The sequence below is a fragment of the Vicia villosa genome, linkage group LG4 (assembly GCF_029867415.1).
Source record: "Vicia villosa cultivar HV-30 ecotype Madison, WI linkage group LG4, Vvil1.0, whole genome shotgun sequence".
NCBI lineage: Eukaryota > Viridiplantae > Streptophyta > Magnoliopsida > Fabales > Fabaceae > Vicia > Vicia villosa.
This window is the reverse complement of record NC_081183.1, coordinates 118,804,287-118,865,234: the sequence shown is the minus strand read 5'-3', so window position 1 is coordinate 118,865,234 and position 60,948 is coordinate 118,804,287. Positions and strand designations below refer to the sequence as shown.

The following is a 60,948-nucleotide window of genomic DNA, read 5'->3' as shown; positions in this document are numbered from 1 at the left end:
AAAAATTCTCATTTACAATGGTGGTTAACACTGTTAGTTTCTTCCCTTATTTTATTCTATTCCCACAATAAAAGTAATTATTCAATCAATAAAACAGTATTGAGAAGAAAATTTGCCAAGTCAACTAAAGTTTGATTGTTCTTCCATATCCAAATCTTATTGCTAGCTACAAGTAGAAAGATGAATAATTGATTCCAGACAATAAGAACGGTTTTGGATAGAACAAAGCTATTGGAGATTTGTTCTTTTGTCAATTCGAGTACATCTCTTTCTACATAATTCAAATTTAATCGAGTCAATGATTAACACCATTCGTACATTTAGGACATTGTGCTCTTTTTTTTTAATAATCTAATAGTAGGAATTTCATTCCTTAAATCTTAATAGTGAGAAGTTGCCGATGATTCAAATGATTTAAATATGTATCTTATAATATCTTTGCAGAATTATCAACTAAACTAATTTGGTGATAAATTATTAAAGTTCCTTTGATAAAAATTTATATAATTTTTAAAATTATAATTTTTTTTTTTTATAATTTAAAATTGAAATTTGAATCTAAGCCTGCCTTTTATTTTATTTTATGGAATTAAAATTAAATTAAAATTTTTTCACAAAATAAATTCCGAAAAAAATTACTCAAAAGATGAGTATCAACTTACAACTATTGTTAGTTAGATTAAACTCACAACAAGAAAAACTGCTATTAGCTATGACAAATTCCGTAGCTAATTTGAAGTTAATCTCTATGAAATAAAATTAGTTGGAGATTAGATGGGGATTAGCTACAATATTGGCCGTAGCATGGATTGGGTGGCTAATTATCTAGTCCCAAAATCTCTAGCAAATTTCAAACTAATATTTTAAAACTCCTAGCTAAACCATAACTAAACTGTAGCAAACTATCAGTTTTTAGTTTAAGTTTCCAAACTAAACAGCCACAATATAGCTACGACGTTGTCGCAAGCCACAATATAGCTACGACGTTGTCGCAACGAATCTCAAGCTAAATTCAATTAGTTCATATTTTTTATAACCACTGATATAAAGAAACAAAATTAATTTTAAAAAATAAATAATTTTTTTCATTTAAAATTATACTTAATTACTATAACGAGAACACAATGAAAAAGAAATTTCATATTTTATGTATCTTATATAATTAAATTAACTAAAAAACAATTTATAATATCATTAACAATTAACAATATAGAAAAAAAAAACAATTTTATAAATTGCAATTACTATAATTACATCTAAGTTACACATATAAACAAAAAAATTTGTTTTTATTTACAATTACTAATAATTGAAGACCTTGTCATTTTTTGGATCTCTTCTTAGGAAGAAGTGTGCGGCTAGTTGAGCAGCTTTCATGAGTTCTTTTAAGGCTTTATTAACTGATAAAACCTTCTTCTCTCGGGACAGTGTTCGTCCATAATCATAGCAGAATGAAGAAGAATGCACGCAAAATGTCCTGTCTTTCAACAAAATCATAGAAGAATGAAGAAGAATACACACAAAATGTAGATGAGTCTAATTCATATTGTTCTCCATAATCTTTTTAGGTCCAAACTATTGGGTCGAGTTACCATTCGAGTCGGTTAGCCCATTAAACTAATTCAATGCATCTCCACGCAAAAAGTTTATCAAGTACCATCACAAAAAGATACCAAATACCCATAATCCATAATCGACAAAGCTAATTATATCTAACATATCCAACACAACACAATAGTCAAGCATCTTGGAAGTTTGAAAGAGAAGTGTAATTAACGAACACGAGATTAAATAGAATTAATATGTAAGTAACATCATTAATATGTACCATAGAGAAAATTAATTGGCGCAGTTGGAGAAATTTGAGTCTATTGTCTGGTTATTATAGACTTCAAATTGAATCCCACCGAGACTATAGCAGTCGAGGAGATATTAGCAATCTGCATTAACAATTAGCCGGAAAAAACGTGTAAGGAGAAGAGATACAGTTGATAAGCATAACATATCACATCCAAGAATTAACTAACCATGAATCCGAATCTACGATTTTAGAGATTTTTCACTAGTTGGAACAAGTGAACAGTGACTATTGTTGAGATAATTCATAACTTCCATAGATGAATTTACAATTAAAGATGAGAAGTACAAATACACCTTTAGCTTGTTATAGTCATTAGTTGCTTGAATTATCCTAGTTTCGCTATTAATTTGGAGTAGCTTGAGTCCTGATGTTGACATAAACCTTTCTTCTGTCTGTGATCATGCTCGCAATACACAAAAACCGAATTTTCGAACATCAAATCCTCATGAATTACTAAATATATCTAATACTAATCTACTATTACCATGTTACATGAAAGATAACACTCACCAATATGTACATGAACACTCAAATTCGCCATTCTTGTAAAGCTGTTACCAGCTATGTCAGTACAGAAACTCCTATCCATTACCAGGATTGGTCGACTGTATCGAATAGGAGATAAACTAACAAGAAGAGAATACATGAGGTTTGGCTTCAGAATTCTAAAGGAAGATGGTACAACCTGACCAGCACCATAGATAAGAAGCTGCAGAGAAATATAACAGCTAGAAGTTAAAAATCGATATAATATTATGGTAACACAATACTCGCTCCATCTTGTTTTGAGAAATCTAAGCAATTGTAGATGGACATATACTTACATTGCAGGCATTCACAGACTTGCATCCAAAACCTTCGCTTATACAAGGTTTGGTGAAAGATATATTTACGGAAACATTCGAAGAACTTGTGAAAGTTATTGAGGTTGTAACATTTGTTGTTGGTGGAATTGTGTTTGAAAAAAGTAAAAATGACTTTTATCATTCCAAAGACACGCGACACGATTTAAAAGGCCAAATTCCATTGGTAATAATAAAATGATAAATAAAAGCATAAGGAATAAAGTATGGTTTCTTAACTAACAATCTAGTTGTAGCTAGCACTGCCCACAAAGCTCCGATTTCCATTGGTGCTAACTTCAAAACTATGATTTCCATCTTGCAAGCTTGAGTATGTAACTCTCCGATTTGTGCAGACTGACGCGGCCCCATCAGCAAGCTGCACACATAATAACGAACTTGTGAGAGTATTTAATTGAGTTTATAGAAACAACTTATTAGCCTAAATACCGATGAAGCCATCAAAAAGTTACCAACTAGACATAAACATAAGAAGCATACATAATTAATGGCATACAAACCTTACAACTGAGGCTGCAATTTGAGAAAGTACAGGTACTAACGTATTTTGTTGTTGCTTACAAATAGTAAATAAAACTATTTATCATCATTATCTTATATTACACATACAAATGTAAATACATGATATGGTATATAATTATCACTATAGTACAAAAATACCATCTTCATCGAAAAAATACCTACTGAGAATGAAAAATTTAGTTAATTGTATATGGATAGCAGCACCTTCGTTTCTTCTCAGACTCAACCTTTTGACAAAGACGCCGTAATGCTGTTAACCATTCGCCACAGATGCCGCAGCCACTTGCTGTAGACGCCATAACATCGCTAGCCAGTCACTGCTCACTCTTCAATTCTGTAGTGATGCAAGATGACAACCATGTTCCCCATTTTCAATTTAGTACTTTGAAATATCTTGTAATTTTTTATGTTGTAGTGAAAAATATTTAAGACTCACGCATTTTCAAATATTACAAGAATTTTCAACCGCAAATCTTCACATAGTTTGCAACTGTGTTGCAGTATGAAAAACACCTCACAGATCTGACATCCAAGATAAATAAATACATCACACAGTTACTTTGTGGAATCTGAATCCACTGTCTCTCAATAATATTATCTTACGAAGTTCAAAACATAGAAAGTATGGACATTTTGTCAGCATATCCTTACGGTTTGTACATGAATGATAATTCAACTTATTGATGTTAGAGACTACTAGAGATTCAAATCAATAATAAGGTGTCATCCAGAGCCTTGAGCTTGTAAGCTTAATGGATTTGACATATTATTAGATGTTCTATTTCAGATTTGAAGTTATTATGTAAATTGGAATAATGGTTCTGTATATTAGACACACCACAAACATCAACACATTGAAATAGTTGAATTAAGATATTGCGATATGTATCTTTGATAAAGTTAACATCAACTGTACCTTAGAATTAGTAAAAATGAATGTTGATACTTTCTATCGGAGAAAATATGCACCTGACATCAGCTGCTGTCAAAGTATCACAATACTATTAATTTCAGTCTTTTAAATTCAACTCTCACATCATATTATGCAAATTAATTCTCAGATGATAATTTTTTAGAAACAACCTTGCAGGGTTTGAAGATAAGTAGCTTTTTGTAAACCTCTTTAGAACTCTTTGAAAGTGCCATATAAAAAGTTTGCCTGACATTGAAACAACAATGAACTCTTTCAGCACAGTGAAACAGAAACAGAAAAATGCTAGCACAATATTTAATACTAATTTCAAATATCAAAGTACCTTTCCTTCTCAAATTTGGTCCTCAATCCCTCGATAGAGATTCTTCAGAGATCTGTTATGATACAACCTGTTATGATCGAACTATTATGATACAAATCATGTGAATTGGAGAAAGAGATTCTTCAGAGAAATTTTACCTCAAGTATTAGGTTTTCATAAATTCATGAGCAATTTCGACCAGTAAAGTAACTTATTCGAAAGTTGAAGAAGCAATTTTGAATGAAGGATAAGTGGTGATTTTGATTGATGAAGGAGAGAAGCAATTTTGAGAAAAATCTATGGATGAAGGACAAAAGCGATTTTGAGAAAAATTGATCGATGAAGGAGAGAAGTAATTTTGAGAAAAATCTATGGATGAAGGAGATAAGCGATTATGAGAAAAATCGATCGATGAAGGAGAGAAGCAATTTTGAAAAAAAAATCTACCGATAAAGGAGAAAAGCGATTTTGAGAAAAATCAATGGATGAAGGAGAGAAGCGATTTTGAGAAAAATCTATGATGAAGGGGAAAAGTGATTTTGAGAAAAATCGATCAATGAAGGAGAATGGGTTTAACGTGTTTCAATAGATGAAGGACAAAAAAGGGTTTTCTGTTTGGTGTTTAGATTTAAGAGTTTTTGTTTTTATTAAAAAAAAATTCTAAAAGAAAATAATATTTTATAAATTTATAATATAGTTTAACTAGGAAAATAACTAGGAAGCTATTTGAAGTTAGATAGTTATATTTTAAATTGAGATTAACTAGGAAAATAATTTGTAGTAAAATTTTGGCGGCTAATCTCTTATTTTCTTGTAGTGACTTAAGCTCAAGACATCACAATTAAAATATGAACAAAAATATCTCTTCTGCAAAGTGCAAAGTGTTTCGTAATGACTGCAATAAATACAATTGTAACAACCGCAATCACAACTGTATCATTGATTACATTCACAATTTAAAATCATATCGATAACGGCCGATATTATTTGGCGAAATTCTTTGTTTTGGAGTTCAAAACCTAAGACTTACAGTTTTATTGATTTTTGATGGTTACTATCAGTTAGTTTAAGAGAAAAACTAACAATTGTACTTAAAAAAAGTCATTGAAACATGTCCATAAATTTTATATTCTAGATCCACTCTTATCATAAAATTGAATCAAAACGAGCACTTAAATAATCCTAAGTTTGACTAAAAAAAAAGTTAAATGAAGAGAATAACACAAATAGGGTAAAAGAGACTTGTCAATTTCAACTTTGATATGTTGCATGAACCCTCAACATGTTAAATGGAGTGAATATTTTTCTCTATAGAGAATCAAGAATCATTTGGTGAAATAATGTAGGTTGGAATTTAAGCGTTTTGACATTTTCAACTTATAAATACATTGACAAACATGAATCCCAAGAGCATAGAAAATCAAATATGAAATGTGATTGTTATATGCTCAACAGTCTTGCATGAAGAGGTAGAGAGAGTATATTTGAGCCAGGATGACTTGCCGGCATCTACTGCAAAAATCTTATAAGGGTGTTGCTGGTGAGGTATCTAGGCTCATATTTGCTCTCTTTCCACTCATATGAGACTCATGAAAGAGCTTCAAATAAAGGTGAGAGAAAGAAGAACTTCAACTGAACTTGCATGTCTCTTTTCTTGGTTTCTTCCATGATGATCCATTTTTCTTTTCTTTGATGTATACTCTGACGTGTTGCAGCTGTTGCTGGTGAGGTTTCTTGTCCAATTCAATAATATTCTCTCAACAAATTTTTTCTTTTCTCTTTTTTTTTTTTTTGCTTTATAGCACCGGTTTAGTCCGGTTCGGGGGCGAGTTCTGGCATCAAGTGGTTCCATCCCCCTCCCGATCGCAGTTGCGGGGGATCGAACCGTGGTTCTCCCTACCAAGTTCAGCGCCAATCACCACTGGACCAACTAACGATTGGTTTCTTTTCTCTTTTTAGAATATTCTAGATTATCAAATCTAATAGAATATGTATTTGTTTTGCATTTATTTGTATTTGTGATTATAATTTACATGTAATTATGTCAAATCAGATCAATTCCCATGTACTATTTATTTATTCTTTATCAATAATGAGAAAATATATAAAAAAAACTAAGGAGACAACTTCTCTACCCATCACAAAAAGTTGGGTAGTGTACCTTCCACCAATCACATTGCATTATTTAATTTTATTTTATTTAATTAATTATTAAATAGTATATTTTTTGGTTGTTTCCAAAACATTTTACATTGAAGATAACTTTACCCAACTTTTTGAGTTGGGTAGATAAGAATTCACCAAAAACTAATTATCTTACATGATAGTAGATAGAATGTATGATAGTTTGTTTTCTTGTGTGTTTTTTCATTACAGATAAAAAGTATATATAGTACATTAGAATTAGAGTTGACATGATTTGACATAGTTACAGGTAAATCGTAATTACAATTAAGGATAAATTAAATACAGATCCTATCAGACTCCCGCAGTCGAACTAGGATGTCGATAGACGTTTAGACTGGTCCGAAAATCATCAAAGAGAAATTTAGGGATGTCTTTGGCAAAGATAACAACAATCTATTGTCAAGAAGAAACATGAAGAACGTGAGCCTGACCACAAACGACCTTCTCCCAAACAAAGTGAATTTCAATCTCAATATGTTTAGTACGCTGACGCTAGAAAAGGTTATAGGATAGATAGATAGATAGAACTAACATTTTCATAGGACATCAGAGTACCAGGGAAAGTGGAAAATGAAGCTTCAAGAGAAGGTTGAGGAGTCAGCATGATTAAGAAACCACATTAGCAACACCCCATTATTCACCCTCTACACTGAAACGAGAAAGCGTGGGTTGTCTCTTGGAAGACCATGAAATTAGGTTGTCACCAAGAAAAATACAATAATCGGAAGTAGATTAACGGGTGTCGTGACATCCACCCAATAAGCTTCTATGTAGGAAACAAGCATCTCGATACGAGAAGAATAGAGATGCAAGCCATACTGTAGATGCACTGAACATAACATGTGATGCATTTCAATGCAAGAATGTGGTCGGTGCAGGGAGCATGGATTTGAAGACACACCTGGTGGATATCGTAAGAGATGTCCGGACTATAATTTTCTAGTCGGCAACCATTTTTCGTAGGCTAGCGCTTGTTTACCAAAATTCACATTAAACAAATTGGCCCGCCTAGTAGGACCCTTTTCATGTCAAATTCTCAGAGGATTTTTCACAGAAAAGTGTGCCTTTTTTATAAAATCTTTTTCCTCCGCGAGTGAAATGTTGTTAGTTATGCATGTATGCACCCGAGGAGCAGTAAAAAATTGTTAGACATGACACATCCACCACCTAGAAACAATCTCCCTCCCTAAAATGACCTTCCAAATACAAAAGGACATACGAACGTAGTATCGCCAGATGCAGTAGGAACTCCGACTATGATAGGAAATTTTTTTGCCACCATTAGTCAAGTAACTAACCAGATAGTACCACCAGGGATTGTAGTCACGCAGCCACAAGTGTCTAGTATACCTATTACCCCTAGGGCACCCCAAAGTGTGGTGGTACAACAAAGGCCCATTTTCCTGTTAAATTTATCAATGCCTCTAAATAGTATGGAACATCCTTATACCATTCCAACATCAGTTATGGCATGCCTTCAACCTAGTGCATCTACGTTCGCAGATAACACAATGAATATCACATCTCCTTGTAACCCTTACTTACTACGAGGGCAGGTAGTGAATTTTCATGGTTTAGTAATGCCACAATTGGAGGACCCATCTTTCCTCCTACGGGACAACAAACTATGACCAATAATACCCTCAAATTTGTAAGACAACATATGGATGAGAGTATCTATGAAATGGTCAATTTGCTTACGTAACAAATAGGCACAATGTTCAATCCTTTGATTCAGAATACTAAAAGTTACCAATAGTTAGCACAATAAATGGGTCAAATCACTGATTTCTTCGACGCCCCTCAAGTGTCATCCCAACAATTTCCAGGCGTTCAGCATCAACGACAAGCAATGTTGGTTGAAACACCCGTGCCTAAGGTAGTTGAAAACCGAACTACCCTGGGGTTGGAAAATTCTAAAGTTTACCTAATTTGTAAAAGACGCAACTGATTCGAATGTTGAGCACATTGCTCAATATCAGTCAGAGGTTGGATGTAACATCCCAAATCTACCCCGCAATCAACAGGAATATCAGAGTACAAAATTTCAAGAAAATAGAACATAACGATTTGGAGCGTCACATTCTAAACAACAAAATCACATACGTATATCATGCTCAATTACTTAGATACATAACACACATGTAGGAGAACAATATCAAAATCATTAATCATTGTCAGCCAATCAAGTACTTGCATCGCAGCGGAAAATCATATGTCAACAACAATACATGTCATAACCACAAATGCAACACATATTATGGGTCTTACAACATCATAACATCATCAAACATCAATTAAACACATTTCGAATCATCAAATCAAGCATTTGTTCATAAACCCTAACATCTCTACACACAACTTCCATGGATGCAACATACAATTAAATCCTACCCAAAACATCATCATACATCCCTTTAGCATGAAAGAATCCCACCCTTACCTTAGGTTTGGATTGAAGACATTTCTAGCTTCAATATTGAGATTCCCCTCTTTCTCTTCACTCTACTATTCTCTTCTTTCACAACTTTGTCAAAATGAGTTTCTAAGTCTAAAACCCCTAAAACCCTTGTTTTGTTTAACTTAGTATCTTTCTCATTACTAATGGGCCTTAAATCACACCCTACACTTACTAATGCTACCTTAAGCCCAATAACTCTCCTAATTTATTAACTTATATTATTTACCATAAAACCCCACAAATAATGCCAATATCGCACAAGCACTCAATTAACACATAATTTAGTAAAACAAAACACATATCATAGCACGACATAATAAAATAAAACACGCAAACTAAAAACGGGCGTTACATTGGAGATCTAGCCAACAATGAAAATTAAAAAATGAGATTCTTCCCCAATGGCGTGATAAAGAATACTTTCACATGGTTCACTACGCTTCCCCCATATTTAACTTATGACTGAGGGCAATTAGAGAGAGTGTTCCATGAGCAATTCTATATGGGTCAGTCGGAAATAAGCATTAAGGATTAAGCCAGTGTTAGGCAGGAGGAGGCAGTATCCATAAGCGACTATCTCAATAGGTTCAAGGTTATGAAATCAAGATGCTTAACCCAAGTACTTGAACACGAGTTAGTCGAACTAGTTACTGGGGGTCTAGACTATTCAATTAGGAAAAAGTTAGATACCCAGTATTTAAGAGACATGGCTAAATTAGCAGATAGAATTCGATAGGTCGAACGCTTAAAATCCGAAAAAGCCAAGTCGAACAATTTTCATAAGAAAAAGAAAGTATCATACATCGAGGTAAATGAAAGAGACCAAGAGTAAGAGATAGGGTATGAGGTAATCAAATAAAATGAATTAAAAGTGCACTACAAGAAAATTAGGGTTTTACAACACAAAAATTGCGATAGTTACTTGATAACCGTCGTAACTCTAATATAGAGACGCATATCACGATGGTATACATCTACCGCCCCAAAAATACATTCACAACTGTCTTAAAAACCGCCCTAAATTTTACATCACGACTGTACAACAACAGTCGACCTCTATTACTAAAAAATTATCAAAGGTCACAACGGTGAACCTACCGTCGTCCTCTATTTCTGAAATATTATCAAAGGTTACGATGGTGACCTACTGTCGCCCTGTTCAATTTCATATAAATCAAATAAGTAGTATGTAAGTGCCACCTTTTTCCAACCTTTGTCTCCCACTAGTTAGAAATATTAAAAAAAATGGCGAGCATTAAAAGGATGAAAATAAATAAATAAATAATGTTTCTTTTAAGTAGAAGAAGTATAGTGTTTTGAGTAAGTTGTGTTGAAGGAAAGAAGCCATGGGGCATTTAAAAGCCATCCACATAGCGGCTTGTAGAAGCAGAGGAGCAAAAACGTATTTTTCAAACCATAGACTATATTTTTTGAAACAGCCAAAAGAAATGTATTACTTTAATGCACAAGAAGTCCTAAATAAGTCTGTTACAAACCAAGCTGCAATATACTTGCACTTGCAGAAAAACCAGAAAAAGAATTGGACATAAAAACATACTCATAACATGATTGTATGATCAACTCCAATACTAGCTCCACAACTAAAATAGGCTAAAACATCCGGCTGATAACAAGACAACAAAACAGTCCGCGATAACAAAGACTCTAACTCAGAGCAAGCCAAATAGAAACTTCACGACATTGGTCGGCAATAGCTATGCTCAAAGAAGATGAAAGTCTCCATCCGCTGTGTCGACCTAAACCGGGATGGAACTCTAACCACCTAACCCCAAGCACTGTCTTGGGCTGCATAACCAACCCGAGAGAGTAATTGAATCCCGTCGCCTTACTCTTCAACCACTTCCACGACAAAATTTTTGCTTCTTCAACTAGGTGCTCAACTGATATATCTTAGTCCTGCAACCAAAAGAACATTCCGTTTGAGAGCCGTTCAACACCTCTCTCTTGTGAAGGTTATCCTTAGATTGAATTCTATTTTGGAATAATCACCACACCAGAATTGCTACTTTTAAAGGAACAAACTTATTTTAATTTTTTGCTAGTTTCAGCCTTTCAACATCAATAAAACTAGTAACAAACCCGTGCATACGCTCGAGTTCTAGTCTAATACGCGCATTTACACGTTAAACCTCTTTAACACTATAGATTATAAAATCGAATATAGATTATAAAATCAACTAGAAGTACAAAGTCACCATCTTTCACCAACAAGTCTTACAACATGTCATGTAATGTCAGTCATCATGGCCTACTTTGCCTATCCTCCCAACTTTTTCATTATAGAGAGTGACATTAATTAAGCTCTCTCCCAAATCACAATTCACAAAGACATCTTTCGATTTTTAACCTTCCAATAGTATTATATAGAGTATTTAACTTTTGTATGAACCTCACCTGTATTATAGCGATGCACTCTTTTCATAATCAAAGATATTAAAACACTCTGATTAACTACAAAAATTCTCATTTACAATGGTGGTTAACACTATTACTCTCTTTCCTTATTTTATTCTATTCCCACAATAACAGTAATTATTCAATCAATTAAACAGTATTGAGAAGAAAATGTGGCAAGTCAACTCAAGTTTGATTGTTTGTTCCTACATATCCAAATTTTATTGCAAGCTAGCTACAAGTAGAAAGATGAATAATTGATTCCAGACAAGGAGAACGTTGTTCGAGATTTGTTCTTTTATCAATTCAAGTACATGACTTTCTACACAATTCAAATTTCATCTAGTCAGAGATTAATAACATTCATACATATCGGATATTAGGCTCTTTTTTTTTTTTTTCCTTTAATAATTTAATTGTCGAAGTTCATTCTTTAAAGCTCAATAAAATGACATGTCACCGATTTAAATTTGTGTTAGTATAATTTAATGTCTCTGCATAATTAACTGATTAACTTAACTAAGTTAATGAAATAATGTTAGAATTTTTGATTAAATTTAGAGAAAATAGGTGATACATTGTAAAATATTTCAAACTGTCAACTAATTACAATTATATATTCAATTAAATTACTATTTTATTTTTAAAAAAATTTAATGAAATAAAAGATTGATGATTTTTTATCAAATGACAGTGTAAAACTATTTTATAGTGTTAGTGCATATTTATTAAACCCAAAAATTTAATTTTTTGAAAATTATAAATTATAATTTATTTTTTAATTTAAAATTGAAATTTGAATAAAACTCGTTTTTATTTAATTTATGGAATGATGATTTATATTTAAAATTTATCACAAAATAAATTTCTAAAAGATGCTTGATATTGTTAGATTAAACTCTATCTTGCGTTTAAATTCTAGACTTCATAATTATATGCTTCAATTTTTATAATGGTTACGAATTCATTGAAATATGTAAATAAAATCTCTTTTTATTTTAAAATTGAAAAAAAAATTCGTTGATAGTTGGGTAGAGAGATTATTATAGAAGTGTAAGTTTAAACTCATAAATATCCATTTATTAAATTTTAAAGAATTAATTTTAACTGCTAAACTACTTTAAAAAATCAAAACATACACTAAAATAATCATAAGTTTGACTTAAAAAAGTAAATTGAAGAGAATAAAATAAATAGGATAAAAACGAGTTGTCAAAATCTCAAATTTGGTGTGTTGCATGAGCCCTCAACATGTTGAAGGGATGAATATTTTTCCCTCTAGAGAATCAAGAATCAGTTGGTGAAATAATGCAAGTTGGAATTTCAGCCTTTGACATTTTTCAACTTATAAATACATTGACAAACATGAATCCCAAGTGCATAGAAAATCAAATATGAAATGTGATTGTTATTTGTTAGAATTAATGTTCAAAAGTCTTGTATGAAGAGGCAGAGAGAGTATATTTGAGCCAGGATGACTTGCCGGCATCTACTGCAAAAATCTTATAAGAGTGTTGCTGGTGAGGAATCTAGGCTTATATTTGCTCTCTTTCCACTCATATGAGACTCATAACAGAGCTTCAAATAAAGAGAGAAAGAAGAACTTCAACTAAACTTGTATGTCTCATTTCTTAGTTTCGTGTCTCATTTTTACTCTCTTTCCAATCATATAAAATTCGTTAGAAAGTTTCAAATTAGAGCATGGTGAATTTTTATTTATCCAATTCAAAAATTTGGGTAAGGTTACCTTTAATGTAAAATATCTTGAAAATATATCAAATAAATTTAAATTTAAATTTTTATTAAACAACAAATAAATTTTATATTTTCCTATTATTATTTTTATAAATTATTACAATAACTTTTACAATCACACTACACCATTTTTATAATTTTATTTTTAAAAACTTTCATACCTATTATTTTTTTATAATTTTATTTTTTAAAAAACTATCATACCTACTATTAAAATATAAGTTGAAGAATTGAATATATATATATATATATATATATATATATATATATATATATATATATATATATATATATATATATATATATATATATATATATATATATATATATATATATATATATATATAATTCAAAATTTGTATACCATTTATTTATTAAAAATTAAGATTAAAATTAAAAATAAAAATTAACTAAAATATATTATAAAAATAATTAATAACATAGAAAAAATTAGGATTAAAAAGTAAAATTAAACTAAATAAAAAAACCCCATAAATATAATTAATAAAATAGAAAAATAATGATTACTTTATTTATAAATTTAAATATTGAAATATGTTAAATCCGCAGGAAACTCCCTGCGAAATTACCTGCGAATTTTGTATTACAGTTTGGATTTAATAAAAGTTGATATTCGCAGGAATATCCGCCGAAAAATTTTCTACGAAATTACCTGTGGATTTTATATTTTTGTTAGATATTTTGTTTAAAATATATATTCCGTAGTAAAATCCGCAGGTATTCCTGCAGAATTTGCTGCCAAAGATGGATCCGCAGAAAATGTATTTATTTTAATAAAGTCCTAGAAAAATTCGCACCTGTAGAACAATTTCTACAGGAAATTCCGCAGGTAATCCGAGTATTTCTTGTAATGTGAGGAATGCATGCGAGTGGGATGAGATCATGCACAACTCAAGGATTTGGATCTTAAATAGTACATTTAGGCATGTATATGTTGCTTGCAAACTTTGATGAGGTATGAGTAATTAGGTAAGTTGTGGTGGTTGTACTAGGGTAAGCTATTTTCTATAAAAATTGAATCGGTTTCTATCAATTCAATAATATTTTCTAAAATTAAATTCTCTCTCTTTTGTTTTTCTAGAATATTCTAGGTAATGAAATTCAATAATATCTTTAGTCTATAATCCATATCACTACAAGATGAGTCTACAACAAAGAACATTTTTAAAACCTTATTTGCATCAAGTTTGATGATTCGAATTTTATTTCTTGAATCAACCAACACTATTAGAAAATACACATTTTCTAATGAGATATCACGTTGATTAAAGATGTAACCGATAGGAAAACAAAATGTTGTGAAATTTTCGAAATTTTTATCAAAATTTCTATGATTTCTCTTTGCTTGAATGTTTAAATGTCGGAAGATGTTGGAAATCCATCAAAATTTATGAAAAATTGTTTACCAGTGATTTCTGACAAACAACCGCTAGTCCTCCAAAGTGTTTAAACAATCTGGTTACTCGCAGGATCGACTAGATTGATCCTAGGACATTGTCGAATAGTGTTTTAGTGATGTGATTCATATTCAATAATCTCTACAGTTTGCAAAAATATATAACTTGCTAATGTAAATTGCAACAAGTAAACGACTTTAAAATGAAATAAAGTAAATGTATAAACAAAGAACTTTTAAGTATATCAGTACCTACGTCGAAAGATACTTGTCACATTACTAACATTACTCTTGGTCAAATAACACCTCTTCTAAAGAGAAAATCTTTAAATATCTCCATGAAAACTATTTCTTCGTTATGATCCAACAATCCAAGGTATTACAATCCTTTAATCGAAATCTTCAGCTAACAAATTGCCCCCAATAAATGGCTATTTCGAATTCATGTAGAGATAGACATTTCTTGTAACTCTAGATTTCGATTGCTTTCTGATTCTACAATAATAATTGTCAATCAATCGTGGTTTGCTTTCTCAAAACATCTCATCGAGACGTGCGTGCAGTTATAGCTCATTATAACTTCCCACTCCCGAGGAAACTTAAACAGTAAACCCTATAACTTAAACAGTTATAGGGTTTCCACTACATGACAAAACAGAAACCCTAATTTTCAAAAAAAATTAGGGTTTGCATTAAGGGTTAATGAACTTTTTCGTCCCTTTAAATATTTCAAAGTTTGTTTTTAGTCCCTCCAAAAGTTTCCTTCAAGAAATCGTCCCTTCAAAATTTTTCTTCTGAACTATTGGTCCCTAACGTCAAATTTCGTAGCTAATCGGTGGCTAAAGTCGTAGCTAATCTCTAGCAAATTTGACGTTAGGGACCAATAGTTTAGACGAAAATTTTTGAAGGGACGATTTCTTAAAGGAAAATTTTGGAGTGACTAAAAACGAAATCTGCAATATTTAGAGGGACTAAAAAGTTCATTAACCCTTGCACTAATGCGCCAAATGAAATGGCGCATAGGTTGTTTTCCTCTCCTGGAAGGCGCCAAATGGTTCGGCGCATATGTGTTGTATTTGTATGAAGTCGCCATTCCATTTGGCGCATATGTGTTGTACATGTGGTCCCCACCTGGTCCCCACCCGTTAACTTCTTAATAATTTCTGTGTGATGCATGCGTCTGGAACGATTCCTGCAAGTTTGCATGCGTCTAATACGATTCCTGAAAAGATTCCTGAAACGATTCCTCCTAATATTGCATGCATGCAACCCTATCTGTCACCTATTTCTTCTCTGCATGCATGTCACCATATCCTGTCACCGAAAGCTATGTTGCATGCATGCCAACCACTTCTGCACAAGCAACACCTAGCAACATTGAATGTGTTGACATGTCCAACATGCAGCTTGTTACTGTTTCAGCCTTATCACTATATATACTACCTTGGCCTCTGCAGATTTCTCATCACCATCACTCACTTACTCTCACAATAATCATTTTGCTTTCAAATTCCAGATTTCCAGTGTTCAACCACGTCTCTCTTAACAATGGGTGATACGCACCGAGGAACCGTGGAGAACATCACATCCTATGTAAGTATTTTACTATTACGTTAATAACTGCATGTATCTATAATGTTATAACTGCATACTAATGCATACATAATTATTTTCAGGATGCTTCTCGATTCCGAACTCGTAGTCACTCGATCATCGCTCCGGACGAACGCATAAAACCATACTTAGAAGTTGCTGGTTTCAGACCCATTAGCAGCATCGCTAAGGCTTCCATAAATCACAAATTTGTTCTGGCCTTGTTAGAACGCTGGTGGCCGGAGACCCACACTTTCCATCTTCCAACAGAGGAGTGCACCATAACCCTGGAGGATGTCCACATGTTGCTAGGCATTCCAGTAGACGCTAAGGCAATTAATGGTTGTGTAATGTAAGAAAATTACCTTTGCCATCAGGCATTGGGTATAGACTTGATAGAGGAACAAGTTGGTGCTAGGGGACAGGGTGTTAACCTTAAGAGGTTAAAGGACTATTATTCAACATTTCAGTTGGATGATGATTCTTCCCAAGAAACTATACTTCAGAAAACTAGGTGTTACCTGATCTTGCTATTTGGAAACGTTTTGTTTCCAGATAGTACCGGTAACACCGTTAATTTTATGTATCTACGTTTGTTAATGGATTTTACTAAAGCGAATCTATACAGTTGGGGGTCTGCAGTCCTGACTACGTTGTACCAATCCCTGTGCAATAACGCAAAATACGATTCTTGCACATTCTATGGATGCACTCTGTTGGTGCAAGTGTGGGGGTGGTGGAGGATGCCTATAATGGCCCCGATTAACAGAACCAGCTGGACATTTCCGTATGCATTGAGGTAACTTTTTAATTCAACTTTTTCATGCAGAATAAGTGGATTATGGTTTACTCCAACTAACACATTTAATTTGCGTTTTAGATTTTGCGTGAAAAAAATAGACTTCACGAAAAATCTGCGGTCAAATATCACGATGTACCACCAGCTGATTGATCACTTACGACCCGAGGATGTATCATCTCTAATCTTTTTCTCTTTTATAAGTTTATTTTTTATAAATATTTGACCGAAATAATGTATAACTCTTATGCATGCAGTTTAAATGGAGATCGTATCTCGATTGCGACCATGAGCCTAGAGGTGCAGATGTAGCTATTTAGACTGCAAGAACTTGCCTGATCCGGTACAACATCATCGAAATGCATCATAGTGACCGGGTCAAACTACAGTTCGGAATGCATCAAGGTATACCCGATCCTTCAGTTGACTTGGGAGTGTGGCACCTCATACGAGTCAACCATCAGTGGAATCATCAAAACTGGAAGGATTACGCACCCGAATGGCGCCAGATTTGGAAGGACCGTCGCCAATATGTCCTCGACTTCCCCGTGAGTGATCGTGAGATGAAACCATCTGCACAATACATGAGTTGGTACCATATGGTTACCACCCCTAATTTATTTATTGCAGATCCGTTCTACTTGATAGACCCCTGTCCTCACAACTACATCCTACCACAACAACAACCTGAAGAGGAGCAACAACAACAACAACAACAACTGCAACAAAGACAACAACAACGACAACAACGACAACAACTACAGCTGCAACAACAACAACAACGAGAACAAGAACAATATCAGTACACCAACCAATAAAAAAATCTATTCCATACTCCTTCCCGTTCTAACCGCAACTACCGGCAACAAAATCTATTCCAATCACAGCCTCAACCTTTCCAAAAAGCTGAAGACCAACACCATTCCTCTAGCCAATACCAGACCCATTCACAACCACTTGGCTTTGCAGGTTACACAGGGTCCACAAGGTTGTTCATACAAAACATTGAGACCGGTTCGTCAAGCCTCCATCTAAGTCCCGACGATGGTCCACATGCTGAATCATCTCACCGTGACACCCCTTTTGGCTATGCAACACCGTCGAACCAATTTGGATTTTATCAAGGTAGTTCTAGTGCTTCTGGGTGCTACAGACCGGAAGTCGTGTCCCAACCCACTCCCCCACCACCATTTAACACTTTTGAGGGCTTGGGTTACCAACTTTACGACAGTCAGTTTCTGGAAAATTATGACGGCGTTGACAAATTCATAGACAGCGACCAGCGGAACAACCCACTTCCAGGCCCAGCTACACAGACCCAGCAAGAAGCACGAATGGGTAGGGGTGGTGCTAGGCTTCGCGGCGGCATCAATGAACGCGCTAGACATCCGATAACAAGTCCTTCGTGCGGAACAGATGGTTATCTTGGCGATGGACGCCCTTAGGCATTTTGTTATGTATTTTGTTATGTTTTCTTTAATCAATTGTTATCGATGTATCGTTTCCCTAAAATTAATGAAATTTGTTATTTTCGGTTTTTATATATAACCCCATTGTTTCGATTTCGAATATAGGATGTCAAAATAGGTGTTTCTAAATTTAATTATAAAAAATAAAAATAAAAATAAAAAAAAGGTATTGGCCTTAGGCGCCAAATGGTTTGGCTAAAAGGGAAAAATACCCTAATGCGCCATTCCATTTGGCGTAATCACATGAAAATTTAGGGTTAGCCATTTGAATTGGCGCATGCACCCCTATAAAACACTTGTGCGCCATTTCAGTTGACGCATCCACCTATCTAGGGTTCCAAACCTAGACATTTTGGTAATTATTCTAAAAATATGGTTTTTTATTAAACTTTATTTAAATTTTTTTCTATTTTTATCTGTCTCACTGGAGAACCACATCTTTAGTGTGTCACCTTAGATGTTACCCTTTTTTTTTATTATGTTTTCTATGTTGTATACGTCCTTCTTCAAATATCTAGTGAAACTAACTTTTGTTTTATTTATATATATTTTTATTCGTTTAATTTGTTATGGAATACCCATTTAAAATATCAACATCTTACATATTACTTTGAGCAAGATTTTAGTTGTTTATACTATGGTAATACCAGTCATCAACCTGTCACCTATTTATGCCTACAGATACATTTTATTAAATTATTAATAATAAATATATATATTTAAAAATGAGAAATAAGAGGAATAAATATCTATCATTAAATTAATTAAAATTGTTTATTGAAACATTAATGTGATTATTAATTTGTCTCTCTTGATTAATCTAATGGTAGATATTTGTTCCTCTCATCTCTTATTTTAAAAATACCCCTACATAAAAATATAATAAAAATTGTTAAAGGGTAAAAATAATAGATATTTGTTGAAGAATTAAAATATAATAAAAATTTCAAAGTGTAAAAATATGATAATAATTCCTACAATAATAGTAATATATATTCTACAAATTTACTTTGATAGGAACAAGATAAATTGTGTATTCTTTGTTCTGCAGAATTAGAAGATTAGTTTGTTCAGGCGTTGGGTTGGAGGACAAAAGAGAAGAAAACTCTGTTTAATTTAGCTGGCAACTGTTTGGTTGATATGGAATACAAGAAACAATTTCATTTTCAGCAGCGTGTTTTGTGTTTTGGAAGATTTCATCTTGAGCGTTAAAATGGTGTATTGAATTTGGCACGCGATTGGTTTGAAAAGTCGCAGATTTATTTCTTTTTACTCTTGGCTTCAATCATCTATGGATGTTCTGAAGATTGTATAACTTACTGTATGTTCTTGGTTTGTAATGGGTTGTGTGTATCCCTAGTACTCACTTCATTTATATAATTAATTAATCTTGCTTATCGAAAAAATAATAATAATAAATAATTAAATTCAAAATTAAAAATAAATAAAAAGTAGACAATTCATGAGAAAGAAAAAAAGGGAAAATAATAGTAAATAAATGAAAAGATGGCAAGAAATAGAAACATGTCATAGAAGAATAAAAATTTGAGTTATATAATAAATTAATATAATTGCATAATTAAATAATATCATTTGATAATATCATTTAAAATAAGTTAACTCTATCAAAATTAATTATATTTTTTGAAATAAATAACATAATTAGTGGAAAAAATATCATTTATAAATATTTTACTAATATATATATATATATATATATATATATATATATATATATATATATATATATATATATATATATATATATATATATATATATATATAAGATTTTTAATTGAATCATAAGAGATGTGTATAGCAACAATAAAATTAAAAGTAATAACAGATATTTTTAAATGATAAATGATAAAGTTGTAGGGTTTAAAGAAGTTATACCTAGAATTAGATTTCATGAACGTAATTAAATTTACATAGGTGAAGGTCAAACAAAAACTTGATTGAAATATTACTAAAAATTGATTAAATACATCGATTTATGTTTATATTTGAAACAAAGGGACAAATATTTATTAATTCTTCAACAAAATATTTTAACATTTATCTTCAAAATCCCCATCTTCTTCAACAATTTTTTTATAATAAGATATATTTTGTAATATTTCAAAATGTTTACCTACAAAAAAAAATCAAAAATTGACAAAAATCAATAAAATTAGAATAACTTAAACTTATATCTAAAAAAAATCAAGAATTAACAAAATTAATAAACTTCAAATATATTATAACATTGACTAATAAAAATGAATTAAATAACTAATGTTATAAATGTTATTTTCTAATATAGCTCTATTTTCTACAATCTAAGTTCTTCAACAATTTTTTTCTTGAATAAGAAGCAAACTAACCATAAAAAAAGTTTAATGTTGTGGAAAAGTTTAATATCTCGCTTCTTAGCATGTTGATACCTATTGATTCAAAATAAGATAGAAAATTGAATAATTAAAAATAAATAAAATAAATTCTTAAACAATTTATAAGTGTTCAAGGTTCAACCTCTTGATGATTTTCACCAAAACCACTACTTCTTATAGGTGTTCACTTACTTGTGATTTTAAAAGTTGTGAGGTTTAAGTTGAGTCATTAATTCAACATGCATGGAGTAGATCTCACATGAGCTACATAAAAATATCAACTCCATATCATTAAAATGAACGCCATATCATTTGAATACAGGGCTATTAATTAATCATAAGCATCGAAATATATAAAATGAAGGTAAACAACAATATTTTTACAAAAACATAATAATAATAATAATAATAATAATAATAATAATAATAATAATAATAATAATAATAATAATAATAATAATAATAATAATAATAGGTGAAGTCTAAGGTGAACCACCTATCAAGTGTTTCACATTGAACCATCATTAAACACTCTTAGATGAACTAATTCCAATTAATCTTATGATGTAGTATCGTAGATAATTTTTTTTTTCTTATCTCCTTCAATTGTTTTCCAACGTAGAATTATGGCACTGAAACTAACTATCAATTTACTCTTTGTCGTACTTGTTAATCATTATCTTCTTTCATACCGATGTTATTTTCTGCAATCGCCGATATATGTCTTGATGATTTGTTTTCTTTAGTCTTTACATGAGATAAACACAACACTGTTGTCTTCACATGAGATAAACGCGACACTGTTTTATTAGATTTCCAATTCATTGTTTGAGAGAGAGAGAGGAGAGAGAGAGAGAGAGAGAGAGAGAGAGAGAGAGAGAGAGAGAGAGAGAGAGAGGAGAGAGAGAGAGAGAGAGAGAGAGAGAGAGAGAGAGGAGAGAGAGAGAGAGAGAGAGAGAGAGAGAGAGAGAGAGAGAGAGAGAGAGAGAGAGAGAGAGAGAGAGAGAGAGAGAGATGAGAGAGAGAGATAGAGAGAGAGAGAGAGAGAGAGAGACTGTAATTGTTAAGTTTTATTGCTTTAGTCAGCACATCTGCACAGGCACGGATCTAAATGGTAGTAATTTGGGGTCAAGTGACCCCACTTGACTTTTATTTTTAACACTAATAATAATTATTTTTTATATATTGACCCCACAAAAATATTTTAATGTCCCCGACACTACTCATTTATATTAAATTCTAGTCTCTAGAAAACATAAACTGACAGTAGTAAATTTTAATTCTTTCGTTTTTTCCATTTTTTCTTGGTAAGGCTTATAGGTGACTTGTTGTCTATCATCAGCTTCATAGGCTTGCTCACCTTGATCTTCAAAATCCTGCAACAAATTTATCAGCCAAAGAGCTTGACACGTAGACAAAACACCTGCAATGTATTCATTTTCACAAGTTGACAAGGGAACCACAGGTTTTCCTTCTTGAAGCACCAAGAAATGAGGCTTCCCATATATTTTAAAAAATATCCATCAAGTACTTCTTCTGTCAAATCTATCACCACACAGTCTGAGTCTAAGTAGCACATCAGTTCTGACTCGCATTTAGCACCAAAAGGGAACAAAACTCTGAACTTTAGAGTCCCCTTTGTAACACCCTTCTAAACCCCGCGGAAATTAACATTAAAATCAGAGTAAAACATGAAGAAGAGTATTACAACGCCAACAAAATAAACAATATTCATGTCATGCCATAAAGGAACGATAAACCAAAAATTATTCAGGTAGCATGTTAACACAGCGGAATATTCTTAACAACTGAATAATCAAACATCTGGAGTCGAAGACTCATAATTCAACCATAAACCATAAACAAAACAGAAGTTTATCAGTCAATTCTAAAATAACGTTCCCGGTGTTACACGACCAGAGCATGACACAGACCCAACTGACTCTATCGAACTACTTGACGAGCTAATCCTCACCAAGTACACAAGCTACTCCTCAATCTGAAAAATAACAACAGTAAGGGTGAGTTTCATTCGCATTAACAAATGTTATAGGTATATAAACAATACAACTTCATCCATACATTATTCACCCAAAATCAATTATATTCAGATAATATAGCAACATTCATACCAAAATACACACAAATTATAACATTGGACAACTTCCATTCATGTTACAATTATACACAACAACCTAATGCAATGCAACTAAATGCATGTGGTACCAAACATGGGATAACCCATCTCACCGATCCACCACCATAAAGATTCGGCTACTTCTCTCACCAATTCCACACAATGAAAATTAGCTACCGCTGTCCCACCACCATAAGGGATACAGCCCACAACATGATTATGAAATGCATGCATCACATACCGCATGCTAATCATCAACACCAAACAACTGAACAATCATAATCATCAACCAATGCAATAACAATATAAACCACCACAACCAATTAAATCAAGTGTTTAAATTAAATTCGAGTCACAACTCAAACACTATTTTATTGCATATATCACTGAATTAGCCTCACTATGTTCGAAACGGCACATCAAACAGACTAACAGTTAAAAAGTTATACATCGTTAAACTTCAACAAAAATCCCAAACAGCACAACACGCGGCGCCAACATCCACACGCGGCGCGAAGCGAGGAAAAAGTTACGCCTTCGCGGCGCCAACACCTACACGCGGCGCGAAGCGAGGAAAAAGTTAAGCCTTCGCGGCGCCAACACAGGTACGCGGCGCGACCTGTGCATATCAAAACATCCTGACATTCAGCCCACCTGTTCGCGGCGCCACTCTGTGCACGCGGCGCGAACCGGTGATTTCAGAAACCCCAACCTGCAGAAAACAGCATTCTATACCTCCCAAATACTCTCAAATCATACCAGTACGAATTTCAGAAAAATAAATCACACATACGACATAAATTGCACGTTTACACATACTTCTAATCATGTTTAACATCATTATTCATCACCAATCATCATTCACAACCTAAATTGAATCAAAGTTCTATAAACCCCAAAACCCCAAACCCGACATATAATCCAATTCGAAATCCTAACATACAAATTCCATCGAATCATTCATACAACCCATAATAGAGGTTAATGAGAAGAATCCCCCCTTACCTTAGCCAAATTCTTGAATTGGTTCCTCTTCCTCTTTGGCTCTCCTTCACGCTCTTCAGTTCCTCTTCTCACAGCTTCTGGTTTCCACGTTCTAATTTTTCCTTCTCTTCTTGTTTTCCTTTATTTTATGAAAAACATAAAATTAGAAATGGGCTCTTACACAATTACACCCCCACTTTACTAATTCCACCGCATGGCCCAATGACTTAACATTTCATTATTTTTCCCCATAATTCAACAAAATGTTAATTTCTCATAATTAATTTAAAACTTGATTAAATTAATTAAATAAGAATTTTCGGGATGTTACAACTCTCCCCCACTAAAGAGTTTTCGTCCTCGAAAACATACCTCAAGCAAATAGTTCCGGATAGGAATCTTTCATCTGGCTTTCTAACTCCCAGGTGACGTTTCCATCAGCTGGTCCTCCCCAAGCTACTCTGACTAAAGCTATTTCCTTGCCCCGCAATTGCTTCAGTCTTCTATCTTCGATCCTCACAGGTAACGTTTCAACCGTTAAGTTGTCTTTAACCTGCACATCATCCACTTGGATCACGTGGGACGGATCCGAAATGTATTTCCTCAATTGAGACACATGAAATACATCATGCAAGTTGGCAAGCATTGGCGGTAACGCAATACGATATGCCACTTCTCCCACTCTTTCCGAAATTTGGAATGGTCCAATAAAACGCGGAGTCAACTTCTTTGACTTCAAAGCTCGACCAATACCCGTCATAGGAGTAACCTTCATAAACACATGATCTCCCTCTTGAAACTCAAGTGTCTTCCTCCTTTTATCATAATAGCTCTTTTGACCACTCTGAGAAGCTTTCATCTTCTCTTGAATCATCTTAATCTTCTCCGTAGTCTGTTGTACAATTTCTGGTCCAATCACAGCACTCTCACCAGCTTCGTACCAACACAATGGAGTTCTACATCTCCTACCATACAATGCCTCAAACGGAGCCATACCTATACTCGAATGAAAACTGTTGTTGTAGGTAAATTCAATCAAAGGCAGATAACTATCCCAAGCACCTCCTTTTTCTAACACACAAGCACGTAACAAGTCTTCTAACGACTGAATTTTCCTTTCAGTCTGTCCATCCGTCTGCGGATGATAAGCAGAACTTAGTCTCAGCTTAGTACCCAAAGCCTTCTGCAAACCCTCCCAGAACTTCGACGTAAATCTTGGATCTCTATCTGACACGATACTCGAAGGAATACCATGTAGACTAACTATCTTCTCAATATACAATTGAGCCAACTTTTCCATCGGATAATCCATTCTTATTGGTATAAAATGTGCAGACTTCGTCAATCTGTCTACCACGACCCAGATAGCTTCACAATTTTTAACAGTTCTCGGCAAACCCGAAACAAAATCCATTGATATGCTATCCCATTTCCACTCAGGAATAAACATCGGTTGCATAAATCCAGATGGCTTCTGATGTTCAACCTTTGACTTCTGACAAGTCAAACAAGAATACACAAACTCGGCAATTTCTTTCTTCATTCCAGGCCACCAAAACAGCTTTTTCAAGTCATGATACATCTTGGTAGCACCAGGATGAATACTTAATCCACTACGGTGTCCTTCTTCGAGAATACTCTTCCTCAATTCGGAAACATTAGGAACACAAACACGGTTACCAAACCTGATAATACCATTCTCGTCGATTCTGAATTCACCTCCCTTGCCTTGGTTAATCAGAGTCAACTTGTCCACCAATTCTACATCAGCTTTCTGACCTTCTCGAATTTCTTCCAGAATACCACTAGTCAGCTTCAGCATTCCCAACTTAACACTGACAGGAGTGTCTTCGCATACTAAACTCAAATCTCGGAATTGTTCAATTAAATCCAATTCTCTTACCATCAGCATAGACATATGCAAGGACTTCCTACTCAAAGCATCGGCAACCACGTTTGCTTTACCCGGATGGTAATTCAGCCTAAAATCATAATCCTTAAGGAACTCTAACCACCTCCTTTGCCTCATATTCAGCTCTTTTTGATCAAAGAGATACTTCAGACTCTTGTGATCACTAAACACTTCAAACCTCGAACCATACAGATAATGTCTCCACAACTTCAACACAAATACCACTGCTGCCAATTCTAAGTCATGAGTCGGATAGTTTCTCTCATGCACTTTGAGTTGTCTCGACGCATAAGCGACTACCTGTTGATTCTGCATTAGTACACCTCCTAGTCCCAACAACGAAGCATCACAATATACCACAAAAGATTCCGCCGGATTCGGAAAAATCAAGATCGGCGCACTAGTCAACCTCTTCTTCAACTCTTGGAATCCTTCTTCACATTTCGAATCCCAGATGAATGCTTGACCCTTCCTAGTCAACTTAGTTAACGGCAACGCTAACTTTGAAAAACCTTCAATGAACTTTCTATAGTAACCCGCAAGACCAAGGAAACTACGGATTTCGGAAACTGACTTCGGAGCTTCCCATTGAGACACTGCTTCTACTTTCGTTGGGTCAACGACAATACCATCTTTAGAAATTACATGCCCAAGAAAGCTTACTTCACTTAGCCAGAACTCACACTTTGACAGTTTCGCATAAAGTTTCTTTTCCTTCAGTAGTTCTAATACCACTCTTAGATGCTCTGCATGTTCTTCTTCACTCTTAGAATATATTAGAATATCATCGATAAATACCACCACAAACTGATCCAGGTAAGGATGAAAGATCCTATTCATATATTCCATGAAAACTCCTGGTGCATTAGTTACTCCAAATGGCATCACTGTATATTCGTAATGGCCATACCTTGTTCTAAATGCTGTTTTCTGAATATCGTCTGTCTTCACCCGAATCTGATGATATCCCGACCTCAAGTCAATTTTGCTGAACACACTCGCACCAACCAATTGATCCATCAAATCATCAATCCTCGGTAATGGATACCGATTCTTGATAGTAACTTTATTCAGCTGTCTATAATCCACACACAATCTCATAGAACCTTCTTTCTTCTTTACCAACAACACCGGCGCACCCCACGGCGACACACTAGGACGAATGAATTCTTTTTCCAGTAACTCTTCTAGCTGACTCTTCAACTCTGCTAGCTCAGATGCCGACATACGATACGGCGCCATCGACACCGGACTAGTTCCAGGAACTAACTCAATAGCAAATTCTACTTCCCTCTCTGGCGGTAACTCTCTTACATCTTCTGGAAAAACTTCTGGAAATTCACATACTACCGGTAAGTCTCTACTCACCACTTTCTTCTTCACTTCCATGGATGCAATCACCATAAACACGGCAGCCCCGTCCTTCATTGCTTCATCCACTTGTCTAGCAGTCACTGCTACACCCTCAACACCGACATCTTCCGGAAAAATAACCGTCTTCGTGAAACAGTTGATATGAATTCGATTAAATTGCAACCAATTCATACCCAGGATGACATCAAGTTGTTCCAACGGAAGGCACACTAAGTCCATTCCGAACTCTCTATCAAAAATATCAATTGGACAGTTCAAACAGGCAAACGAAGTAGTCACTGAACCCGACGCAGGAGTGTCAATGATCATACTTCCATTAATCTGAGATATTTCCAAATTCAGTCGTTTAGCACAATCCAATGAAATAAACGAGTGAGTCGCTCCAGTATCTATTATTGCAATTAAAGGAGTGCCATGGATAAAACACGTACCTTTAATCAACCGATCCTCTGGAGTAGTCTCTGAACCAGATAAAGCGAAGACTTTACCCCCAGCTTGATTCTTCTTTGGCTTAGGACACTGTGGACTAATGTGACCTTCTTCACCACAGTTATAACAAGTCACCGTCCTTCCCTTGCAGTCAACAGCAATGTGGCCTGCTTTACCACACCTGTAGCACTTCTTCTCTTCGCTTTTGCACTCGTGAACACGATGTCCAGGTTCCCCACACTTAAAGCACTTAACAGGAGCACTAGAGTCTCCCCCACTAGGCTTCTTCCAACTTCCAGCTTTATAATTACCTCTACCATATGGTTTACCACGGTCCATAGGCTTCTTCCCTTTCTTGTCAACTAACTCGCGAGAGTGAGATGACTTCAGCTTGAGGTTATCCTCTTCATAGATCCTACTACAGTCCACCAAATCTGTAAACTGACGAATCCTCTGGTACCTGATTCCCTGCTTAATTTCATCACGGAGACCATTCTCGAACTTAACACATTTCAAAAATTCGCTCGCTTCATCATTGTTATAGTGGACATAGTACTTGGCCAGCTCAACAAACTTTGAAGCATACTCCGGCACCGTCATGTTACCTTGTGTCAGCTCCAAAAACTCAACTTCTTTCCTGCCTCGAACATCCTCAGGAAAGTACCTCCTCAGGAATTCTCGCCTGAATACAGCCCAAGTGATCGCTACACCTGCAGATTCAAGTTCATCTCTACTAGCCATCCACCAATCATCAGCTTCTTCAGACAGCATATGAGTCCCATACCTCACCTTCAGATTTTCAGCACAATCGATCACTCTGAAGATCCTTTCGATTTACTTCAGCCACCTCTGAGCTCCTTCGGGATCGTGCGTGCCCTTGAACAACGGAGGATTGTTCCTCTGAAAGCTATTCAGCTGCCTGTCAGAACCAATACCAGCTCCATTGGCATTCCCTCCTAATACACCAGCAATCATGCCCAGAGCCTCAGCAATCGCGTCGTCATTTCTTCCTCCTCTTCCGGCCATTGTTCTGCTAAATATCAGACAATATTCATTAGAACAAGAAGTATCGACAGTGTCAACTTTACACTAATCGTATACGAAGGATTAACCGACACTAAGACTCTGACTCAAACGACCGACTATGCTCTGATACCACTATTGTAACACCCTTCTAAACCCCGCGGAAATTAACATTAAAATCGGAGTAAAACATGAAGAAGAGTATTACAACGCCAACAAAATAAACAATATTCATGTCATGCCATAAAGGAACGATAAACCAAAAATTATTCAGGTAGCATGTTAACACAGCGGAATATTCTTAACAACTGAATAATCAAACATCTGGAGTCGAAGACTCATAATTCAACCATAAACCATAAGCAAAACAGAAGTTTATCAGTCAATTCTAAAATAACGTTCCCGGTGTTACACGACCAGAGCATGACACAGACCCAACTGACTCTATCGAACTACTTGACGAGCTAATCCTCACCAAGTACACAAGCTACTCCTCAATCTGAAAAATAACAACAGTAAGGGTGAGTTTCATTCGCATTAACAAATGTTATAGGTATATAAACAATACAACTTCATCCATACATTATTCACCCAAAATCAATTATATTCAGATAATATAGCAACATTCATACCAAAATACACACAAATTATAACATTGGACAACTTCCATTCATGTTACAATTATACACAACAACCTAATGCAATGCAACTAAATGCATGTGGTACCAAACATGGGATAACCCATCTCACCGATCCACCACCATAAAGATTCGGCTACTTCTCTCACCAATTCCACACAATGAAAATTAGCTACCGCTGTCCCACCACCATAAGGGATACAGCCCACAACATGATTATGAAATGCATGCATCACATACCACATGCTAATCATCAACACCAAACAACTGAACAATCATAATCATCAACCAATGCAATAACAATATAAACCACCACAACCAATTAAATCAAGTGTTTAAATTAAATTCGAGTCACAACTCAAACACTATTTTATTGCATATATCACTGAATTAGCCTCACTATGTTCGAAACGGCACATCAAACAGACTAACAGTTAAAAAGTTATACATCGTTAAACTTTAACAAAAATCCCAAACAGCACAGCATGCGGCGCCAACATCCACATGCGGCGCGAAGCGAGGAAAAAGTTACGCCTTCGCGGCGCCAACACAGGTACGCGGCGCGACCTGTGCGTATCAAAACATCCTGACATTCAGCCCACCTGTTCGCGGCGCCACCCTGTGCACGCGGCGCGAACCGGTGATTTCAGAAACCCCAACCTGCAGAAAACAACATTCTATACCTCCCAAATACTCTCAAATCATACCAGTACGAATTTCAGAAAAATAAATCACACATACGACATAAATTGCACGTTTACACATACTTCTAATCATGTTTAACATCATTATTCATCACCAATCATCATTCACAACCTAAATTGAATCAAAGTTCTATAAACCCCAAAACCCCAAACCCGACATATAATCCAATTCGAAATCCTAACATACAAATTCCATCGAATCATTCATACAACCCATAATAGAGGTTAATGAGAAGAATCCCCCCTTACCTTAGCCAAATTCTTGAATTGATTCCTCTTCCTCTTTGGCTCTCCTTCACGCTCTTCAGTTCCTCTTCTCACAGCTTCTGGTTTCCACGTTCTAATTTTTCCTTCTCTTCTTGTTTTCCTTTATTTTATGAAAAACATAAAATTAGAAATGGGCTCTTACACAATTACACCCCCACTTTACTAATTCCACCGCATGGCCCAATGACTTAACATTTCATTATTTTTCCCCATAATTCAACAAAATGTTAATTTCTCATAATTAATTTAAAACTTGATTAAATTAATTAAATAAGAATTTTCGGGATGTTACACCCTTAATATACCTCATAATCCTAACTACAGCTTGGTATTGTGACCACTTTGATTTGTTCACAACATCATTCCAAGTGCATAGGAAATGTCAGGTATGGTATTACAGAGATATCTCAGCGAGCTAACCAACTATTTAAAAGTTGTAGCATCTACATCATCACCTGCAACATCAAAATCCACCTTGTGATTCGTCTCAGCAGGTGTGACTGCAGACTTGCAATTTATTAACTCAAATCTCTTCAAAAGTTCAAGTTTATACTTCATGTGATGCTAAATGATACCCTTCTCATAGTAAAAAATATCGATCCCTAGAAAATATACCATATTTCCCATATCAGTCATCTCAAACTCATTTATTAGTACCTTCATGAACTTGACTATCTCATCAGAACAACTTCCAGTCGACAATATGTCATCAACATAGAGACATACTAGAACCATATTGCTTTCAGAAGTATGTTAAACATAAACACCATATTCCATCTCACATTTCTGAAACCCCTGCTTCTTGAAAAACAAATCAATCTTCAAATTCCAGGCTCTGGGATCTTGCTTCAATACATATAAGGCTTTATGCGACTTGTACACCATCCCTTCTTAATTCTTTTACACAGATCCAGAAGGTTGTGACACATAATTTTTTTGTAAAAGACCATTAATAAATGCATATTTAACATCCCGATGTATCATATACCAATTTCTATTAGCAGTTATAGCAATCACCAACCTGATTGTTTCATGTCTAGCTACAGATGCAAACACCTCAAAGTAATCTAGCCTAGGTTTCTAAAGAAACCCTCTAGCAACTAGACTTGCTTTGTGTTTTTCAGTTGAGCCAAATATTTCTATCAACTTGGATAACAAGTGACGATTGGAAGCACATCCTTTCGAATATCTTTGGTGAACAACGCGCTAGGTGTACACCTATGCTCAAAATGTTCACTAAACACCCCTTTAAAAAACAACCTCAATTTCATTCAAACCTTTTTGCCTTATGGCCTTTTCATTTTAAAACTTTCATAAAGGAGACACTTAATCAATTTAAAATGTGAACATACTTCCACATGTGAAGATCGAATATCTTCAACTCGAATGCGATGATGGTCAAAATCTCGTCTTACTCTTGATTTAGTTATCCATTCTTGTAGTGATCTCTTATCCATGTGCGCGTAATATTGTCTCCATTTGAAAGCGATCGAGTAACTCTCGCTAAAATAAACCAACAAACTTTCGTGGTTCTTCTCCCGACTACGATTGCTCTGACTTTCCCATTTCACAAGGGAATACGTAGGCACAAGACACAAATGACTTGGCGAGCACAATAATAAAAAAACATTTATTTTTCTTTAAAATAATAAAAAATAAAAATCCTTTTCCTTTTCTCTTTTCTCGATTAATAAGCAAAAGAACGCAAACATCACGCTAACAATCATTCATAAACTAACTAAATGGGTACCATCGAGTACGATGGATTTGAGGGGTGCTAATACCTTCCCCTCGCATAACCGACTCCCGAACCCTAATTTGGTTGCGATGACCTTCTTATCCATTTCTTTTTATTCATGGGTTTTATTCGATATTTTCCCTTTCCTTTTTGGAATAAATAAAGATCGGTGGCGACTCTGTTTGTATCTCGAGCGCGAGAGCCCTCGGGTATTTTCGGTCGGCCGCTACACTCTACAGTTGAGGATAATCATATATATATATATATATATATATATATATATATATAGATCCCTTAGGGTTTCTACTTACTTTTGAATATTCTTATTTGGCCCCTCATCAAATCAGAATATTGACATGTGGTGTCCACACAATAACCTTTCATGACATATATGCCCTAAGCCATATACTTAATATCAATTAGACTACTGTGGTTTTGCTAATTAAATAATGAACTTAACACATTTAATATTATATTTGTGACCCACAATTCTAACATGAAGAAATAGTTGGGAAATAATAAGGGAGATTTATGTAAAGCTTAGAAATTTATGACCCACAATTCTAACAAAATTAGCCTAACAAGATACATATATCATTTTGTTGCAACATCACTCTATTAGAACATAAATTCATAGACAAAAATTTGTATTCACAGGTTGTCGACAATGTATCTCGAGCGAGATTGAACTTTATTTATCACAAAACTATGCAAGCAAAGTAAACATCTCTAGATGGCTCAATGAGTGGTTGTACACTTAGAAGAACATATGGTATACCTGTGCTTGTTTAATTTCCAAGAAGTTAAAACTTTAAAGAACTATATGTATGGACGAGGTTTACACGCACTAGAAAAGGCTTCGGTCTGATGAAGATAGTGTGATCAAGGATGGTAATTTAGATATTTTTATTATGACAGAATGATAGGCCATTCAAGAGAGGTTTTTAAATGATGATTATAATATGAAATTTCACATCAAAAAGCAGATGCACAAGATAGCCTTTCTAGAAACCATAAATATGAAACCACTCGCAATTCTAGTAAACACTAATGGTGCTCCTCATAAGGTGAAACCAACACTGAGTAACAACTCAATGAAGAGGTCACCATCTTATTTTGAACATGTTGACTAACTTTATCCAAATTTTACAATTTCACACTCCAAAAAAGTTACATTAAAGGTGCTCACGTTAGCAAATCATCGCTACCACCACCTTTACTAAAAATGATACACATTGTAGAGATGCTAGTTTTTATGCACATATCGATTGACCTTATTATATATGTTAAAGTTGATGGTAACTGTGGTTATCACACTGTTTCAACTTTTCTAGTTAATGGCGAGGAGAATCATACACTTGTCATCTAACATCTTATGTAAGAGTTGGAAGCCCATAAAGAATCATACTCAGGGCTTTACAGAAAAAACATTACGATGACATTCACGATTATCTTCTTCTTCTTCTTCTTCTTCTTCTTCTTTGTTTTAATGCTACACCACCTGAGAAAAAATGGACGTGTTTCCATGAAACGGGTCATCTTATCGCAAATGCATATAACAAGATATGATTTTTCTATAAACATTTTTTCCACTTTAAAGTGTCCCACCTTAAAATCCTACAGGATGCATTATGTGTATTGGATGAATTTCAGAATCACAATATTTTACTCAAGTTTATTTGAAATCAAGAAGTCCTATACCTCGAACACCCCCTAAATGGACATCACATTCCACAAAAGAAGCTCAAATTGACAGGATAATTTTTTGGATAGGATAGAAGAGTTTATCAAATAGAATGATATTGAAAGAGAATATAGTAAGGAAAATTCAAAGGCGGAACCAACCTTAAATTTTGGTGGTGACACTTTTTTTTAATTTTTATCATACAATGCATAATGTAATCAATGTTAATTTTGTAATTTCTTGGATGTAATCAGGACACATTTTTAATGTGTTTTAATGTATATCTAATATTACTTATGTAAACACTAGAATTAAGGTTTTGATGTGTTTGCATGGCATAAAAAAAATAATGACATTTAATATTTGAGAATCAAAGTTATTCTGGATTTCAATATTCATATACACCCTTGGGACAGACCTACTTATGCTTGATTCATATATGATAAAGGTGAAACCCAAATTTTAATCTTTGAATACACCTATGGGATATATTCCAACTAGTGTCTTCTTCTTGCATGATAAAAATGGAGTGAAGCTATATTTCAATCTCCAGATAAATCTCTGGGACAATCCTACTTGTATTTGCTTCATATATATGATAAGTGGTAATCCAAATTTCAATATTCAGACCAATACCCGAGACATGATCGCATTTTTATCGTCCATATGTTGTTAACACAAACACTCCAAATTGATCTAATATTGGTATATTGCATTTGTTTACTTCAACAATATGGGTCTCCTTTTGAATTTGGGATCACAAATAGCAACTCTCTTCAAAATCTGAAATTCAAACTGGAGAATATCTTACACTACACAATCAATCGAAAAGTGGCTAAGATAGAATGTTATTAACCCATGTTACGATTGATAATGAGTGAAAGATCAAGTTCAGTAAATTTGAGCTGAAAATGAATACAAATGTAAGTGTTATGTAGAGTATATTTTATATCTTACATAAAAGGGCCCAATCAAGGTGGATGTGAATCTTGCAAGATCAATTAACAATATTCTAAAGATGATAAAATGTTATGAACCATCTTTTAGTGATGAAATATGAAGTTAATGTTATGTTGCATTTAAGTTATATTAATATTTTAGATTTATGTTATGTATTATGTGTATGTGATAACAAAGATTTATGTTGAAGTTATATTATGAATTGTGTTTGTGTGATACCAAATGGGTGAGTATGAATTTCAATATCTGAACAAATCATTGAGATGATATTGGATGTGTGTTACGTGTATACTTAATAATAAAGGGGTGAATTGAAATTTCAATATTCGAACGAACCCCTTAAACTACATTGAATATGTATTACATGATATCATAGGGGTGAATTCGGATTTCAATTTCCAAACATATTCGTTACTTGCTTTTGGCGTGATCCTACTATTGGGTTTGTAGTATTATGGTGCGTCCGAATTTTAAAATTCTGAGGTACAAACATGGTATTTTTAAATTTTCACTAGGATGAATGACTAATGGAGATCATTCATCATCGTGTTTTTTGGAGATCTTACTAATTAAAATACAATCAAAATAACAAATTGATTAACTAATTATGGAGATAAACCAATATTCCTAATTCACACGGAAAATCCATAAATATAAATCACACCACATAGCTGATTCTTATCAAATTTTCAAAATTCCGTGTTCAAAAGAAGGAAAGAATATAGTGGCTGGCTAGTTGGGAATCTATATGATACTTTTATTGATACAAAGTACCGACAATAACACATTGACACATGCACAAATATTTGTCCTAACAAAGTAATGTACCTTAAGCATTTTCTCTCATACCAAAATTAAGTCAAAATCTTATAAAACACTCTTTGATTATCTACCAAAATTCTCATTTACAATGGTGGTTAACACTGTTAGTTTCTTCCCTTATTTTATTCTATTCCCACAAAAGATCGGTTTGATAACTGTCTTTTTATCACAAGTTTATAGTTTATTTGATTGACTTATAATTTATTTTTTAAACGTTATTTTAAATAGCGTTTTAACTTATAAATTATCATTTTTTCTTCCTTTTTTGCCCTTATTATTTTAAATAAAACTCACTAAAATCTTTTATAATTTAATTTAATTTAAAATAAAATAGTTGTATATTAAATGTTTTTGGGTCATTTTAATTTATCAACTAATTGAACTGTTAATTTTACCAAACAGTTCAATTAACTTATCAGTAATAAATCATCAATCATCAGCTATATGCTATCAGTCATCAACCATCTGTCATAAGTTATAAACTATCATTTAACTTATCAGCCGACCGCTATTTTTAGCAAACAAAACTTAATTGTAATAACCGCAATCACAATTGTATCAACTATTACCATTACATTTAAAATCATATTGATAACAGCCGAAATTATTAGGCTAAATACATTGTTTTGGAGTTCAAAACCTAAGACTTACAGTTTAATTGATTTTTTATGGTTACGGTCACTTAGTTTAAGAGATAAAATAACAATTGTACTTAAAAAAAAGTGATTGAAACAAGTCAATAAATTTTATATTCTAGATCCACTCTTATCTTAAAATTGAATCAAAACAAAGCACTTAAATAATCAAAAGTTTGACTAAGAAAAAGTTAAATGAAGAGAATAAAACCAATAAGGTAGAAACGAGTTGTCAATTTCTCAACTTTGATATGTTGCATGAACCCTCAACATATTAAATGGAGTGAATATTTTTCTCTCTAGAGAATCAAGAATCATTTGGTGAAATAATGTAAGTGGGAATTTCAGCCTTTGACATTTTCAACTTATAAATACATTGACAAACATGAATCCCAAAAGCATAGAAAATCAAATACTAAATATGATTGTTATATGCTCAAGAGTCTTGCATGAAGAGGCAGAGAGAGTAGATTTGAGCCAGGATGACTTGCCGGCATCTACTGCAATTCTAAGGGTGTTGCTGGTGAGGAATCTAGGCTCATATTTGCTCTCTTTCCACTTATATGAGACTCATAAAAGAGCTTCAAATAAAGGTGAGAGAAAGAAGAACTTCATCAACTGAACTTGCATGTCTCTTTTCTTGGTTTCTTCCATGATGATCCATTTTTCTTTTCTTTGATGTATACTCTGACGTGTTGCAGTTGTTGCTGGTGAGGTTTCCTGTCCAATTCAATAATATTCTCTCAACAAATTTTTTCTTTTCTCTTTTTAGAATATTCTAGATTATCAAATCTAATAGAATATGTATTTGTTTTGCATTTATTTGTATTTGTGATTATAATTTACATGTAATTATCTCAAATCAGATCAATTCCCATGTACTATTTATATATTCTATATCAATAATGAGAAAATATATAAAAAAACTAATTATCTTACATGGTAGTAGACAAAATGTATGATAATTTGTTTTCTATGTGTTTTTTCATTACAGATAAAATGTACATATAATAAATTAGAGTTGACATGATTTGGCATAATTACAGATTCTATCAGACTCCCGCAGTCGAACTAGGAGGTCGATAGACGTTTAGATTGGTCTGAAAATCATCAAAGAGAAATTTAGGGATGTCTTTGGCGAAGATAACAACAATCTATTGTCAGAAAGAAACATGAAGAACGCAAGCCTGACCACAAACGACCTTCTCCCAAATAAAGTGAATTTCAATCTCAATATGTTTAGTACGCTAATGCTAGACAAGGTTGTAGGATAGATAGATTGATAGATAGAGCTAACATTTTCATAGGACATCAGAGTACCAAGGAAAGGGGAAAATGAAGCTTCAAGAGAAGGTTGAGGAGTCAACATGATTCTGAAACCACATTAGCAACGCCCCAGTATTCACCCTCTACACTGAAATGAGAAAGCGTGGGTTGTCTCTTGGAAGACCATGAAATTAGGTTATCACCATGAAAAAACACAATAATCGGTAGTAGATTAACGGGTGTCGTGACAACCACCCAATAAGCTTCTATGTAGGAAACAAGCATCTCGGTAAGAGAAGGATAGAGATGCAAGCCATACTGTAGATGCACTGAACATAACATGTGATGCATTTAAATGCAAGAATGTGGTCGGTGCAAGGAGCATGGATTTGAAGACACACCTGGTGGATATCACAAGAGATGTCCGGACTATAATTTTCTAGTCGATTTTGCAAGCAACCATTTTTCGTAGGCTAGTGCTTGTTTACCAAAATTCACATTAAACAAATTGGCACGCCTAGTGGGACCCTTTTTATGTCAAATTCTCAGAGGAATTTTTACATAAAAGTGTGTCTTTTTTACAAAATCTTTTTCCTTCACGAGTGAAATGTTGTTAGTTGTGCATGTATGCACCTGAGGAGCAGTAAAAAACTGTTAGACATGACACATCCACCACCAAGAAAGAGTCTCCCTCCCTAAAATGACCTTCCAAACACAAAAGGACAGACGAACGTAGTATCGCTAGATGCAGTAGGAACTCCGAATATGATAGGAGAAAATCTTGCCACCATTAGTCAAATAACTAACCCGATAGCACCACCAGGGGTTGTAGTCACGCAGCCACGAGTGTCTAGTATACCAACTACCCCTAGGAAACCCCAAAGTGTGGTAGTATAACAAAGGCCCATTTTCCCATTAAATTTATCATTGCCTCTAAATGGTAAGGAACATCCTTATGGCATTCCAACATCAGTGATGGCATGCCTTCAACCTAGTGCATCTACGTTCACAGATAACACAATGAATATCACATCTCCTGGTAACCCTTATTTACCACGAGGGCCGGTAGTGAATTTTCAAGGTTTAGCAATACCACCAGTAGGAACCATCTTTTCTTCTACGGGACAACAAACTATGACCAATAATACCCTTAAATTTGTAAGACAACAGATGGATGAGAGTATCCATGAAATGGTCAATTTGCTCACGTAACAAGTAGGCACAATGTTCAATCCTCTGAGACCGACGGCCGGAGATATGACTAATATATTTGATTTTTGGATTTTGAATGTAGAGGCCAAGAGGATTAAAGGTTCTGTAAAGTGTGGAAACTGACTCATAACCAATAAATTTGGCATATATATATATATATATATATATATATATATATATATATATATATATATATATATATATAAACATATTGGCTTGTGTCCAGCCAAGATTTCCTGTAGGAAATTCCCCATCTTCGTCGATCACTTTAGTTACCACATCACATTAGATAGACAAAACTAACTCCACACTGCATGTATCACCATCATTCTCTTGGCTTGAGGAATCTTCTACCACCATCTCTCAATCTTCTCTATTAGCATTTTTTTTTCTTGGGGGATGGTTGATCTCTCTGTAGCTGGTGTCCTGGCCACTTTGACCCTTGATTTAATGGGTGATGTTATGAGTGCGATTCTTTCTTTTGCTGGCCTTCTAGAAACCTTGTTGGTTAGTTCCTATACTTTATGGCTGCTAGAACTTGCCATCTCTCGAGAAGCTTTCTTTTGACGCTGATAATGTCTACACTAGGTCATGTTCATATGGATTTTTCCCTTGTATTTAGGACTACTTGTGTATTTCTTAGAGACTTGGAGGATTTTCTAGTGAGTCCAAGTCGAATTCAGTATGAACATTTCTCAACCTTTCTGGCTAAGGTCCCTTTTGTAGTGAAGACGTACCCTCGACGAAGGCATATACATTTTATTTCGACCCCCTTTGTGCCCAAAGGCCATGTTTTGTGTCCTGTAAGGGACGCCCCTTTTGTTGAAGGCATAATTTAGCCTTGCTTGGGACCAGTTATTCTTCATTGCATGTTTTGGCTTACACTTCTTCAGGCCTTCAGTAACCTTCTCGTCGAACATTGAGTTGCACCATGGACACAACATAACTTTAGAATCTTTCAACTTCCACCTGTTGAGTAAATCTATGAGTTCCTCTTCATCTTGTGGGAACACTTCCTTTTGGCTTACACTTCTCCAGGCCTTTAGTAACCTTCTCGTTCGGGCTTTCAGTAGTCTCGACTTCCAAGCATTGGACCGGCCTATAGTATTTCATATCATTTATCTGCAGTGGGTCAACATACAATTGCATGTGATTTTTTTTCTTTATCAGCAAACTTGAGTCTTCCCTCGTTTCACACACCTTACACTAAATCACTGAAAAGGACACAATAGGAAGTTTTATGACAAAGGAAATAGTGAAACTTACAAAACCCATTTTTCTTCCGTTGCTCTAAAGGTGGCATCTTTACCTTGTTGGGGATAATAATATGTGCATCGGAAATTAAGAGATCGAAGATCTCGTAACACCTAATTACATCGAAATGTTAAGTTTTGGTTATCATTTTTGGACTTGATTGGGTTTTTCCCTCAGAAGGTTTCAACAGTTTACAGACGTAGGAAGGTCATGGCTTTAACTCTACCACGTGGTCGTATTTATCAAACTTTTTACAAATGGAATCGACTCAGGTTAGAAGTTTGGTGACGCTCTTCGTAGTGGTGGTGGTGTTTTGGGATAAAAATCGGACTAGAGTCAACAAGAAACTGACGAATTGGGAATTCGATCTGCTTGTTAATTTACCATCTTCACAGTAAAAGCAGCTTACCGAATTTGGGTTTGAGAAGACAAACCAGTTCTGATTCGTGCTGGTGGTGGTTTACCTTACATTAATGGAAGTACCATAATAGGGATTTGAGAAATTAGGTTTTTGACATGAATCAGATTTTGGGAGAAACTGGTTCGTTGAATTTTGTTTTTTTATAAGAAATTTAGGAATTTTAAGAAAAAATGATGTTTTGGAAGAAGATGTTTAAGAATTTTAGGGCTCGCATGGGACATATGAAAATGAAGAGGGAAGATGAAAACGCATCTTATTTTGAAGTCACAAAACTCTAGTAATTGAACAAAGCGACGGTAGGTCACCATCGTAACCTTTGATAATTTTTCATAAATAGAGGACGACGATAGGTTCACCGTTGTGACCTTTGATAATTTTTTAGTAATAGAGGGCGAATGTTGTTGTACATTCGTGATGTAAAATTTAGGGTGGTTTTTAAGATAGTCGTGAATGTATTTTTAGGGCGGTAGGTGTATACCATCGTGATATGTGTCTCTATATTAGAGTTACGACGGTTATCAGGTAACTGTCGCAATTTTTGTGTCGTAAGACCCTAATTTTCTTGTAGTGCACTTTTAATTCATTTTATTTTATTACCTCATACCCTATCTCATACTCTGGGTCTCTTTCATTTACCTCGATGTAAGAGACTTTCTCTTTCTTATGAAAATTGTTCGACATGGCTTTTTCGGATTTTAAGCGTTGGATCTATCAAACTCTATCTTCTAATTTAGCCATGTATCTTAAATATTGGGTATCTAACTTTTCCTAATTGAATAGTCTAGACTCCCAGTAACTAGTTTGACTAAATCGTGTTCAGGTACTTGGGTAAAGCATCTTGATTTCATAACCCTGAACCTGTTGAGATAGTCGCTAATGGATACTACCACCTTCTGCATAACACTGGCTTAATCCTTAATGCTTATTTTTGACTAACCCATATAGAATTGCTCATGGAACACTCTATCTAATTACCCTCAGTCATGGATTAAATGTGGGGGAAGCATAGTGAACCATGTGAAAGTATTCTTTATCACGGAGTTGGGAAGAATCTCATTTTTAAATTTTCATTGTTGGCTAGATCTCCAGCCTCTGGTTGATATTGAGCAATGTGCTCGACAGTCAAATCAATTGTGTCTCCTACAAATTAGGTAAACTTTAGAATTTTCCAACCCAGGGTAGTTCGGTTTGTAATACATACTATGAGAATGGAGACACAAAATTCGGCCTATGAAGGCCTATATTTAGACCATTTTGGGCTAATATTTGCTCCACAACATTATTTATATGGTTATGTCCGACAAAATTATTGTGTCAAACATTTCCAAGTACTTGTTCTCGATCTTGATTTCTTTAAACTACAATCAATCCAGGGCCCTCTTGTCCCACAGATCATTCAACTACCTTTCAACCAACATTGCTTATCGTTGAGGCCGAACGCCTGGAAACTGTTGGGATGACACTTTAGGGGCGTCAAAGAAATCAGTGATTTGACCCATTTATTGTGCTAACTATTGGTAATTTTTAGTATTTTTGAATCAAAGGATTGAACATTATGCCACTTTAGTCTTTTTGATAAATAAAGCCACCATATTCATTTGACATTAAATGCTATCTATTGTGTCACTTTTTGATTGGTGGATTTTATTTTAATTTATTTGGTTTTTCCTTTTTTTAATTGTTATTATATAATACTATTTTATATTATAATAGATTATATGTGCAATAATTTATTCAGCTGCATTGAGAATATAATTGGGTTTAAATATCTAAGCAAACCCATTATTACTCCCTTGGCCACGTGAATGAAAGAAAAAAAGCCACAAAATCTGGCTTGGAAAACACAGAACTCCTTCAATTACTGCAACCAAAACAACAACTACACAACTTCCGATAAGCCCACTATTTCAATTGGGTTATTTCAAACCAACCATAAATATACCAGAGTTTATTCTTCAAACCCTAAACTATTCTTTTCTATGCATTTCAAAACCAAAACCCATGTATCTAATTTCTTTCTGTGCATACAACATCTTCCCAACTCTTGCTTATCACTATCTCCGTCTAATCTTATTCCTTCTATCTTTGATTTCCCTTTTTTCTGATTTCCCTTTCTCTCAGCTTTACTTGATTTGCTTATATGATGCTTAATTGTTTGAAATTTTTGAATCTAAAGCTAACATCATGTTTTTCGTGTGATTGTTTTAGCAATGAAACTCTGGTCAAATCGCCCTCCACAATGCAAATCTGGTCACCTCCATCATAATGCCTCCGCCTCGAGAGCCACCGCGTCAGAAATTGAAACTCGCTACCACATCATCAGAATACATTGTGAAACTTTAGATTTAACTACCCGGTACGTTTAGTTTTTCGATATGCACATTTGATGATTCTACGTACTAATTTGATACTAATTTGTGCGACAAATTTGGGTTCTTACTATTTCCCTGTGTTTTTCTGCTATTGCAGTTACTAAGCTACTTTGCGGTTTGCGGTTATATGCTTGGCTTGGAATGAGAGTTAATAATGAGTTAAAGGCATTTTGATTTTTGTTTTGTTACTACAGGACTATGCTCTTAAGGCAGACATGGAGGTTTTCTCTCCTATAAGTACACTTTTCAATCCAACGGATATTATACAAAGGTGAGTTTGAAAATGAGAGCAAGAATCGATGATTTGATGAAGCATGAATCGGTAGGAAGGAAAAGGGATTTCATTAGTAGTGTCATATGGAGAAAAATCTTACGACAAGTATGGTGTCAATTTGTGATAATATGGTTTCTTCAGACAGTGGAGAAATGGATCTTTTTCTTCATGGGTCACAATGCTAATATAGTTTTAAACATATTTTCAACACATTTGTCTTCTGTCAGGTAAACAATCTTTCTAACTTCACATAAAAAACTTATTATGCGTTGAAAAATGAATAGAAAAATGAGTACATATAAGTAACTATTAAATCATCACTTAAATCAATTTATATTAAATATATTTGTTTACTTTTCAAACTCAGTAGAATGGTAGACTGAGAAAAGATAAGAATTTTTTTTAGTGTTGTCTTTTGTTATTGTACAAGCATGCTTCCAAGTTTGTTAATCTTTGGAATCTAATTTAACCTTTTGTTTTGTTGGTTGGCTTGACACCACATATTTATTTCTATTCCCACTTTTTTCTATTTTGAACTTGAAGCCATTTTTGTTTCCTTAATTTATGCAGGGTCCATTTGCAGCAGAGGGCAATCCTTTCCTTCACAGGTGGTTTATACGGCCCAATTAGCCTGATATGTTCTGGTCAGATTGTGATTTTCATGTAGTTAGTATGGGCTGTTTTGCTTGGTTTTGTACAATATCAGAAGTCTTCAATATTTTCGCCTCATTGGTTATGCGCGAAATCAAACAACACGGCTTCTTCTCCAATAATCACTCTTGAAGATGTTTTGGAATAGCCATATCGCTGAATCTGTAATATGGTTGAATCTACAATATGGCCGAAATGAAAGTGCAGTTATATATGCTATGAATAATTGAAGATTTCTACTGACATATGTAATATAATTATTTCCATTATATTGATTAGTTTGTTTATTATAAATTGAAACTGTTTTTGATGTTTTGTTCGATTTTGTTTTGTTTGATTTAATAATTTATATATTGAGATCTATAGGAGTGTGTGTTGTTGATGCTTCTAATCCCGCCTCTGATTTTGCCGGAGAAACTGCTGATGCATTTTCATTTCAATGTAGCCTTCCTATGATTTTGCCGGAGAAACTGCTGATGCATTTTCATTTCAATGTAGCCTTTATCTCATCTTTGTCACTGTTTTTGTAATTTTCGAATAGTTGTTCAGCTATGCTTCTCACCAACTTAACATTACATACATTATTAGTATTTGCATGCTTGGTTTCTAATGCTTCCCTATAAAATGAGATATATGATTTCGAGTTATATAGATATCTGATTTAAACATGTTTTGAGTTGCAACTTGCAGCATGACATAACCAGCAACAAACAATCTCAGTATTCATATAATCTCAGATTTTTATTTTAAATATTTTTTATAATTTGAATATTTTGTTCAAAAATCTTTTATAAGTTTTTTTCTTTTTAAAAGAACTTAAAGAATATTGGTTTAAATAATTTCTTATAAGTACTATTTTAGATATTTTAATAATTTATTATAATTTCTTATATATATATATATATATATATATATATATATATATATATATATATATATATATATATTTAATAGAGTGGTATCCTTCCTTCCGTGCCGACTAATCCATCCGAGAGGAGTTTTTTAAGCTCCCCACGTAGCCTCCGAAATTAATAAATATGTATTAAGTTGTGTAAAAAAATAAATGTCAAATTATTATACAATATTTCAATTGATTTTAGTTATTCCTAGATATGATTTTTTTTTACCTACAAATATCAACACTAATTAATAAATACTAAATTATTATAATTTTATTTACCTATTTATAAGTTATTCCTGTATATAAAATTTAATACTCTATTTAATCTTTGATTTTTTTTTATTAATATTCAATTTCAAATATTTTTACTAATTTTTTCAAATATTTCTCAGAATTTATTCAAATTAACTTCATAATTGTAATCATGTTAAAAATATGTTAATGGGTAGTCATGAAAATTTAATGATAAATGGTAATCATAAAAAATAATGATAAAAGATAAAAATGTATTAATATAGTCAATTTTATAAATTAAATAAACTACGATTGTTTTTATAAATGAGAATAAGTTACAAAGAATTTTAAATTAGAGATTTTATATTTATTATACTGAGACTACTTAATGTGATTATTTTAAATTTATGAAAATAAATATATGTTGTTTATCATACATATTTTATTTATTTGTGATACTCTTTTTAAAATATATCTATTGTATTAACTATAATTGTGAATACTTTTAAACTATAATAAAAATGGAAGATGATACGACAAATATGAACTAACTGATATAAAAATAATAATTAAGAAGAATCATAATTAAAAGTGATTTTATGAATTTATTTAAAAAGTATCCTGACGGGTACTGTCATACAATCTATTATCTATTACAAAATCAATCACCATTATTATAAAATTAAATAATATTTATTGATTATTATTATTATTAATGTATATCATCAAAACAATTCTTAGGAGTTAAAAATGAAATAAATTTCATTTACGTGTTTTTTATCATCCTAAAGTAATATAAGTGAATTTATATATATATATATATATATATATATATATATATATATATATATATATTAAAATTATGTTTAAAATATGTCAATAATTCATGAAGTTAAAGGCTAATGGCACAGACATACACTAGTAAATGACTATGTAATTATCATAGCTATTAAAACACATGTTTTTAACTTTTTAACGTAAAATCAATTTTTCGTTGCTCAATGCAATTAATTTGAAAGGTCACACGGGAAGATGAAAATTTTCTTAATGCAGATACGGAAACTCAATCTTTTTAGCTTTTCATTCAAAAGGTGGACTTTTTTAAATCTTAAATTCAATTAAATGATAATTATAATATTGAATGAAATTATTATTATTGAATTGAAAACTAAATAATTTCTCATAATTATTAATTTAAAATTTATTTATAATACAACTAATTTGTTTAAACTTCTAATTTGTTTTTTATTTAATTTTCTTATTAAAATTAAAAGTTCTAACTTGAAATAAAATATATTTTGTAATCATTTAGATTATTAGAAAAAGGTTAATAAAAACAAATCTAAATCAATAGAGATAAAATTTATAACTTTTTACTACAACTTATATCTTTTTTTATTCCAAAGTTAAATATTTAGTTTTTCATTATAAAAATATAAGAATAAAAATTATTTTGTAATTATTTAGATCCTTATTTGAGATAAAATTTATTTTGAAATTATTTAGACTTTTATAGAAAGGTTAATAAAACAAAATAAAATTAATTGAGATTTTGTAATTTTTGTAAACTTATGAAATAACTAAAACTTCTCAGAATTTTTTCAAATTAACTTCATAATTGTAATCATGTTAAAAATATGTTAATGGGTAGTCATGAAAACTTAATGATAAATGATAATCATAAAAAATAATGATAAAAGATAAAAATTTATTAATATAGTCAATTTTATAAATTGAATAAACTATGATTGTTTTTATAAACGGGAATAAGTTACAAAGCATTTTAAATTTGATATTTTATATTTATTACACTATCCAATGGAGACTACTTAATGCGACTATTTTAAATATATGAGAATAAATATATATTATTTACCGTACATAGGTTTTAAATTTCTATTTTTTTTTATAATTATACATATTCAAGATCTAATTACTCTATTAACATATTCATATTTTTATTATTTGTTTAATTTTTAAATATTTTAAGTATACATTAAATGTAGAAACTTTTAATATTTGACGGGAGATGTCATACATTTTAGTTTTGAAAAAAATGAGCTAATATCTCAAATAGGTTTAATAAATTTTATTCTCTGGCTATGTTTATTTCTTAATTAAAATTATATTTTTTTAACTTATAAAATTATATTTTTTATATTGTATAATATTATACTTTAAATGTAGAAACTCTTAAGCATTTAAGAGGAGTTGTTATACATTTTACGTTTGGGAAAATGGGCTAATATCTCAAATAGGTTTAATAAATTTTTAGAATTAACTCATTTGGATTCAATTGAGGTTTCTTAACTCATCTGAATTGACGGGTAGATGTGAATGTATCTATGAGATACCAGTGATTGACGAATCATTTTAATGTCTATCTTTTAACTATTTGTTTTGTTACTGTTTTATATATTTGAAGTTATAAAATTAATTGACTGGTAGATGTGAATGTATCTATGAGATATCAGTTATTGATTGAAATTACCTGAATATTTATGAATTGTAAAATAAGTTATATTATGTTTGATATTTCAAACAAATGAATTAAATTTTGATAAATGATTATAAGTTATAACTATATTAATGTTATTTAACTGAAAATATGATGTCATATTTAAAAATTTAGTCATTAATACGTGTAATATTAATCCGTATGTTTATTGTTTTTACTTAAAGAGCTAAAAAAAAATTTGATGTATTGTTAACTCTTTTATTGTTAACTATTATGTTTTTGAGATTAACATTCACTAAAATTTATTTGCATTTTGGTTAAATATATATGGTTGATTTATATAAAAGAACTCTACAAGTGATATTTTGATACATGTAATGTGAAACCTCGACCAGACCTGTGCGATAGCACAGGTTTCCTACTAGTTTGAATTGATAAAAGAACAAATCTCGAACAACGTTCTTCTTGTCTGGAATAAATTATTCATCTTTCTACTTGTAGCTAGCTTGCAATAAAATTTGGATATGTAGGAACAAGCAATCAAACTTGAGTTGACTTGGCACATTTTCTTCCCAATACTGTTTTATTGATTGAATAATTACTGTTATTGTGGGAATAGAATAAAATAAGGAAAGAGAGTAATAGTGTTAACCACCATTGTAAATGAGAATTTTTGTAGTTAATCAAAGAGTGTTTTAAGATCTTTGATTATGAAAAGAGTGCATCGCTATAGTCCAGGTGAGGCTCATACAAAAGTTAAATACTCCATATGATAATATTGGAAGGTTAAAAATCGAAAGATGTCTTTGTGATTTGGGAGAGAGCTTAATTAATGTCACTCTCCATAATGAAAAAGTTGGGAGGATAGGCAAAGTAGGCCATGATGCGTGACATCAGATGACATGTCAATTAGTTACCCATATGACTTAATTTAATGAAAGACTTGTTGGTGAAAGATGGTGACTTTGTACTTCTAGTTGATTTTGTAATCTATATTCGATTTTATAATCCATAGTGTTAAAGGAGGCGTAAAGTGTAATTACGGAGAATTCGATTGATGTTGAAATGCTGAAACTAGCAGAAATTTGAAATAAATGTATTCCTTTAAAAGTAGCAATTCTGGTGTGGCGATTATTTTAAAATAGAATTCTATCTAAGGATAACTTTCACATTTTTTTAGTGTGATTTAAAACTGCAGTTTTGGATGGCGATCAATCGATGGTTAAATATCTCTACTGCGCTACATAATTCAATTATTCCAAACTTTCAACAATTCAGCGGACTGTGCAGAACAGGCAGAATCAAGACTGAAAAATTCAATGTTATATGGTATGCGTGTATTTGGTTAATATGGAAATGGCGTAACGAGAAATTTTTTAGAGGAAAAGATATATCAGTTAAGCTCCTAGTTGAAGCAGTAAAAAATTTGTCGTGGAAGTGGTTCAAGAGCTAGGTAACGCGATTCAATTACTCTCTCGGGTTGTGGTGATGCAGCCCAAGACACTGCTTGGGGTTAGGTGATTAGAGTTCCATCCCGGTTCAGGTCGACACAGCGGATGGATACCTTCATCTTCTTTGAGCACAGCTCTTGTCGACCAATGTCATGAAGTTTCATTCTAGCTTGCTCTAAGTCAGAGTCTTTATTATCGTGGATTGTTTTGCTGTCTTGTCATTAGCTGGTTGTTTTAGCCTATTTTAGTTGTAGAGTTAGTATTGGAGCTGATCATACAATGATGTTATGAGTATGTTTTTATGTCCAATTCTTTTTCTGGTTTTTCTGCAAGTGCAAGTATATTGCAGCTTGGTTTGTAATAAACTTATTTAGCATTGCTTGTGCATTAAAGTAATACATTTCTTTTGGTTGTTTCAAAAAATATATATAAGAAAAGTCTATGGTCTAAAAAATATGTTTTCGCTCTTCTGCTTCTACAGGCCACTATGTGGATGGCTTTTAAATGCCCCAAGGCTTCTTTCCTTCAACACAACTTACTCAAAACACTATACTTCATCTACTTAAAAGAAACATTATTTATTTATTTTCAACCTCACGTCACTTCATCCTTTTAATTCTCTCCATTTTTTTTAGTATTTCTAACTAGTGGGAGACAAAGGTTGGAAAAAGGTGGCACTTACATTTTAGTACCACTTATTTGATTTATATACTAATATTTTTTTAACATTTTCTGATTGATGTTACATTAAAACAAGTTTCTCTTTCATTGCAATTTTTCTAAAACTCATATTTCTCTCCTAAGTAAACTCATTATCCTAACCAATCGTTAGTTGGTTTAGTGGTGATTGGCGCTAGACTTGGTAGGGAGAATCACAGTTCGATCCGCCGAAATTGCGATCGGGAGGGGACTGAAACCACTTGATGCCAGAACTGACCCCCGAACCAGACTAACCCAGTGGTGATAAACCAAAAAGAAAAAACTCATTCTCCTACAACTTCTCTAAATCAATTTAAATTTTTCGATAAACCTCTTCCTTTCTCATCACTTCAAACAACAAACTGATTGCTTTCTATCTCCAAATCACATTTCTATTTATTTATCAAAAAGACGAATTTAACCATGGAATTTGAACGGTTTTAGTTATTCGCGAGCAATTAACTGTAGTGTTGGTAATGGTGAAGATATTCCGTTTTGGTATGCTTGTTGGATTGACAAACAACCTTTATTGGAAGTCTTTCCGGATTTATTTCAGGTGACATCGGATCATCTTTTAGCGGTGGCTGATTTGGGGAAATTCGGAGAAGATGGTTGGCAATGGAATTTGCGGCCCTTGCTGCCAGATACTGCAGCAGCCTTGCTGCCAGCGGCCAGCACATCCTTGCTGCCAGCGGCCAGCACTATTTCCGCTGTTGGTCTGCTGAATTCGGCCAGCAATGGCTTCACTTTTTTGATGCAGGAAATAGAAGAAGTGCTGAACCAATGCTCCCCGCAAAAGAATGTTCGTGACTCCTTTTCTTGGATGGAAGATACGTCCGGTTCTTTTAGCGTCAAGTCTTGTTATGGGCGATTCAAGTCGTGCTTATCGGGTCCTCCCTTGCAAGTTCCTTTGGTTAAGGCCTTGAATTTCCTTTGGAAGGTTAGAATCCCCTCAAAAATTCTCTTTTTTGCTTGGAAATTTTTGCATAATAGAGTTGCAACAAAAGACCAATTGTGCAAGAGAGGGATTTTGGTGGAGAACATAGATTTATTATGTGTGTTGTGCTTGAAAGAGGAGGAAAACTTGGAACATTTATTTGGTGATTGTGAAGTTGTTCATAATATTTGGAGGAGGGTGTTTTGTTGGTTAGGTCCTTCCCTTGATATGTCCTTTGATAGTTTTGTCTCTTTCTTTTTATTTTGCGATTCCGTGAAGTGCCCGGCGAAGAGATCATTAGTAGGAGTGATTTGGTTGACTACTATTTGGTGCATATGGAAGAAGAGGAATGACATTATTTTTAAGAAGGAGAGTTTTTGTTTTACCGAATGTTATGCGAATATTATCATGTTTTCATGGAATTACATGTTAGCTTTCTATAAGCTAGGTGACCTTTGTAATTACCATACTTGGAATATCTTACCTCTCGCCTGTCTCGAGTAGGGAGAGCTTTCCGTTTGTATCCTTGGGCGGAGTATCTATTATACTCCCCTTGATTAATATCATTGCTTATTGAAAAAAAAAATCTAGTCAGAGATTAATAACATTCATACATATCGGATATTAGGCTTTTTTTTTCCTTTAATAATTTAATTGTCGAAGTTCATTCTTTAAAGCTCAATAAAATGACATGTCACCGATTTAAATTTGTGTCAGTATAATTTAATGTCTCTGCATAATTAACTGTTTAACTTAACTAACTTAATGAAATAATATTAGAATCTGATTAAATTTAGAGAAAATAGGTGATGCATTGTAAAATATTTTAAACTGTCAACTAATTACAACTATATATTTAATTAAATTATTCTTTTATTTTTAAAAAAAATTAATGAAATAGAAGATTGTTGATTTTTTATCAAATGACATTGTAAAACTATTTTATACTGTTAGTGCATATTTATTAAACCCAAAAATTTTAAAAATTATAAATTAAAATTTATTTTATAATTTAAAATTGAAATTTGAATAAAACTGGTTTTTATTTAATTTATGGAATGATGATTTATATTTAAAATTTATCACAAAATAAATTTCTAAAAGATGCTTGATATTGTTAGATTAAACTCTATCTTGCGTTTAAATTCTAGACTTCATAATTATATGCGTGAATTTTTATAATTGTTATCAATTCATTGAAATATGTAAATAAAATTTCTTTTTATTTTAAAATTGAAAGAAAATTCCGTTGATAGTTGTTTACAAAAATTATTGTAGAAGTGTAAGTTTAAACTCGCAAATATCCACTTATTCAATTTTAAAGAATTAATTTTAACTGCTAAACTACTTTAAAATCAAAACATGCACTAAAATAATCCTAAGTTTGACTTAAAAAAAGTAAAAATGAAGAGAACAAAATAAATAGGATGAAAACGAGTTGTCAAATTCTCAAATTTGGTGTGTTGAATGAAACCTCACCAAGTTATATGGAATGAATATTTTTCCCTCTAGAGAATCAAGAATCAGTTGGTGAAATAATGCAAGTTGGAATTTCAGCCTTTGACATTTTTCAACTTATAAATACATTGACAAACATGAATCCCAAGAGCATAGAAAATCAAATATGAAATGTGATGGTTAGAATTAATGCCCAAAAGTCTTGCATGAAGAGGCAGAGAGAGTATATTTGAGCCAGGATGACTTGCCGGCATCTACTGCAAGAATCTTATAAGGGTGTTGCTGGTGAGGTATCTAGGCTCATATTTGCTCTCTTTCCACTCATATGAGACTCATGAAAGAGCTTCAAATAAAGGTGAGAGAAAGAAGAACTTCAACTAAACTTGTATGTCTCATTTCTTGGTTTCCTATCCCATTTTTACTCTCTTTTCAATCATGATTCGTCAGAAAGTTTCAAATAAGAAAATGATGTTGAATATATGTTAAAACTTATCATGTTTGCTCGAGGAGTGCATGTAAGTGGGATAAGAACACGTACAACTCAAGGATTAGGATCTTGAATTGTACATTTAGGCGTGTATATATTGCTTGCAAACTTTGATGATGTGAGAAACTATAAACAAACATTAGAGTAAGCTGTTTCCTATAACAATTGAATCGATTTCAATCAATTCAATAATATTCTCCAAATAGAATTCTCTCTCTTTTCTTTTTCTACAATATTCTAGGCTATAAAATCTTCTCTCCCCCTACATTTTTAATATGGTTTCCGTTGAACAAGAAACTACAAACATAAAGGGAGGGAGTAAATTTTGTTATTTAGAAGTTTAGATTATTTTAAAAATTTCCTTTTTACAACCGATATATGTTTGCTAAATAAAGATAAAGCAACAGAGAAGAAGAAAAAAAAAAGATTTCCATTTAGAGATTTGGCGTATTTTGAAATGAAGAAAAACCTCTTTTACATACGAAAAAATTAGGCTCAAAAAGGAAAAAGATCCATAGGCCTTTTTATTAACTTAATCGATTAACCATAAGTTCTAATTGATTAAGAGTTTTAAAAAGACAAGAACCCTAATTCAAAAAAGGAAAACCCACAATGGTTATATGTTTTAATCGATTAAAGTTTTTCTAATCAATTAAGATGTTGTTTACATTGATCTAATCGATTAGACCCTATACTTAATCGATCATGTAGTGTAAAAACCTTCCCATTTAACAAATATTTCTCTATCAATTCCATACAAGTTTTGATATATTTTCAATAAGTTTTTATGAAAAGAGAGGTTTTTAAAAGTTTCTCTATGTGTATTTGTGATTGCCATAGTACATCAAGACTTACTATTGAACTTTTATATTTTAACTGATCACTCAGACACACACTAAGTATATGACCAAACGAGTTTTCACGCTTTCTCTCTTACATAGTTTTGAAGATTCAAGTTCCCTTACTTGATTCATTATTAATTTAACCACCATCTGAAACTTAATTCTTTTAATTGATGATGCTTAATATAGCTTCTTAAACAAATATCATCATCAGAGATTGTTGGACAGAAGATCATTAGAGACTTCACCAAATGTCGTTCGACATACGAAGCTGTCATCATCAAAGTCATCATGAGTATTTAATGGTTGTCAGCAGTTGTACTTGCAAGTACATATATCGACAAAATCATGAGCCTATAATCCATATCCATGACTTTTAATTATGTTACCAAACTCCCATATACACAACAAGATGGGTCTACAACAAAGAATATCTTTAGAACCTTCGATCAACACATCTCTATTAAGCTTGATGATTCGAATTCTATCTCTTGAATAAGCAAGTTGAATGAATCATAAGGGTTCACAAGATTCCACCTCCGCTTGGGAATTATATTATTCCACCTCGATACCTCATTATTGAGAATCACACCTTTGATACTGAAAATCACGCGTACTTGATGTGGCAGCATGATGATTCTTTTCTTTTCATGATGCTTGACACAATGCTCTAAAGTTCAGTTCTTCCTTTTGTTGTTTCTTTTGTTCAAGAACACGAGGTATGGATCAAAATTAATCGGTTTTAAAAAACTAAAATCAAACCAAAGTCGTGTAAATTGTGTTATGAACTAAAAACTGCTGCCAAAGAAGAGAAATGTCGATCTCAATATCTAGGCGGAATGAATTCAAACTTAGACTTATGTCGCATATATTTATAGTAACAAAAAACATTCACTACTACAAATAATACATTTCATGACAAAACTTTCACCTCAACTAAAAATAAACTGAGGTATAATGCCAAGGCATGCCGTGTTTTTTATTTAAAAAATAACTTATTTCTTCGGTTTTTAATATAACTGTGGGGACAGACAATTTAGGACATGCATCGACTCTCAACTATTGCAGTTTATGTTTTTATTTTTTATAAGTGTAAACTTAATGATCTATCCCTTCAATTTCAGCAATAAGCAAGAGCTAAAACAATCAAATTTTCATATAAAAGCGCTTCTTAAATATATTTTACCCTAATCATAACTTATATGTAGCTGCCCCACACTCGTATCCATCATTCTTTTGGGATGAATTGCAAGACAGAAAACTCCTCAATGTTCTTCTATCTTGAACAAAATATTATTTCTATCCTTGTAATATATCTCACATATTGGTGTTGATGTTGTTGTTGTTATATTTTTGGAATAATCTTCCAATGATTTCAATCAAAGAAAACAACACTGATTTCCCTAGATTGACAATATTGAAAAATTTATTGCTAAAAATAGTGTGAATTGCATATAAAAAATAGTGACCGGTAAAAAGTTGAAATGAAAATTTGACATGATACTTTCAATTTTTTATCATTCACCATTTTTTTCTTGAATCCTATTTCTTTGGATTTTTACTAAAACTGAGGAGTTACCTTATTTTTATTTTATTTTTCTATTAAAAACGGAAATACTTTTTCCCTCGGTTTTTGAAAAACACCGAGGAGTTTTGTTACACAACCAGAACAATTAATATCTACCCTACATTCATAAAGGAACAACACTCAAGATATTTCTAAGAAATCAATCCACAATAAACTATCTACGTCCTCCACTATATATCTTTCTTATGAAAGCATTTTCTCAAGATAATGAAATTTTGGAACTTAAAGAAGCTTGGAAAAGTTCTATGTGATGGATTGCAAGTGTAAAAAGAAATATTTTACAATGTCTGAAACAAATAACTCCTTAGAAGTTGGACGTATTCAATCCTTAGAAGTTGAAATAACAACGACTATGATAAAATTGCATTTGTTGTAATAATGTATTTTAATATTCTATGTAAACAATGCGATGTTAAAAAAAAATTTATTCACTTCGGTTTTCTTCTGAAATCGGGGGTTAAGTATTTTTTACCTCAGTTTTTGACAAAATAGAGAGTATAATTTTGGCGTGATAATTGTGAATATTGATCACCGTCCTTAAACAAATTTCTTCGTCCATTTCATGAAAATCAACGCTCAAGACACTACCATTAGTGATCCGCGTGAAACATAAAAAAACTTCCATTATAAAAGCATTCTGAATATCAAAAAAAAAAATAATGAAACATCATGAAGCGCCTGAAAATATCTACATTCAACACTCTAAAGTTTTCAAGAACATTTGCCAACAAAAAATCTCTATGATGAATTGCAAGAACAGAAAATTATTTGGGTTTAAAATTTGTGTTCTTAAATATTTATTTGAGCTGGAAATCATTAATTTTTCAAACATTTTTTGTGTTTATATCAGAAATAAATGCAAGCAAAAGCAATTGAAAATATCTTGGCACCCAACATTTAATCTTCCCCAAATTTCAATGAATCGAAGATCCAGCAGTTTATCTTCACCGACAAATTAACTTTTACTTTAATATTATGTATAAATAATGTAATATTATGGGTAAACAATATAATTTGTAAACAAATTAATTTATTAATATTCTTTATAAATAATGTAACGAGTTAAAAAAATCTATCTTACCCTTCGATTTTATTGATAAATTGAGAGACATGATGCGCTAGTTTTGAAAATGATTAAAAAAGAGATTCTGGGGTTTGAACCCATGTGCTGAAAACTTTACAACTCGGTTTTCTAAACACTGACGGATAAAGTGATAATTTTTCACGACATTCTTTATTACCTCGCTTTTGTAGCCGAGATTAAATGTATTTTACGTCCGAGTTATAATGTGTTTTTTGTAGTAGTGATTGTTCAACTTAACATATTTGTAATCTATATATGAAATATGCTTTTTTTTTTGTAATCAATGAATTATATAAGGTTTCTCCAACCCGATTACACAAAGAAACGGGATAACTCAAAAAAAAAGAAAGATTACACTCCAATTAAAATTACGAGAGAAATAAAAGCGGATCCTTATTAAACTTGTAAAAGGAATAATTGGAGTGTGTAATTTTCCCATAATTAGACCACTTCCAAACCAAAAGCTTAATGTTCCGAACGGTGTTGTTCAAGTTCCAAGCATCATTTCAGAAACAAACCCCGTTCCCCACTAACCATATCGTCCAAAAAGTGGCAAGCCAAACTACTCCTAACTTAGTATCTTTAACTTTATGAAACTGAAAAAAGGAGTGCCAATCTATAAAATACGATAACCACTCATCCTCCATCCTATCCAATTTAACTACCCAACAAGCAATCTCACTCCATATCTTCCTAACCACAAAGCAACTAAAAAAGGAATGATCTTGATTCTCCAAATCAATCCCACAAAATGTACATTTTAAATTATCAAGAGTAAGAGAAATACCTCTATTTACCAAAAGATTGTTTGTTGGATGTCTATTGAGAAAGAGCCTCCAACCAAAAGCCTTAATTTTGAAAGACACACCCAATTTCCACATTAACCCAAAAGCACCAATAAATTTGTTAGACGGACCAAATGGAATTTGAAATTTACCATAAAAACCGTAACACAAAGACACCGAAAATTCATCGTTGGAAGAAAAGTGTCATTCTACCTTGTCTTTTCCTTCCTCATGCCTATTAAAACCTTCCAACCGCTCGAGAAAAGAATTATAATGAACCAAAAATTTGAGAGTTTCCAAAAACGCCGGATTAATGCCAAAATCACCCCATTGCCACATAACTTCTTTCCAAGCCCCCATTACCGCCACCAACACCCTCTTCAAGCTAGACACCAAGAATAAATCCGGATATTCCTCCTTCAAAACAATTCCTTCAATCCATCTTGATTCCCAAAAATGGGTATTAAAACCATCATGCATAACATAATTACAAAAAGCAACAATTGGATCAAGAATAGAATCTTTGCCAATTTTTAAAATATCTCTCCACCAAAAAGAAAAAGAAGAAGAAAATTTTCCTTCAACACCACAAAAAACTTGAGATGATAAATCTCCAAAAAGAGCTTTTAAAATGTCAAACCAAAGTGAATTTTTACCTTGCAAAATCTGTCATCTAATTTGTTAAGAAGAGCTAAATTGAACATCGCAATATTTTTCACCTCCAATCCCACTTTCTCAAATGGTAAATTGACATCCTTCCTACTCACCCAATGAATCTTCCTTCTTTCCTCCAAGCCCCCCCACAAAAATTTACTTTGGATCCTAGTAAACTTTTTCACCACTTTCGCCGGCATTTTATAAAAAGACATGGTGAATATTGCTAAAGAGCTCAAAATAGACTTCAAAAGAGTGATCCTATCTCCCAAGTTTAGAAACCAATTTGTCCACCCCTCCAAACGATTCTTCATCTTTGACAAAAGAGGATTCCATGTAGACTCCTTCATTGGATTAAAACCTGTGGGAATGCCAAGGAAATAGAAATTGCTCTCCTCCACCTTACAAGAGAGAAAAAAAGAAGCGGCCTCCAAAAAATTGTTAGAAGTATTAATTCCAATCAATTTACTCTTATGATAATTAATACCGAGACCCGACACAAATTCAAACGCTCGAAGCACCACTTTTATCGCCCAAACATCTTTCCAAGAACCTTCTCCCACTATTAAAGTGTAGTCCGCAAATTGAAGAATATCCACCCAACAAGAGCCATTTATAGTACCTCTAAAAAAATCTCCAACCTCGATGGATTTCCTAACTAACCCCGTTAGACCTTCCGCCACTATCACATAAAGAAAAGGTGATAGCGGATCACCTTGTCCCAAACCTCTAGAAACCCCAAACTCCCTAGTGGGACTACCATTAACAAGAACCGACATGTTGCTATTAAAAATCAATAATTTCAGCCACCTCCGCCATTTGGTTCTGAAACCCATCCTCTTCAACATGTACCTCAAGAAGTTCCAACTCACTTTATCGTATGCCTTTTCAAAATCAACTTTAAAAAGAGTGCAACTAGTACCTTTTTTTTCTCGCATAATCCACAACCTTGTTAGCAACTAAAACCCCATCCAACAATTGTCTACCGGGAGCAAACGCACTTTGACAAGGAGATATTATCGAATGCAAAACACTTTTCAATCTACTTGCCAATAGTTTAGCCACCGCTTTGTACATACATCTTACCAAGCAAATAGATCTATAATCATCCAATCATAAAGAGTTTTGCAACTTCAGAATCAAGGCCAAGAAGGAGGAAGTAATTGCCTTGGAAAGAGCTCTACCATTAAAGAAATAATTCAAGAAATTAATAAAATTATCTCTAAGAAAATGCCAACAATTCTTGATAAAGAGAAAAGAATATCCTATGAACTGGGGATCATGGTAGATACATCATTCGAACTGGCAACTATTGTGCCTGATCCTTGGGGAGGGTTTTGTTCCCCACGATGGCTAGATGTATTAACCATCTTCCTTGTGTATTTTCTTTTAGGTATTGGTTGGTCACTGGTGGCTATTTTACCACTTATAAGGTTCATACAACAACAACAACAACGAAGGTGTACTCTAAAGATAACCAACAAAAACAGGCATTCACACAAGAAAAGTAAGTTTCAAACTTCGACACAGTCCCACTGGGCGTGCCAATTTGTTTACAGTGATTTTTGGTAAAATAATTGCTAGTCTTCCAAATTGAATTATTTGGTAACTTACAGGATTGACTAGATTGATCCTAGGACATGTGTCAAAGTTTTGGTTATTACACTTGTAATTGAATCCATGTTCTATTCGTTTAACAAAGGTGTTGAAAGTTCCTTAAATGTTTATAACTATAGAGAATGTAAATTGAAATGGTTTCGATTAAATGACTGGAATAAAGGTTTCAATTGTAAAAAACTAAAGAAAATTATAAAAACATATAAATGATCCTAAAACTAGAGATTTCGACTAGAAAGTAAAGGACTTCGAAAAAGTATGAAAAGAACTTTGCATTGATAAAGTAAATAACACTGAAAAGATAATAATCGTGTTTCTTATACGTACATTCTCTGCAAACTCGTTTCTTTATGATGGTAATTTGAGTATATTGAGTGATTTTGTACAAAATGAACACCCCGAAATCTTAACACTAAGAGTCCTATTTATACTAATTCGATCCTAACGGTCTCTCTCTAACCAAATGCCACATTTTCCTTCTGCACGCGTTTCGCTTCTCTGAGACTTCCACGCGCCCCTCTGGCTAAAATAAATTAATTTGAATTTCAAAACCTTCCCGCTTGAAATCTTGAAGCGTGACCAACGTGGTTGTCGAAGCGTATCTTCCAAATATCCCAAAATATTCTAAGTCTTTTATTTCTTCAACTTCGAAGACATTTCAACTTGGACTCCACTTCGACATGGTAAACTCTTCCCTATATAAAGAAGCTCGAAATGGCCTTACAAAGCCACTCTTCATGGTTATACTTCGAAGCATAATACTTAGAACATCACATATTCACCAATTAAAATAATCAGCTAACAAATTGTATTCGCCTGTCGAAATCTTCAACTCACCCTAGATAGTTGAATCAAGTCGAAAAGACCTTGGTCTTTCTAGGTTTATCCTTTTTTAGCTGCTTCTACCTTATTTAGCCAATCAATATAGTTCGACTGATCAATATATGGGGCGGAACAAAAATGTGTCATGACATATATGTGAAGTCTAAAGGTTTGTTTAAACCTGCAAAAGATTTGGTATAATGTTCATAACAAGGGAAAATCCGACTAACCTTTTCTATATTCATGTTAAGACTAGGGAAAAGGCCTGAAAAAGCATGGGTAGTATCAGAAACAAACAGTTGTTTTTTAGATTAGGGTTTTTTTCCCTTACAGCAAGAATGGACGTTCTAATAGATGCATCAAGAGGTATCTGTGGTTTAAATGTTGTTTTGGGCGCCATTTGAGTTGAAACGAGTAAAGATGATAAAAAAAATTAAAGTTTTTGCAAAGAATAAGCTTGAAGTTCTCTAAACTTTTTTGCTGAAGATAGAAGAGAAAGTGAGAGAAAAGAGATAAAATGGAGAAGAAAGCTATTTATAACTTTAGGGAAATTTTTTTTCGTTTTTTCTTTTTTCCAAGAAAATCAAAAAATATTTTGTCAAGTGTCCCACGATAGGCGAGAAAAAAGAAGTTGAGACTTCGTGTGGCCCACGATCTCCTAGGAAATCAGAACCATGATGATTTTCTCTGACTTCGCACGTCTCAAAAAGATGTTTTAATAGGTAGTCATGATGGTAGTGACGTCAGAGCACAACTTAAAATAGTGATGGGTCTTCAAAAATGCCACCTATCTCTCGAATTGAAACGAAAGTGGCATTTTCGGAGGATAATTTGTTAGCCAAAATTTTTTACTATGGTAACTCGACGAGAGGAAGTGGTCAAAAATTATGCACAAGCGTAAAACAAGGTTTTATACTTTTTGCCCAGAGGCAAGTTTAAAGCAAAGTGTTCAATGTTCGACTTGCTGAGATTTTTTATTAGAAACTTAGCAAAAATTCCAAAGGTTTGAAGATGGCTAGTTCGACGGATCGAAGGAGATTCGTCTGAGTCAATTTCAAAATCAGACGTAGTAACTGTTTTTTTATCTTATCCAAAAGTGCCAGAGACACGTGGAGATCGATCGAGGGCAAGTGAAACATGCAAGAATGACGTGTTGATTGGAAGTTAGTCGAACATTAAAGACGATTATTTTTATAAATGTTGTAAATAGGAATTCTAGTATTAG

The 60,948-nt window shown here is 33.1% G+C and overlaps 1 protein-coding gene and 1 long non-coding RNA gene across 8 annotated transcripts; both read right to left on the bottom strand.

Moving 5' to 3' along the window:
- Positions 1 to 1,268: 1,268 nt before the first annotated feature.
- Positions 1,269 to 4,994, bottom strand: LOC131599546 (uncharacterized). 7 transcript variants are annotated; one of them, XR_009282830.1, is made up of 6 exons: positions 4,640 to 4,994; positions 4,503 to 4,569; positions 3,451 to 3,580; positions 2,686 to 3,082; positions 2,372 to 2,570; positions 1,269 to 2,249 (listed from the first exon to the last, which is right to left on the bottom strand). It is a non-coding gene; the product is annotated as an uncharacterized LOC131599546 (long non-coding RNA). The 7 variants fall into 7 exon arrangements; XR_009282831.1 differs by having other exon boundaries at positions 4,503 to 4,554; XR_009282829.1 differs by lacking the exons at positions 4,503 to 4,569; positions 4,640 to 4,994 and having other exon boundaries at positions 1,269 to 1,481; positions 1,829 to 1,940; positions 2,028 to 2,249; positions 3,451 to 4,473.
- A 51,840-nt stretch (positions 4,995 to 56,834) lies between these two features.
- Positions 56,835 to 58,063, bottom strand: LOC131597740 (uncharacterized). Its single transcript, XM_058870415.1, has 2 exons — positions 57,287 to 58,063; positions 56,835 to 57,047 (listed from the first exon to the last, which is right to left on the bottom strand). Exons 1-2 carry the CDS (start codon positions 58,061 to 58,063, stop codon positions 56,835 to 56,837), a joined length of 990 nt encoding a protein of 329 aa, XP_058726398.1.
- Positions 58,064 to 60,948: the final 2,885 nt, after the last annotated feature.

Excerpts from the sequence above, each read along its gene's own strand:
- LOC131597740 (XM_058870415.1), bottom strand. The coding sequence starts at position 58,063 with ATGTCGGTTCTTGTTAATGGTAGTCCCACTAGGGAGTTTGGGGTTTCT. Across the intron at positions 57,048-57,286 it reads TAGATGACAGATTTTGCAAG|GAGGAATATCCGGATTTATT; the intron begins GTAAAAATTCAC and ends ATTGTTTTGAAG.